Raw genomic sequence first — 72,089 nt, forward strand, 5'->3', positions numbered from 1 at the left:
GTCAACCTCTATTTCTGATAAAGGGAAAGGATTTGTTTCTTCTGTTACTTCGTTATGGTCCGCTATTGAACTCTGGGCGCTATTCTGAGAGGAGGACCACATTTTTAGAAAATGGGGAAAGTCGGTCCCTATTAACACATCATGTGCCAGTTTGGGTACAATACCAACTTTGAAATCTAAAGAACCAAACTCTGTTTAAAAAAAAACATCAACAGTGGAATATTCATGATTATCCCCATGTATACAACAAATTGCCACTCTTTGTGAACTGTTTACCTGTTTCTTCTTAATGGGCAACAGGTATTCGGACACTAGTGTGACCATGCTCCCAGAGTCAAGAAGTGCCTGAACCCTCTTACCATTAACCTTTACAAATGCCCACAGATGGTTATTCAAGGGGTCCTCTGGGCTAGGGCCCATACATTGGGACCACAGCGAATAAGGTTCAACGCTGTTGCATTGCATGGGTTCAGCATTTAGTGGGCAGACTTTCGCGGTGTGGCCCCTCTCATAACAATTTACACATTTAGGTACATAGTCTGTGTCCCACTTAGAGCCTTTTTTCGGCTCCCCATGTTTGCTGTTGCCCTTAGTGTGCGAGCCACTGTTACTCGTGCTGTGTGAAGGCGGTTGTCGCTCTTCAGCCCCCCTTAACCCTGGTACCCTTTTACCGTCTCTGGAAGAGTCCTGGAACCTTGGATAGTGGGGTTGCTCTACGACTATAGGTTGCGGGTGCTCTTCTGCTGCATTGTACCTTTCTACGAGGGCCACAAGCTCGTCTGCATTGTGGGGGTCACTCTGACTGACCCAATGGCGTAGGGCAGAGGGAAGTTTCCTCAAGAACTGGTCCATGACCAACCGTTCCACGATGTGGCTTGCTGAGTTGATCTCGGGTTGTAGCCACTTCCGAGCGAGGTGGATGAGGTCATAAATCTGGCTTCGGGTGGCTTTATCCATCGTGAAGGACCATGCGTGGAACCTTTGGGCAAGAACAGCCGTGGTTACGCCGAGGCGGGCGAGGATCTCGAACTTCAATTTTGCATAGACGTTAGCTTCGGCTGGCTCTAGATCAAAGTAAGCCTTCTGGGATTCGCCGCTTAGGAAGGGTGCGATTAGACTGGCCCACTCAGCTTCTGGCCATCCCTCTCTCTGTGCCGTGCGTTCAAACGTGAGAAGATAGGTTTCCACATCATCCGAGGGCCCCATCTTCTGAAGGTAGTGGCTTGCCCTGATCATTTTCGGGACTGGGGCTGCCTCTGCCAGTGAAAGGTTACTGATAGTCCCCCTCAGGATCTCGAGTTCCTGCTGTAAGCCCTGAGCGAACCGTTGTTGCTCCTCTCTCAGCAAGCGGTTTGTCTCTTGCTGGTTTGCATTTGTCTCTTGCTGGGCTATTAACAGCTGTTGCTGGTTTGCATTAGTCTCTTGCTGGTTTGCATTAGTCTTTTGCTGGGCTTCATTCGCGTCTTTCTGGACAGCGACATTGCGTACCAGCGCACTCACCACGTCTTCCATCTTGTTTGGAGAGAAAAAAAAACTTTTTTTTTTTTTTTTTTTTTTAAAGATCTTTAACCCGCAGACCTTTTAGTGTTCTGCCCGCATTCTCCACCATATGTGACAAACGGCTTACTCCGGGGCTCCGCCGTCTGTCCGGGACTGTTAGAACACAGTCTTTTAGGGTAGGTTAAATGATGAGGCGTCACATGCTGTTCCTTTAAACAGGCTATGCCTGGTTTATTCAGTCCCAGGCACTGAGACTGCCACAGTGCATACAACAGAAACACATCAAAACAAAAAACTGCTCACCTGAGCGATAACTTAACTTAGATTTTCCCTAACTCAGGGTGGAAGTGGCTTTTCCACTTCCAACAACAAAACAAGGTACTTTTCAGTTTTAGACAAAAAGGAACAGAATAATTTAACCTGTTTGGGGAGAGGCTTTTCCCCTCTCTGCTTCCAGCAGCCTTCCTGTCTCCAGGCTCTTGGGGAGAGGGGCGAGGAAACAGGAAATCAGTCTTACATACCTGATTTCTAATTAGCATGACAGGTGACAGAAATCAGGCAGCAGACAAACTCTCGTCTGGATCCCTCATCCCTCAGTTCCAGCGCTTGCCAAACTGTGGGATGGAGTGCATGTATTATGAGGCTGCACTCCCAGGCCAAACAGGATAGAAACTGTTCAGTATCCTGGGAGCCCTATATATGGAATTTATTACCATCCCCTGGTTTCTGTCACAATATATATACACACACACTGGTGTATTGTATGTAGTGTACACTACCTTACTATAAATACTTTACACCCTTCTGATCCACCAAAGGATTAGCTCTTCCTCTGTGGCTTTCTAAAAATTGTAATATAGAGAAAATCTAGTCAGCAGCCCCATTCAAGACTCAAATAAAACTTGTTAAAACTACTGCAACACAACTCTTTCACTGTGGTTGGAGTAATATAGACCCCTTTCTCCAAACAATAAAAAGGGTTCCATTCAGACACTGTTTAGATGGGATGGGGGGAAGGGGGATTTATAAACTGGTGGTGATGGACCAAAGGGCGCCTGTCCCATGGCACTTTTTCCTAAATGTGCAGTGCACTATTCTTATCTTGCTCTAGATAATAATTAAACATTGTTTAATGTAGGAATTAAATTAGAGATGCACACACGAGCAAGTATTGTATATTCGATAGTATGGTCACAGTATTGAAAAACGCTGGTAAAATACAATTACCAGGCCCTAAAAATAAAATCCATAAAATCCGAACACCAACTGAACACCCTCCTGGTGAAGAAGTTTCTGGGGTGGGGCTGTTGCACTGGTAGCACCTCCGGGATCATTCCATACAGTATACATAGAGCGCACATGCGCAGCAGTGTCCCGACACAGCATCACAGTTTTTAATGAATACATCTACCTGCTGCCTGCATCTGACCTGCTGCCTGCTTGTGACCCCAACCACGCTGCATGCTGTTATTGCCAATGGGATCCACTCAAGGCATAGATCAACCTTTGATACTCCCCAATACATATTAAAATCCCCCCACTCCCCCCAATACATATTAAAATCCCCCCGCTCCCCCCAATACATATTAAAATCCCCTGCTCCTCCAATACATAATAAAATCCTCCTGCTTTCCCCAATACATATTAAAATCCCCCACTCGCCCATACATATTAAAATCCCCCACTCCCCATACATATTAAAATTCTCCCACTCCCCCATACATATTAAACTCCCCCCACTCTTCCCAATATATATTAAAATACCACCCACCCACCAATAAATATTAAAATCCTCCCCCCTCCCCCAAGACATATTAAAATCCCCCACTCCCCCATACATAATACAATCCTCCCACGCCCCCCATACATATTAAAATCCCCCCACTTCCCCAATACATATTAAAATCCCCCCCCACTACATACTGATGGGACGGGCGGTATTCGAACATTTAACGCGGTATGTAGATCGGAATACCCATTCGATGGCGCGCAATTTATTTGAATCGTGCCGACTTAAACACGCGGCTTGTTTATCGTTTTGTCCGGGTCAGAAAAGGGCATTTTAGCCTTGTCTGCAATACTGTCGAGAAACTCAAGTGGGCGATCGCGAGTTGTTGTCATAAAAATCCAATAGCAATTCAATGTCTGTATTATACACAGAGCAGCGTGTGTATAATCTTCCCGAGCATGGCCTTATAGTACATTCCTGCGCATGTGTATATAATACTGTATGACTTCCCAGTAGAAGTTCAAGTCTGAAAAAAAAGGTTTTTTTTTTTTTTTTTTTTGTTACAATATTTAATTTTATTTTTTCGACATGGGCTTGCATAGCAAGTATGAGATTCAAGTTTTACAAATGCAGTATATATTTTTGGGGGTTATCACCATGGGCTTGCATAGCAATTATGGATATTACGAGAATCAAACAGAACTGTTGCTTTTTAATTCCACACTAGTCATGTATGTTCTTTCTGAGGTGGGTGGCATACTGTAGTACTGTGATTTTTATTTGGGGGTGTGGGGAGCAAAACATTATGATGACCTGTTGAGAATATGTCTTTGAACTACAGCTTGGAACTTCATACAGCTAGCACAGCTCGCACCCCCTCCCCCCCTGCACACACACGGCTCAAGGATTTCAACCTCTTATTAACACCTCTGACAAACCATCCATTTTCAAATCCTTGGCTTTGTGGTTGCCTTAATCTTCCCGAGCCTGCTCTCACAGTTCTGCGCCTGCGTGTAATTCTCTTTGGTTGGGACCTGAGATCTTGTTGATTATTAATGCGCATGCGTGAATAACTTCCCATTCATTTGGAAGTTAGTTCAAGTTTTAAAATATATACTGTATAACGTGTTTTTTTTTTGTTATCACCATGGCTTGCATAGTAAGTATGATACAGGTACTTTACTGCACTGTAAGTACTGTATGGCACTCAAACTAACCATGTCTGCATTTATTGTTTCTTTTCATTTTCAGAACTGCCGCAAGCAAGGAAGGGGGGGGGGATGTGTAAGATAATAGTACATTGTTCATGTACAAACAAGCCTGTATCTTACACAAACCCCCCTCTCCCACCCTCTCTCAGTAGTTACTGTATAGAAATTTGTGTTTGCCAAAAAAAAATTGTTTTAAAAAAAATATTTTGAAATACTGTATTTTCAGAGCTGCAGCCCCCTCTCTCCCCATCTCGCAATGCCATAACGAAGAGAAAGACAAGAGCTACTGTATTGTATTTTTGTACTGTATTATGCATTAAAAAATAAAATCTATTTTTTAAACCGACACCCTCTTGCAGACCTGAAATTCTTATGAATAGTTCAACAAACAAAGCATTGCACTTCACATTAGTTTGGGAAAAAATATATACAAAAACAAAAAAGGCTTTATAAAAATTATTATTTTTTTATTGTTTAATCAATCATTTCTGTTAATAATGCAATTTTCTACAGCAAATTATAATTCATTAACTTCTGCCACATGGCGGATATGCGAAGAATTGCATCCAAAGAAACAATAAACCATTAAATGAAACAGATCAACCGCGTGTGGCTGCCCGGTGCCGGATTGCGCAGACATGGCATGAATAGTGGTCAAAACGCGGAAATACAGAATGGAATACAGTGGTCAACACGAAAACTGATTTGAGATCCATTCGAATAACGGCCGTCCCATCAGTATTAAAATCCCCCACTCCCCCATACATATTAAAATCCCCCACTCCCCCCAAAGGCTACGGGGAGCCCGGCCAGGCACTGCAAGTTGGGCTCAACCTCTGGCCAGGCCCAGCTGCCAGTCGCTGCCAGCCCCGGCTCTCCATCAGCTGCCTGCTGGCCTCTCCCTCACTGTGTCCCACGTGCTTCCACCGTCAGCGTGCGCCGGGCCTCCCTCTCATGCCGGCGCGCACCAGAAGCGCGCTGACGTCAGAGAGGGCCATCGCACGCCAAAGGTGGAAGCTCGGGACACAGTGGGGGAAAGGCCAGCAGACAGCTGATGGAGAGCCAGGAGCCCGGCCGCGACTGGCCTGGCCAGAGGTCAGGCCCAACTTGCAGCGCCGGACGGCCGGCCGGGCTCCCCACAGCCTCGGGCCTGGGACACCTGTTCCTTCTGTCCCCCCCTGTAGGTGGCCCTGATCATGGGAACAGTAAGTCTTGCTAGTCTGTAGTTTTGAAGCATAAAATGATTAGTAATAGTTAGCATGGATTTATGAAGGATAGGTGCAGGTGATAGGAATGGCGCTACCCCTCATTTAAGCCAAGTGAAAGATTATGCCAATTTTATGTGACGAAAATCACCTTAGTGCATAATAAAACTAAGCCTCTACTCCCACCCACTGGTGGATAATGGGAATGACACCCCAATGGGATATATGTGGAAATCCAAGTAAAAATGAATAAATAAAAATAGAAGATATAATGCGTCCCCCACTCAACCTTCAAAAAGAAACAGTCCTCCGGTCTCTCGCATGTATGGGATCCAAAAAGATGAGGGAGCGGGGGGCATCACAATATATGTGTAAGAGAAGCACAAACAAATAGACCATAAAACAGTATTGGGGGGTTTGAATTGTTTTAGTCTTGTATACAATAATCCCTTTCTCTAATAAATCGATTTTCTTTTGTAGATCTTTATCTCGATTTTTTAAATCGATAGTTTGAGCCAGTGGACTAATCTTCTCTTTGATCTCATTGATTTTACTATCAAGCTCTACCAGGTGTTTTTTTTTTCCTTTCTGTTTAATAATTTATTTTATTAAAGCTTGTGAGCCTCTCTCAAGAATGGTGAAACACTCTTTTAGGAACTCCGCTTCCTCCAGATCGAAAGAAGGATCTTTTTGGAGTCTGTCCTCTGGGGACCCTCCCACATTCCAGGTATTTCTCCAAGAATGTGTAGTCCCTCCATTTTCTTGAGTCCTTAATGAGAAGTTTCTCTAATTTATAAAATTCCTCTTTCAATACGTCGGTATGCTACATCTGTGTCCATTAAACCTTTTAAATCTAAGTGTCTTGCCAGTCTTTTTTAGAAAGACATTGACATTCTCCATAGTGATTTCCATACAATAATTAATACAAGTGACTAAATATAATAAAATATACAATATCAACTGGTGAGGTGCTGACCACTGAGTGAAAACTAAAACAGAAATGGCTGCAGGTGACAGGAATGGCGCTCCCCCTCAATTAAGCCGAGTGAAAGATTATGGCAATCTTATGTATGACTACAATCACTTTAGTGCATAATAAAACTAAGCCTCTACTCCCACCCACTGGTGGATAATGGGAAGGACACCCCAATGGGATATATGTGGAAATCCAAGTAAAAAATGAATAAATAAAAATAGAAGATATAATGTGTCCCCCACTCAACCTTCAAAAAAGAAACAGTCTCTCGCATGTATGGGATCCAAAAAGATGGGGCAGCGGGGGGCATCACAATATATGTGTAAGAGAAGCACAAACAAATGCACCTTAAAACAGTATTGTTGAAGTAGATTTGAAAATGAAAAATAGAAATCCTTCAAAAGTTATACTCACATGAGGGTGAGTATAAATCAGCATATCACAATCAGTGGCAACCTTCAGTGGGTGATGTGGTGACATGGATGATCTCGGATTGAGAGGAGGAAACCATTGCGCAAACATATGTTATATGCTTACGAAAGGACTAGCTGATATACCCGGCGTTGCCCGGGATGTAATTTTGGGTGGGCGGGCGACAGGGTTGGGCTTCCCCCCCCCCTTGACAGATAGGTGGGTGACTGAGTTGACTGAGTTTGTGGGTGACTGAGTGTGTGGGTGACTGAGTGGGTGGGTGACACTTGACTGAGTGGGTGGGTGGGTCGGTGACTGGGTGGGTGACTTTGGTTCGGTGGGTGGGTCGGTGACTGGGTGACTTTTTTTGGGTCGGTGGGTCGGTGACTGGGTTCGGTGACTGGATGGGTCAGTGACTGGGTTGGGTCGGTGAGTGAGTGACTGGGTGGGTGACTGGGTGAGTGACTAGGTGGGTGACTGGGTGAGTGACTGGGTGGGTTTTGGTCGGTTGGTGAGTGGGTCGGTCGGTGAGTGGGTGAGTGGGGTCGGTGAGTGGGTGGGTTGGTGACCGACTTGGTTTGACCGACTTAACCGACTGAGTGGGTGGGTGACCGATGTTTGACCGACTGGGTGGGTGACCGACTGGGTGGGTGGTTGACCGACTGGGTGGGTGGGTGGCTGACTGACTGACTGGGTGACTGACTGACTGGGTGGGTGACTGACTGGGTGGGTGACTGACTGGGTGGGTGACTGACTGGGTGGGTGACTGACTGACTGGGTGACTGGGTGGGTGGGTGACTGGGTCGGTGACTGACTGTGGGTGAGTAGGTTGACTGAGTGGGTGACTGAGTGAGTGGGTGACTGAGTGAGTGGGTGACTGAGTGAGTGAGTGAGTGACTGGGTGGCTGAGTGACTGGGTGGGTGAGTGAGTGACTGGGTGGGTGAGTGACTGGGTGGGTGGGTGAGTGACTGGGTGGGTGAGTGACTGGGTGGGTGGGTGAGTGAGTGACTGGGTGGGTGAGTGAGTGATTGGGTGAGTGACTGGGTGGGTGTGTGAGTGACTGAGTGGGTGAGTGACAGGGTGGGTGAGTGACTGGGTGGGTGAGTGGGTGGGTGAGTGACTGGGTGGGTGAGTGACTGGGTGGGTGAGTGAGTGACTGGGTGGGTGAGTGAGTGACTGGGTGGGTGAGTGAGTGACTGGGTGGGTGAGTGACTGGGTGGGTGAGTGACTGGGTGGGTGAGTGGGTGGGTGGGTGACTGGGTGGGTGAGTGAGTGACTGGGTGGATGAGTGACTGGATGGGTGAGTGACCGGGTGGGTGGGTGAGTGACTGGGTGGGTGAGTGACTGGGTGGGTGTGTGGGTGACTGGGTGGGTGTGTGGGTGACTTGACTTGTGACTGTGTGTGTGTGTGGGTGACTGGGTGGGTGGTTGACTTTGACTGGGTGACAGTGGGTGGGTGGGAGACGGTGGGTAACTGGGTGACAGTGCGTGGGTGGGAGACGGTGGGTGACTTACCTTGACCGGGTGGTGGTTCCTGGCGGCAGACGGTTCCCCTCCTGGCACTGATATCCCCGTGGCATCTGGCTGGGGCAGGAGGTGGGTTCGGGAAGTTGGCGGGGGGGCAAGAGTGGCAGGCAGGGCAGGAGACCCGCGCTGCGCTTCCCCTCCGTTCCTCGTTGGGAGCGAGGAGGGAGGAGCCTGGAGTTTTGCGGCTGGGGCAGGAGGGCCGCACCACGCTTCCCCTCCGTTGGGAGCCGGTGCACGTGAGGGTGAGTGCAGGAGGGCTGCACCGCGCTTCCCCTCCATCCGGGAGCCGGTGCACGTGAGGGTGAGTGCAGGAGGCCCGCACCGCGCTTCCCCTCCGTTCCTCATTGGGAGCGAGGGGGGAGGAGCCTGGAGTTTGCGGCTAGGGCAGGAGGGCCGCGCCGCACTTCCCCTCTGTCCGGGAGCCGGTGCAGGGCGGCGCACGTGAGTGTGATGGTTCGGCTGGGGATGTTGCGGAGCGTCCGGGTTTGGGTGAGGCGGGGAGGAGGGGGAGAGTGACGGCCACCAGGAGGGGGAAGGTGAGCTGCGGTCCGGCTGAGGGGGAGAGTGACGGGCACCGGAAGGTGTGTGTGTGTGTGTTGGTCAGGGGCGCACGTGGTCACGGTGTGAGGAGAGTGTGCATGTGTCTCTTCTCCCTGCCTGGCTCCTCCCTGCCTGGCCCGCAGGCCAATGAGCTGTCCAGCAGACATACACACACAAACATTATTTGAGACTTATATATATAGATAGCTCATGCCAAACTAACCTTATTCGTTTCTTTGAGGAGGTAAGTAGGAATTTAGACGAGGTAATGCAGTTGATGTGGTCTACTTGGATTTTGCAAAGGCTTTTGATAAATAAATAAAGCAAATTGGACTCAGTAATAATGTATGTACTGTACCTGGATTGAAAACTGGTTGAAGGATAGACATCAGAGAGTTGTCATACAGATGTAGCTACTTGTTCTCTACCGCTTGCCGTGCACGTTTTGCATGGCAACCTCTAGCACGCCGCGAGATTCCAGTGGCCAGACTAATGGCCCATCGGATTAACACAGTGGGGATCCCTGCACACACACCAACAAAACAGACTGCTGCCTCCCTCTAAATCCACAAAACACATACCAGCAGCCCCGCCTCTACCCCCACTGCAGCCCCCTGTAAACCCACACACTGCAGACACACACACACAAAACACCCCTCCTCCACCCACAAAACACACACTGAAGACACACACAGCAAAACACCCCTCCTCCACCCACAAAACACACACTGAAGACACACACAGCAAAACACCCCTCCTCCACCCACAAAACACACACTGAAGACACGCACGGCAGGGTGCCAAAAATTGCAGGCCAATACTAATTGGATAATGCCCGGAATTTTAACCAATCAGAGAGCTGGGATTTTAATAATGCCCGGAATTTAACAGCTTTAGCCTAAAATACAAGACGACCAGGCAGTTCTTCCGCACCACGTGTGATGCGTCCCAATGTCCTGACGTCACTATCAATGGGCGGATCTAGGAAAACCTCTATTGCTCTATCTCTTCCAATGCCCTCACAAAGACCAATAGAGAACAACCCTACGCGTTTTGAGGAGTTTCCCCTTGCGCTACCCTCCCGCAGATGTAGACTGAAGGGGTTCGTAATAAATGCAGCTGTGGTTTCAGAGTCCATTGTCCTCCTGTTGAGGTTGACGAAACACATAGCAGTGAACAAACTTAGATGTTCACCCTTAGCACGATGGTTCTGTGCAGAGGGGTAGCAGCTCCCATATCCCATAGATCCCATATATAGTTCACTACACATAGTAAGGCAGCAATTTTCCTATGGGTTGAAAAAGAAAATCTCTTTTCTATCTAGCTTTTTTACTGGGTTGCAGCTTTCTGAGTTTTTCACTAGTATATTATGACAGCTACAAAATTAATGGCACATGGCAAACCTTTCTCTGTCTTCCTGGAAGATAGCTTTTATTTTTGCTATCCTTTAATTATCATTCCATAATTAATACAGCGGACCTCTTTATGCAATCATTGCACATCCTGTTTAAACTCATTTTAATGCTTAATTCTGGTGAAAAGAAAATAATTAAAACGCTAGCTAATGGAGCACTTATGTTAGAAATGTCATTTAACAGTATCACTGGCAGCCCATTGAAGTCTTTATTATTTAATAGTCACTCATTAATTAATAGTTCCATTATTTTTCATTCTTGTACTCTAAGCACTCTTCCTGATCTTCTCTTGTTTCTGCTGTCTCTATTATCTACTCATAACTCTCAAAATGATCATTCATGTTCTTGAATTGTTCTCTTTTACACATCAGACCTCTAAGCAAGCACATTTCTGCGAAATTTACAGACATACACAATTAGTGAAGAAATAATTGATCTGGCCCTGACACTAAAGGTTATATAATTTTTGTATTCACAGCTGCATTGAATCTGAACCACCCCAGTGTACATCTGTATTGCCCCAATGATGGACAGCCTTTGGCGCAGCCAAAGGGTGTGAGCCATTTGCTGATATTTGCTTAAAGCGGCTCTATTTCAATCCGAAACTCACAAGCCCTTGTACCCAATTTCCCAACTCTCTGTCCATGAAATGCCTGTTAATTGACTTTATAACCCTGTTCTTTTAATGTAACCATGTATTTTTATAACTCTGTGCCCAGGACATACTTGAAAACGAGAGGTAACTCTCAATGTATCATTTAAGTAATAATCCCAGAAGAATAGGGCATTACTGGTCAATAATGCCCTGGTTGGAAGAATTGTAGGCCCAAGGTGAAGCCACATCGGCATCATTGCTCAGTAATGCCCTGTTCTGAGAGGATTATTACTATTATAGGCTAAATGTAGGCTTTTTTTCTTCAAATAATAGACACTTTTGTATAGATATATAAATCGGAACTACGCTGATGCACCTGTGTAGGAAAAAGCCGTAAAGTAGGAAATGAGAGGGGAGAGAGGTGAGGGGGTGGAGGGAGAAGAGAGAGAAGTGAGGGGGGGAGAGAGGTGGTATGGGGAGAAGAGAGAGGTGAGGGGGTGGTAGGAGAGAGAGAGATGAGAGGAGAGAGGGAAATCAGGGGGGTTAGAGGAGAGAGATGAGGGGGTGAGGGGAGAGAGGTGAGGGTGAGGGGGGAGAGAGGAGAGGGGGAGGGAGGTGAGGGGGGAGAGAGGTGAGGGAGGAGATAGAGGTGAGGGGGGAGGAGAGATGGAGGTGAGGGATGGAGGTGAGGGGGGAGAAGAGAGATGTGAGGGGAAGAGAGAGGGAAGAGAGGGAGGTGGAGGACGGGAGAAGAGAGAGGTGAGGGGGAGAAGAGAGAGGTGGGGGAAGAGAGAGGTGGGGTGGGTAGAAGAGAGAGGTGAGGGGGGGGAGAGAGAGGTGAGGGGGGTGAGAGAGAGGAGGGGGAGAGAAAGAGGTGAGGGGGGAGAAAGGTGAAGGGGGAAAAGAGAGGGGTGAGGGTAGGGGGGAGGAGGTGAGGGGGAAAAGGTTGAGGGGGAGAAGTGGGGTGTATGGCGGGGAGTGGAGGGGAGAGATGGTGAAGGGGAGATGGGGAAGAGAAGTGGGGGGACTTTTAACTTCAAACTTAATAAGTTGTGGAAAAAATATGACTTTGTTGCAAGTAACAAAGTTACTGGTTGGGACCCGCCAGCTTCTGACAGCACTAGCAGCTGTGAGAGAGAGAGACTGCATATGCTGCAGTGCTGTGTCTGAGGAGAGGAGCGGAGATGCAGCTGGAGAGGTATTTACTGTTAGCAGTTTTAAATTTGGCAGTTTTTTTATTTCAAATTCTCAGCACGCGCCCCCGGCACCTCTGAAAGGTGAATTGGCAAGCTGCCAAAAATTCCGGGCATTATTCATTCTAACCAATCAGAGAACAGGGATTTAAACAATGCCCGTAATTTTACAGATTTAGCCTATAATTCCTGATATAACATTTTTTTTATAAATAAATCACTGCTTTGTAAACTGATGTTTGGGCCAATTTTATAGGACACCAAACTAACTATTTAAAAAATATCCAAAACATGCATATCGACTTTAAATTAGGATCCTCTGATGTTTGTTTTTTTCCCTACAAGGGAGAAAAAAATGGCATTTAAACCTTCCATGTGACGCGTGCAATTAAGAAGCCGCAATATCATCTGTTGTGGCTTACTATTGTGATCCAGGCATTTAAACAACCAGGAAGTAACCGGCGGCACTTTCCTTGGTAAATAATATACACGATATATGGGGCAGAATCCATGTATCAATTTTCTGTTTCACTTCCTGCTCAATTGTTTATACAAGATGGGATAATGGAATGTGAAGGCAAACACCTAGACAGAGATGTACTCCTGTTTACGTAAGTTTGCAAACCCGATTAAATTCACCCTTTTTGCCACGCATAAAAAGGCAGTGTGTGCAGGTCACATGACATACAGTATACTGCAATTTATGTCAAATTCTGGTGACACTTTGGTGAATTGTGAGCAATTTGACTATTCGTGAACATTTCACAAAGATTTGAAATGATGTCAAATTGCAGATGTGTGAAGTGTTCCTTAAAGTTTAGCAAACCCGGATATATCTTTGCAAACATTTTCTATGTTTGCAAACTTTTTTTGACCACTATTAAAAGTCAATTTGCTGATCCCATGACTCTAAATTCAGGTTACATGGCCTGATTTCCAGTATATACCGACATCTGTGAGCACTGTGTCCAGAGCCAATGACAGGGTGTGGGAGAACAGAGATAGGACTGACTGTCACCTTCATGAAAAGTTTGTAAAAAAATTCAATTGAAGAGAATTTTAGGGGAAATAATTTGCATATCTCTCATTGTTATCCAATACATGGGACAAGCAATTAAGGCAATATTTAGTGCCTTTACTGACCAAATTATCTTTAAAGTCCAACAATGAATTAAATATAAACTCTGCATATACAATATTCTGTTAGGGACGTGTGTTGGGTCCTCTGTTTGACGGGCTCTAGATAATCAAGTTTTTAAGAAATGTAATAAATGCATCTTGTATTTGAATTGAGTATTACCTGAGTATATCTCTAACACATGACTGAAGTGGATTGAAAACACTGCTACATTATAAGATTACATCAGAAAAGGAAGCCTTGTGTAAATAAGGGTTAAAGTGAATAATGAATGTTTTATTGGTTCACCAATGCATTCCTTAGCAAAACGTACAATCTAGGAAACAGATGCAATATTTATTTTTTCTATAAACATAATCACAGGTTTAAACAATAAATATCAACGTTTGAAAAGTCTCCCTGATTATTTAAATTAGGATATCTATATACAATTGCACAGATTAATAAATATATGTATATTTAACAACTATGCCTAACTTCAGAAAGAACTACAAATAGCTAAATGTAAATTTTCCTGATATTAAAAAAAAAAAAAAAAACTTTCTTAGATGATCCATAACTCAGTCAGTTGCCAGGCTTACAAAATTCAATTACAGTACCATTTAGAAATGGCATCCACAAAGGAAACATTAGTCACAAACACAATGTACAAATTCATTCTTCATGTCCCTCTTCTGTTTCAGTGAAATTACACATGTATTACAATTTGTCCCCATCATGATTTTCACACTTTACCTGAAAGTATTTCAGTCAATCACAGGCCCGTTCAATAATCACTCTTGTGATTCACAGAGACAAGATACAGTACCGTCACACCCAACACGCCTATCCCACATAGAAAATCTATGATGTCTCCAATCCATACATGGACCAATACTTTCTAGTGAAATAAGTTCTATTTCTGTTACCTTATTTGCAGAAATAAATACAAAATAACGACCGTTGTGTAGTCTTACCCATCACCATCCTGCATAACATAGTTTCATTCATTTTTCCCCCAAGACAGATCCCAGAGAAAGAAGAGGAAGCTACTTGTAAATGAATGACTTATTCACGTGCTGGTAATTGCTGGGAAATACTGTAGATAAGCACAATCTAGTGAGCTGGCCCCTTCCAAGAAGCATGCTGTACATTTCGGTATCAAGAACAAGAAAGAATTATTTATTATTATTATATATACTCTTCTGCACCTCCTTACATTCCAGCCCTAATTTCTCGCTATACATACACCCTCCCAACTCTTCGTTTTGCACAAAGACCTCTTCTCTCTACCCCTTTTGTATCTAAAGCCAACTACCGCATTAAAACTTTCTCACTCACTGCCCCACATCTATGGAATACTCTTCCCTTCAATATCTGGCTAGCACCCTCTCTATCCACCTTTAAGACCTATCATAAAACCCACATACTATACACTTCATACATCGACCTTGGCCCCTTGCAAACGCACCTCCCAGAACACCTTCCTAGTGTCTCTGTGCGTTCTTCCTACTTACTAATTCGATTGAAAACTCTTCGGGGCAGGGACTCCTTTTCCTAATGTCACTTTTCTGTCTGAAGCACTTCTTTCCATTATGTGTTATTTGTATGATTTGTTATTTAAATTAATTTGTCACGTGTATTGCTGCTGTGAAGCGCTATGTACATTAATGGTGCTATATAAATAAAAATACATACATACATGTTATCTAAATGAGATCCAAAGTGTGAGAAGATTAAATTAATCGTTGGAGGTTTGGGGCCATATTTACTAAGCAGTCTTCTGGGATAAGGCACTTTTGACCTTTGGAAGACAGCCCAGTGACTTAAAGGTGTTTTCTACCGCAGGCAGGTGCCTTATAGGAGAAGACTGCTTAGTAAATATGGCCCGATCTTAGTAGCAGTGTAATACTGTAGTAAGCACACCCAGTACACACAGCACTTGAAATGTAATCATTTTTAACTGGAGTGCTATTGAAGAGTTAACCAAGATACCTGCTATAAACTCAACGCACATTCACTAAAATCCAACATTCACTCATACCCTAACCCAGCGGTGCGCAAACTGGGGGGCGCGACCGCCAGGGGGGCGCGAGACTGCCGGCGGGTGGGCGCGGGGTTTACAGAGGCCCTGCGTGTTTCCCGAAGGCACTTAAATTAAGTGCCGGGGGAGCTGCAGGGTCTCTGTAAACCTTCACTTACCTAGGCTCCCGCGGCTTCCTTCCTGCGTCGCCATGGCAACGTGGCGTCATGACACCGGAACGCAGGTGAGTGGGGGTTAGGGGGGCGCGGGAGTGAGGGGACCGCCGGTAGGGGGGCGCAGGGAAAAAAGTTTGCGCCCCCCTGCCCTAACCCTTTCATATTACTTACCATGCTACAGAGAAGCCTCCATGTTTTTTTTAACACTTTCTAATATTACTTTTATTGTAAATTGGGGTTTCGGTTATATAACTTGGCCATAGTATGATAATAATGCCCATCATGTCAAGGTAATCCCAGATATGATAAATAATGTATAACTCCTAATTTCAGAAATGTATTACCATGTCCCTTGAAGAAGGAAGACTCACTGACTTGCAGAGACTGAATTTAGCTCAGAATTAAACTTACATGATTAATTAGAGCCTATCCAAGGAAATGTATCAAGGAAAAAGAAGGGACAGGCTCAGAGAAAGCGACATTTGTTGGTTACACGTCTTGTGGGCTTTTGTTCCAGTTAAACATTTTTTTCTACCCGAAAATGTGTTGGCTATGGGTTTCTATAAACACGAGAAAAAAAAGGTTCCCTATTGATGCCCTCAGCCTCTACTAATTGTATAAAATAAATACATTTTATTATCTTAATCAGGAAAACAGAGTTTAAAACCTAAGTAGCGCTGCTATGCGGCATATCCCTTTAAAGGCAAGACATCATGCTGAGTTATCACTATTATTTATATATAGTCTGGCCTTGTGTCCCTTATCCATGGGTACACACTTGGATGAAGCCAGCATGTCATCACAAATCAAAGCTAATCACAGCACTTCTTGTCTCTTAAACCATACACAGATATACAGATAATCCTGCCATTTGGTATTTACTATGAATCAATATACTTGCGGGAGATGGGCACCGAATTAAATGTGACAGAGGGGGGGAGGGGGAATGGTGCTGCAGTACCTCCCCATGCTACTGTAAAGAGTACTGACAGTAAACTTACCAAGAGGCTAACGGGTTTAATTATATATTTTTTAGTTTAACAGCAAATAACTGCAGAATCTCATTTCCCTTTCTTACCCATTAACCTTTTGAGTGCAGGAGCGTCCATGGCATCAGAATGCCACAGTCCCACCAGAACATCGCGTGACCACTCCCCTGAGCCATTGTCGCTTATAAGGCGAACGGATGTGGAGTCCTCCTGTTCCATTTCTCTTCTGGCAAGATCACCGCAGGAGTGCAGAATGCAATCTCCTCTAGAAAAGAAGCAAAAGGGTCAAGATGTTGCCACTACATCAGGGTTGGTCAATTCCAGTCCTCAAGGGCCACCAACAAGTCCGGTTTTCAGGATATCCCTGCTTAAGCACAGGAGGCTCAATCGCTATGACTGACCCACCTGTGCTGAAGCAGGGATATCCTGAAAACCTTCTGTTGGTTGCCCTTGAGGACTGCAAATTGGCCAACCCTGGATTAACGCATGGGGTGCCCTGGAGTGCCAGACTCCATGACATGGTGCCTACATCACAGGGCACCCAAAGGGGTTAAATATTTGCCTTGGAAAATGTCTCATTGGGGTTAGAAAATGAATGACACCGGATATATGTAAATGTCCTAAACTGCATTGCCATTGGGTTTTATATACACATTATTAATACAGTGCATGCAAGAATATCCGCTAAAGGCTCCAGGAGTCTGCAATTTCCAAAACCTGGCAAGCTAGTTATTAAAGGATTGAACATACAGTACCTGTGCCAGATTCTCATTATTCCCTGGGGTTGTTTTGTTCTTTTGTCTGGAACCCCGAGACTTGATACCTGATACTGTATCTATACAGGCAGTCCTCGTTTTACAACGCTTCGTTTTACAACGAATGGCTCATCCAACGCTATGCAATGCATACCTGTGTTCATTTTTACAGCGCCAAACGGCTTATCCAACGCTCTAACGACACTTTGCAACGTTGTTTATGTGTATGTGTGTATATATATATATACACACATACACAACGTTGCAAAGCATCGTAAGAGCATATATATAATATTATATTATACTATATAATATATTATTTATTATGTTATATATATAATACAGTATATACACTATATAATTTATGTGTGTGCTGCATATCTTATTGCCTGCGTAAAATATTTGGTGTATTTTAGTGTTAAAAATGCCTTCAGGAACGGAACCTTTAATTTAAACAGTGTTCCTATGGGAAAACGTGTTTCGCTTTACAACGTTTCGCTATCCAACGCCATTTTGGGTAACGCATTGTGTTGGATAACCGAGGACTGCCTGTATTTCTAAAGGACATTGTATGAATTAAAAATAACTTTAATCTCTCGGTGACAACTCGTATAATGATTCATTTGAAAAATGAGAGCGAGTTTAACTTATTCATCCAGTACTTTAATAAAATGGAGATTTTTTTTCCTCATTTCTATTAAAATCTCAGTCGAGTTTTAAATCTTAATATCTATAACTTGTACCCATGAAAAATGCAGACCATGGAACAACACATTTCTTATTTATTTTATGTAATAATATTTTTTTTATACTCTACTGCTCCTGCTGACCAATGCAAGATGTTACTGTATGAGTCCTGAAGCTTACCTTCCTACAGTGACATCTCAGCTACTGTATGAAATGAAGAGGCCTCACAGTAAAAAAAATACAATTTTGTAAGAAATGTTGTAAATTAAATATCTGTACTGACAGATTCTGGTTACCCAGAGTTGCATTCATCTGAAACAACATTTTCACCAGCTGTGCGCCCGATATACTGTAACTAAGGATCTCAATAATTTATATTGTTTTAATATCTATGCATTTTAAGGCGTCATGATTATTCAACAAACAAATGAAAACCTCTTATAATTCTCTACAAATGTTCAAATATATAAAGTAATAAAAAGAAATATATAATAATCATAACATTTAATTTAGACCAGGGTGATGCAGTTGATGTCTGCTTGGATTTTGCAAAGGCTTTTCATACGTTCCACACGAGGTTAGTGTATTATGGAAATGTCTATGAAAAAACTGCAGGATTTCATTATATTAATATAGCCCATGTCCCCCGCTGGGCTCCGATCGGCATCGGAAGGGTGCGGGTGTGTCTGGCCCATGCAGGAGGTTGAGGAGGCGATCGAGTCGCCGGCGGCTCCCTTTGCAGGGTGTCGCCATATTGACAGTGAGTTGCGCATGCGCAGATAGGTCCCCGGTGCAGCGTCCCTCAGATAGGAATCGCGCATGCACAGAGATAGCGCGCGAAGCAGCAGCCGATGGCAAGAGGCTGTTAGCAAGGAACTACAGCCCCCACAATGCCTAGGGGTGATCACATGGAGCCAGACAGCCAATAGGGCTCTAGAATTCCCTGCAGCACGGAATAGATACTTTTCGTGTGCTGCAGCCAAGTCAGTCGGTGCTGGGACAAGGACAGGGTAGGAGGTATGTGCAGGGGTCTGTGACCCTCTACACTAGGCCAGATTCCCCCTAGGCCCCAGTTCGGCCCCGACTCATGCATTAAAATTGTAGCTGCTACAGGGACAGACCCTTAGATAGGGACCCTGCCCATTAGCTATTTGATGTCAGGGACACTGTTGCAAGCTGCGCGGCCCTGACTATTGTGGTCTGGAACCAGATCACCCTGCAAGGAGTAGAGACTGTCTTCGTGTGGGATACTCCAGCGGGATACCACCCCACGTGGAGGTGGACTCGTCGCAGAGGACATCACTGGATCGGCGGACCCTTCCTGGTGTCTACTCAGCGCGCCCAGGTGCTGGAGCACCCGGCAGGTACCTATATCTAAAGTGCACCAACAGAATACACACAGTGTGGCATCGCTGACCACATACAAGGGTGGTGCTGTTATCCTTGTAGAGACCAGGGTGGTTGAGTGCTCGATGGCCCCTCAGGTACGGTGGACATGGTGTGGGTTACACGGTGGTGGGAATAAGGCCCTGCGAGGCGAAGGGGTAGCTGTAACCAGTAGTGTTGTTATGTGCGCATGTGACAGGGTAAATAAAAGCCACCAGCTATATGCCTGGCAGACCTATGTCTAGTCTGCAGTGCAGCACTGACTAGGTTAACTTCAGCTGGGAACCTCAGGACAATTAGTTGGATCCCAGCTGCCTAATAGGGGTGTGTTAAAACCCCAGGCTGTAGACACATGGGGCTGGCTATTGAGGAGAGAGGAGTAAGCTACTGAAGAGATTACTGATACAAGGTCTGTTAGCAAAGTACATGAATTATGAACTGTCTGTCTCCTGCATTGAAAAGGGTAGCTGCCTTATTTTTACACTGTCTGCTAAAGAGAAACTGTTTTGTTTTGTCTGCTGAAGAAAAAGCCATTTTTTCCTTTGTTTGCTGATGAAAAGCTATTTTTGTTTTTAGTGCTGTATATCTTTTAAGGCTAAATAAATAAGCCTTGTCAAGAAACCCGCGTGTGTAGTTGCATGTACCCTGCAACATATGGTGTTCAGAAGTCCTGGGATTTTCAAAAGGCTCCTGCAGTTAAAGGGCCACACACACACACAAGAATGGAAGAAATTTTGAAAGAGTTTCTGTGCGAGCAGACCAGACAGCAGGGACAGTTAATGCAGGAGCAGGCCCGGCTGCAAGCGGAGAGAGATGAAAGACTACAGGCAGCACAAGATGAGCGGATTGCCAAGCTGCTGACCCATTCCCAAGGGTCTGCCAGTCCAGAACTTGCAAACAGACCCCCTATACTCCTGAGGAAAATGGCGCCGAACGAGGATCCAGAGGCTTTTTTACTGACATTTGAAAGAGTTGCCGAAGCTCAGGGCTGGGCTGCAGATCGCTGGGCAACTGCTTTGGCCCCGCTCCTCATAGGAGAAGCCCAGGCCTCATATCAGGGTCTCCCAGCAGATCAGGCAATGGACTACCGACAAGTGAAAGCCGCCATACTGGATCGCTTAGGTCTGACCCCAGAGACCTACCGGTAGCAGTTCCGGAACATGAAGTACACCGCTAGGATGAGACCCCGGGTCCTCGCTCAGCGATTATTGGACTTGTGTACGCGCTGGATACAACCCGAGGAGTGCACTAAGGAGGCAATTCTTGAGCAGGTAGTTTTGGAACAATTTCTACAAATAATACCCCCTTCCGCACGCTCGTGGGTAAAACGCCACGCTGCTGAAACCCTAGCTTTGGAGGTCCGACTCGTGGAGAACTTCCTTGGGGCTGAGCAGCAGGCGAGTGTCCTGGACCCGACTCCACCGGCACTTGCGGATGCCCAAAGATGGAGGTCGGATCAACGGGGAACCTACGGCCCGTCCATACGCAACCGCCAAGTCCAACGGAAGGAGCAGTCTTTCCAGCAAGGACGGAGTACAAATGCTGGTCCCCGCCGAGACCCTCATCTCCTTCCGGATGTCGGCTCGTCACAAAATGAGAGGAACTTCCGAGGACGTCGCCCACAGGACCCACCAGATGCCTGGTCTAAAATATCCGGTCCAGCGGAGCGCTATCCACAGCCCCCTCCTGCGAGGGAACCCTCTCCATGTTCCGACTGCGGAGAACAAGGCCACAGTATGTGGACTGTCCACAGATAGATTGTTCATTCAGCAGGACAGTCGCCTTGGCCTTTACTGGAGAAAATTACAAGCCCTGGCTATTTCCAGCCTGATTGGGGGAAAAACCGTCCAGGCCCTTGTAGATTTGGGCTCTGGGAAAACTCTGGTCCTCCAGTAACTGTTACCACCTAACGTGTGTTCTTTTGACTCCCCATTGAGTATACAATGTATACACGGCGATGTAAAACGCTATCCGACGGCCAAAATCCAGCTACAGGTAAAAGCTCAGGAGGCTTACCTCGAAGTAGGAGTCGCTCCTTGGCTCCCTGCCCCCATTGTGCTCGGTCGGGACTGGCCTTTCTTTTCGGACCTAATGGCCCCAGTCTTTCAGGAGGAGCCTCCTTCTAGGGCTCAGGAGAACCCTGGCAAACTGTTCCCCTTCTCGGCAGACCTTTTTCCCAGTAGACAGTGGGTTCAAAAGACTCGGAAGCAAAGACGCTCTGACAAACAGGACTGGTTGCAAAAATCTGGGTCTCAAGGTGACCATTCTAGTAGTCAGAGGTCACAAGTGATGGCTTGGGATGGCCAGAGGGTGGGGAATATGGGCCTGGAGTTTTACCAGACCTGTACCTCCCTGACTTTCGCCAGAAGCAAAGAGAAGACCTAGTCCTTGCTAGACAGTATGACAAGGTGGTGAAAATTGATGAGCAGATTTTAAATGCACAGGGGGTGATAGTATTCCCCCATTTTAAGCTATCAAATGATATCCTGTATAGGGTGAATAGGCAGACACAAACAGGGGAGGTCACCAGACAGATATTGGTTCCCAAGGCATTTGTTAAATCTGTGTTCACTCTAGCCCATACTGTCCCTTGGGGTGGTCACCTGGGCAGAGATAAAACATTGGACCGTATTTCATCCCGATTCTATTGGCCAGGGATTCATAGTGATATTGCTAAGCAATGTGCGGCATGTCCGGAGTGCCAGCTAACTAGTCCAAAAGGACAAAAACCAGCCCCTTTGGTTCCTCTACCCTTGGTGTCCGTTCCCTTTGAGAGGATTGGGGTAGACTTGGTAGGACCTCTAGAACCTTCTGCGAAAGGACATAGGTTTATCCTTGTAATAGTTGTTTATGCAACAAGATATCCTGAGGTGTTCCCCCTGAGAACAGCAACAGCGAAGCAAGTAGCCAACAAGTTGTTGGAACTGTTCTCACGGGTTGGTCTTCCCCAGGTTATGTTGACAGACCAAGGTACAAATTGCATGGCTAAACTGATGCAGGATGTCTTAAAGTTACTAGAGGTCAAGTCTGTTCGGACATCAGTCTACCATCCACAGACTGACGGATTGGTGGAAAGATTTAACCGAACTCTAAAAGGGATGCTGAGGAAATTTGTAGATTCAGAGAAGAGAGCCTGGGATGAACTTCTCCCTTTTCTGCTGTTTGCAGTGCGGGAAGTTCCCCAGGCCTCCACGGGATTCTCTCCATTTGAATTGCTCTATGGCCGCCAACCCCGGGGTATCCTAGACCTCCTAAAGGAGTCCTGGGAGGAACAGCGGTCCCCTTCTAAGAATACCCTGCAATATGTACTAGACCTTAGGAAGCGCCTAGATGTGGTCGGCCATTTTGCTAGGGAGAATCTTAGATCAGCCCAGGACAGTCAGGAGAGACATTACAATCAGAATGCTCACATGAGAGTGTTTCACCCGGGAGACCAAGTGATGTTATTGTTACCCAGTTGCGAGAGTAAACTCCTGGCCAAATGGCAGGGCCCATTCGAAGTACTCCGCTGTACGGGTGATGTGGATTACGAGATCACTCAACCAAGGTCCAGGAAGGGTAAACAAATTTACCATGTGAACTTGCTGAAACCCTGGAAGGTGCAGCGGTCTCTATTCATCCACCCGGTGGAGGAGGAAACGGACTTGGGTCCTCAGCCTTCACGGGAGAACATCGTGAGTGACGATAAAATCCAAATGGGCAAACAGTTGTCCTCTGAACAAAAAGGGGACTTGTTAGCAATAATTACACAATTCCATGATGTTTTTTCTGATTTACCAGGACGAACTAACTTAATTTTCCATGCGATCGAGACAGCACCTGGGGTAAAAGTACGTTCCCGTCCTTATAGCTTGCCTGAAAGTCGTAGGGCTCTGGTAGAGAAGGAGGTACAAGAAATGTTACACTTACTGTAGGAGTGATTGAGGAATCATGCAGTGAGTGGTGTAGTCCACTAGTTATGGTCCCTAAACCCGATGGGAAGGTAAGATTTTGTGTGGACCTCCGAAAGGTCAATGCGGTATCCAAGTTTGACGCATATCCGATGCCAAGGGTGGATGAATTAATTGACGCCCTTGGTAACGTGGAATATATATCCACGCTGGACTTGACAAAAGGATACTTGCAAATACCCTTAGAGGAAAAGTCCAAATGCAAAACAGCCTTTGCCACTCCCATGGGTTTATACCAGTTTGTGACAATGCCATGTGGACGGCATGGAGCCCCAGCCACATTTCAGAGACTCATGGATAAGGTACTGAGGCCCCATAGGTCTTATGCCGCAGCCTACCTAGATGACATTGTCATTTATAGTAAACACTGGCGGGCCCATCTAAATAGGCTGAAAGCGGTCCTCAAATCTCTAAGAGAGCCAGGGCTCACAGCCAACCCTAAGAAATTTGCCTTGGGTAAGGCGGAAACCAAATACTTGCCGACAAGGTAGTTGCCCTGAAAGAAGTTCTGACCCCCCAAACAAAAACGCAGGTACGCTCTCTGCTGGGTTTAGCAGGGTACTACCGGCGGTTCATCCCCAACTATTCGGAAGTGGCAACCCCTTTAACGGACCTCACAAAAAAGTGTGCCCCTACCCAAGTGGTATGGTCAAGGGATTGTCAGAGAGCCTTTGAGGACATAAAAAGGTGTCTATCAGAGGGTCCAATCCTTAGAAACCCGGACTTCAACAGCCCTTTATAGTGCAAACAGATGCATCAGAGATAGGGCTAGGGGCAGTGTTGTCACAACAGTTTGAGGGAGTTGAACACCCTATCCTTTTCCTGATTAGGAAATTATTCCCGAGGGAAAAAAACTACTCAGTGATTGAGAAGGAGTGCCTCGCAGTAAAGTGGGCAATTGAGGCTTTGAGGCATTACCTGGCAGGAGTCCATTTTACTTTGGTGACGGACCATGCTCCACTGAAGTGGTTAAATAGTATGAAGGATTCCAATGCTAGATTGACTAGGTGGTATATGGCCCTCTAAACCCTTCTCATTTGAGATTCAGCACAGGCCGGGAAAAGAGAACGCAAATGCTGACTTCTTTTCTAGAGAAGGGGTGGATGGTCGGGCTTCAGCCGTGCGTAGCCACAGCCACACACTAACAGGGGAGGAATGTGACAGGGTCAATAAAAGCCACCAGCTATATGCCTGGCAGACCTATGTCTAGTCTGCAGTGCAGCAGTGACTAGGTTAACTTCAGCTGGGAACCTCAGGACAATTAGTTGGATCCCAGCTGCCTAATCAAGGTATGTTAAAACCCCAGGCTGTAGACACATGGGGCTGGCTATTGAGGAGAGAGGAGTAAGCTACTGAAGAGATTACTGATACAAGGTCTGTTAGCAAAGTACATGAATTATGAACTGTCTGTCTCCCGCACAGAAAAGGGTAGCTGCCTGATTTTTACACTGTCTGCTAAAGAGAAACTGTTTTGTTTTGTCTGCTGAAGAAAAAGCCATTTTTTCTTTTGTTTGCGGATGAAAAGCTATTTTTGTTTTTGTGTGCTGTATATCTTTTAAGGCTAAATAAATAAGCCTTGTCAAGAAACCCGCGTGTGTAGTTGCATGTACCCTGCAACAGCGCATTATCGTTAACATGCATGTTCTTAAGTAAAGCTTTTTTATATATATATATAGAGAGAGAGAGAGAGAGAATAGTATCAGCAGGAACTTCACTGGCTTGAATAGGGTACGTGCATGTTCTATAGTGTTCAATAGATAATGCTGGAGAACACTGCCCATGGAAAACATTTATACCCTTCATGTATGACGGAAGACGGAGCTCCCGGCGGCCACAGGATCTTTTTTTTTTAATTCTAAACAGCTGCTTCTAATTGTCTGCACAGGTTGGTGGAGGGTATAAATGTTTTCCATGGACAGTATTCTCCAGCACACCCCTGAGGAAGGTCCTATACAGGACCGAAACGTTGGAATTTTTGTGCCTGCTTTTCTTTAATATATTTGTTTTTTGCATTATTACCTTGAGTGCTGTTTTTGTTTCCCATTGGGTTACATTGTCTATATATATATATATATATATATATATATATATATATATATATATATATATATATATATATATATATATATATATATATATATATATATATACACCGTGTGGGTGTATAAGTATTGAGGTTCCTGTGAGGGGCTCCTCCCACTATGCTGGGATTCCACTCAGGTGGAGGCGCTGCACCGTTATTGTGTTTGTTATATCACTCCGGGCTCCCCGTGGCAGAGGCTTGGGATCTCCGTGAGCCAACATGTAATTCCAGCACCAGTAGACTCTTTACACTAAGGGGGAAAGAGGGCTACATTAGGATCATATATTATAGGTAAACAGTGACAAGGAGAGTGTGACGGGAGCTTTGTTGCAGGCTATTAATAATACACAAAAAATATATATATATAACTGGGTTGAACTGGGACGAGACTTAGATATGATAAAATATAATTTATTCCTTGATAAAGGTGAACACACAAGATATACAAATAACAGGCAAAATATGGACACTTACTTAAGATGGAAATGATGAAACAGTCATATCTGGACTGGCAGTTCATACAGCAGTCTTCATGATCATCAAGACACGAAAGACATGAAAGACAATAGCCATAGGCTGAGACTGGTTCTTATATACAATTATTTCCCATTGAACACAACCTAAACCCAGCTCCTCTCATAAATCAGTGGTGAAGTTTACAGTTTTCCTCAGAGTAAAACTCCTCCCACCCAAGGACGTTTACAAACTGCTTTTCCTATCTAAATAACTTCATAACTTCAGTTCAGTAGTACCTACTGGCACGCGAGAAATATTAATACATTCCGGCACGCATGACGCTCCCAACGAGACTAAATATTACAGTGTAATATTAAAATTAAGAGGGATATTAATATCTGTCTCTTCGAACCGGCTAAACCTCAGGTGTCTGTATTTGTTAGTTGGGGCTTGGTCCCACGAATACACATATGTAACTCTTAGCATGTTCAGCCGAGGACATCTCATAATATTCTTATATTTAATAAGGTCACTCATTCTGATCTCTCCTTGGGTAACCGCACCCCTGGCCCCAATCAATAAATCTCTTTGAAGCAGGGACCCCTGTGTAGTGAACATTTGTCACCTGGTGCTATATTTCACACCCAATGCCCCAGCCTGGGTCTAGCTGTCTCTAGCAATATATGCTAACATACACCAAACCCCCTCTATACCTTTTCACACCTTTTCACACCCAACTTCAATCAAGCCTGTTGAAGCCCAGATTTTTCTGAAAAGACACACCACATTTGTATTTTCTGAAACTGTAGCTCATTAACCCCTTATCCCCAGTGTGTCTGTGGTGCAGACACTGGCCCAGAAACAATACATTTATACACATTTGGATATTGAAGCAAGGCAAAACACATTACTGGACATCAGTCCAGTTAACCCCTTGCTTCCCTGATGAGAGTAGAGGGTGGCCAAATGGGGTTGTAACCCCTTAAATCCCAGGCCAAATCCCCCCCATCGTCACAGAGAGATCCATGGAGATAGGCAACCAATCTAGAGAGAGACAAAATCATATAGAATATTCATCTAGAATTAATAAAGCTAAACATAGCTAACATAACTTTAGGTCCTGCTCTAAATTCAATATATTCCATGTAGTGTCTAATACAGAGCTGCTAAAATAGGGACATAGCCATATTTGTAAATGGGTTATGAGAGTGACATATAATGTTTGTAATCTATATATATATATCTATATATCTAAATATATACACAGTGTTCGACAAATCACCCAAAAATCTACTCGCCCAACCAAAAAATCTACTCGCCACCTAGTCCCGCCCCCAACCCGCCCCTAGTCCCGCCCCCAATCCCGCCCCCAACCCCGCTTTAAAATAAAATATATAAATAAAATACATTTAATAAATTCCTAGTCAGAACAACATTCGTTTTTGACAAATGTATTTATTACATTATACTACAATTAGTCCTTGTTACGTGTGTGTGTGTGTGTGTGTGTGTGTGTGTGTGTGTGTGTGTGTGTGTGTGTGTGTGTGTGTGTGTGTGTGTGTGTGTGTGTGTGTGTGTGTGTGTGTGTGTGTGTCTGAGAGAGAGAGGGAGGTCAGAGAGAGAGTGAGGTCAGAGAGAGAGAGTGTGTCAGAGAGTGAGAGAGAGTGTGTCAGAGAGCGAGAGAGAGTGTGTCAGAGAGAGAGTGAGTGAGTGAGTGTGTCAGAGAGAGAGTGTGTCTGAGAGAGTGTGTCTGAGAGAGTGAGAGAGAGTGTGTCTGAGAGAGTGAGAGAGTGTGTCTGAGAGAGTGAGAGAGTGTGTGTCTGAGAGAGTGAGAGAGTGTGTGTCTGAGAGAGTGAGAGAGAGTGTGTCTGAGAGAGAGAGTGTGTCTGAGAGAGAGAGTGTGTCTGAGAGAGAGAGTGTGTCTGAGAGAGAGAGTGTGTCTGAGAGAGAGAGTGTGTCTGAGAGAGTGTGTCTGTCTGTGAGAGAGAGTGTCTGTCTGTGAGAGAGAGTGTCTGTCTGTGAGAGAGAGTGTCTGTCTGTGAGAGAGAGTGTCTGTCTGTGAGAGAGAGTGTCTGTCTGTGAGAGAGAGTGTCTGTCTGTGAGAGAGAGTGTCTGTCTGTGAGAGAGAGTATCTGTCTGTGAGAGAGAGTGTCTGTCTGTGAGAGAGAGTGTCTGTCTGTGAGAGAGAGTGTCTGTCTGTGAGAGAGAGTGTCTGTCTGTGAGAGAGAGTGCCAGTCTGTGAGAGAGAGTGTCTGTCACTGTGAGAGTGTCTGTCTCTGTGAGAGTGTGTGTGTGTGTGTGTGTGTGTGTGTGTGTGTGTGTGTGTGTGTGTGTGTGTGTGTGTGTGTGTGTGTGTGTGTGTGTGTCTGACAGAGTGAGTGTGTGTGTGTCTGAGAGAGAGAGGGAGGTCAGAGAGAGAGAGGGAGGTCAGAGAGAGAGAGTGAGGTCAGAGAGAGAGAGTGAGGTCAGAGAGAGAGTGAGGTCAGAGAGAGAGAGAGTGCGGTCAGAGAGAGAGAGAGTGAGGTCAGAGAGAGAGAGAGTGAGGTCAGAGAGAGAGAGAGAGTGTCGGATCTAGAAATAAAAGCCACAGGTGAATGGCTAGTTTCCTGAACCCCTTAACCAGTGTCTGGACGTCCCTGCTTCACAATATCTAAAGCAGCAATCCCGCCTGGGATCTTACCTGATCCGCAGTCCCTCAATGTCCAGGTACCTCATTCCCGCAATGTTATAAGTTGGAGGGGATGTGTTCCCTACCTGTCTTCTGGGTTAGGGGGGATTCCGATGTCTTCCGTGTGAAGCTTGAGTCAGATCTGGAAGAAAGCAGTATAAGTTATTTTGGTGTAGTATAGGACAGTTAAGATATATAGGGTAAATAAGATATCCAGATACAGAGAGGGGGAGAGAGAGGAAGAGAGGGAGAGGAAGAGAGGGAGGGAGAGGTAGAGAGGGAGAGGAAGAGAGGGGGGAGAGGAAGAGAGAGGGAGAGAGAGGAAGAGAGGGGAAGAGAGAGAGAGAGGGAGAGGGAGAGCGAGGGAGAGAGAGGGAGAGAGAGAGGAAGAGAGAGGGAGAGGGAGAGAGAGAGAGAGAGAGAGAGAGAGAGAGAGAGAGAGAGAGAGAGAGAGAGAGAGAGAGGGAGAGAGAGAGGGAGAGAGGGGGAGAGAGAGAGAGGGAGAGAGGAAGAGAGGGAGAGAGAGGAAGAGAGGGAGAGACAGACAGAGAGAGGGAGAGAGAGAGAGAAAGAGAGAAAAAAGAGATAGAGGAGGGAGAGAGAAAAAGAGACAGCGGAGGGAGAGAGAAAAAGAGACAGAGGAGGGAGAGAGAGAAAGAGACAGGAGAGAGAATGAGACAGAGGGGGGAGAGAAAGAGAGGGGAGAGAAAGAGAGAGGGGAGAAAGAGACCAGAGAGAGGGGAGACGGGGGAGACCAGAGAGAGGGGAGACCAGAGAGGGGGAGACCAGAGAGAGGGGAGACCAGAGAGAGGGGAGACAGGGGAGACCAGAGAGAGGGGAGATGGTGGAGACCAGAGAGAGGGGGGAGACCAGAGAGAGGGGGGAGACCAGAGAGAGGGGAGACGGGGGAGACCAGAGAGAGGGGAGACCAGAGAGAGGGGAGACGGGGGAGACCAGAGAGAGGGGAGACGGGGGAGACCAGAGAGAGGGGAGACCAGAGAGAGGGGGGAGACCAGAGAGAGGGGAGACGGGGGAGACCAGAGAGAGGGAGGAGACCAGAGAGAGGGGGGAGACCAGAGAGAGGGAAGACGGGGGAGACCAGAGAGAGGGGGGAGACCAGAGAGAGGGGGGAGACCAGAGAGAGGGGAGACAGGGGGGAGACCAGAGAGGGGAAACGGGGGGAGACCAGAAAGAGGGGAGACGGGGGGAGACGGGGGAGACCAGAAAGAGGGGAGACGGGGGGAGACCAGAAAGAGGGGAGACGGGGGAGACCAGAAAGAGGGGAGACGGGAGGAGACCAGAGAGAGGGGAGACGGGGGGAGACCAGAGAGAGCGGGGCAGGGGTGACTGACTGACCGGGACAGGGGTGACTGACTGACCGGGGCAGGGGTGACTAACTGACCGGGGCAGGGGTGACTGACTGACCGGGGCAGGGGTGACTGACTGACTGGGGCAGGGGTGACTGACTGACCGGGGCAGGGGTGACTGACTGACTGACTGGGGCAGGGGTGACTGACTGACCAGGGCAATACAATTGGTATTTTAGGTGAGCTGTGCGCAAACTGAGGGGCACAACCCCCCAGGGGGGGCGCGAGACTGATTACGGGGCAGCGCTGGGTTTTCAGAGGCCCGCGCACTTCCCGATGGCACCTAAATTAAGTGCCGGGGGAGCTGCAGGGCCTCTGTAAACCTAACTTACCGTGGCTCCGGTGGCTTCTCACACGCGTCGCCATGGCCGCTAAGGTAATGAAGGGGCTGTGAATGCATTTTTCCTGCATCGGCCTCATGCCGGGGGTCTCCGGTGCTGGTATTAATGGGTATCAGCTCCTGAGATCCCCGGCATCAATCCATTGCAGGAAAAAGGCCAACATTGCCACTCATCGATGCTTCTCCCCATCAATCTTATTTTACTGTTTGGATTTGGGGAGAAAATCGCCATTTTTGGGCCGCGATAGGCGGCGATCGCCGACTGGCGGCTACTGGAATCGCGCGTGTTTATGAACATTCAGAAAAGTGTCTACGTGGCTTATCGCCGCTCAGTCGGTGATTTGATTTTCTTCAAAAGATTTTTCGGCGATACAGGCCGTTATCGCCCACTTATCGAGGCTACTGAATAATAGTTGGCATTTTGGCCGATACGTGCCTACGGCTGCGTCGATAGTATTTCAGATGGAACGGAGGGGAGGCGCGCGCACGCTGCACGTTCATGTCTATGGTCCTCTTTGAGGATGTCTATAGATGGCGCCAGCGCGCACATCAGACAGAGCTGGCAAAGGCGCGAAATTGAAGGAGACAGAGCCAAGTGATTTTTTGCGCGATGGCATGATCACATGACTTGTCTTCTCCAATCAAAGTGGAGTTACATTTTCAAAGTGACGCCATTTTTCTTTTTTGTATGCCGGTGGTAAACACACACAACCCAAACACACACAACACACACAAAATTAAAGTTAATTTCCAGACCGGGGGAAAGTGAACTTGCCTGCACAATGCTTCAGATGCTGCATCTGAAAAAATGCCAGTGGATCGGGATGTGAGGTAGGGAAGTGACGTCCGCGCCGGAACGTCATTGCCACGCCTCCAAATATTCATTGCCACGCCCACATATTGTGCCTGCTGCATACCCTGCAAAGCCATAAAAAAGCTCAGGCTTCAGCAAGTGTATTGCAGCGTGTGTGCCTTCCCTCCGTCTGAAATACTATAGACGCAGCCTTATCGTCGCTTACTGAATAGGCCCCTGTGTCTCTCTCTGTCTCTCTCTGTCTCTCTCTGTCTCTCTCTCTCTGTGTGTGTGTCTCTGTCTCTCTCTCTCTGTTTGTCTCTGTCTCTCTCTGTGTCTCTGTCTCTCTCTGTGTGTCTCTGTCTCTCTCAAATCAAATCGGCTTTATTGGCATGACAAAAGAACATTTCAGTATTGCCAAAGCGTGAGTAATAGGGGGTGTGGGACAATGATTACACGAATACTAGGGGTAGGGTATAATGGTTATACAGTACATTACTTTTGTTTCTCTCTCTCTCTCTCTCTGTCTCTCTCTTCTCTCCTCTCTCTCATCCCTGTATGATGGGTATGTTCTAACTCTATTTTTTGCTCTTCTTTTCCGTTTGAGAGGAGGGAGTCCCTCACCTCTTCAGCCACACACCAGGAACGCTGGATTGCTTACAGACGATCGGAGAGGCGGATACAGTCGTGGATTGCAGGCACTGATTTATCTGGTAAGTACCGCAAACATGCTTGAACAAGGGCCGTAGACATTTTATTTGATGGTTTAGATTATCATTGTCTGTGGTTGTTAGTTATTGGTATTACAGTTTTTTGATGTTGTTACGAATCAAATACATTTTGAAGTAGTAATCCCCTGCGAGCTGGGCATTCCTGGCCAATAATGCCCTGGCTGTAAGAGTTGAAGGGCCCAAGCAAAGCCCCCACCTCTATATACATAGGGTGACCACCCGTCCCCCTTTTGCCGGTACAGTCCCGGTTTTTCGGGAGCTGTACCGCTTTTCTGTGTGTACCGGAAATGTCCCGGATTTTCCTCAATGTGTCCCCATTTATTTATTTTTGTCGCCGGCGGTGCGCGAGTAAGCTGCTGTGCGCTGTGCGCTGTGCGCGAGTCTGCGGCGGCGCGGAGGAGGAGACTGCAGCAGCCCCGCTGGTAAGTATTTTTTTTTTTTTTAATGCCAACCCCCCCCCCCCCCCCCGGCAGTTTCCTACCTTGTTGGCCAATCCCCAGCGTCCCGGCATTAAGCCCCGCCCCCCGGCATCATCCTTCACCAAGGACCGGCATGTGGGAATGGATGGAAGGAAGGGTGCCTGGGGGCGGGGCTTCCGCTTCCTGCGGCAGAGCACACGTGGTGTGTGTCTCTGCCCGCGGCTCCTGGCTCATCTGCGCGGTGTTTCCCCCCCTCTGCCCGCCCGGGGGGATAGGAGGTGGGTTTTTTATCCTTTGCCTCCTGTCCTGGCGCTCCCTTCCCCCCCTGTCCCTTTGGTTCGGGAGATGGGCGCGGGGGCTGGCAGTGGTGGCTGCGCGGTGTCCCCCATTCTGCCCCGGGAACCCGTGGCTGCCCTCCGGGGGAGGGGGGGGCGGCAGTTTACCTTTGTGTCCCGGCGCTCCTATCCACCCCCCCCCCCCCCCCCTAGGTGCGGGAGATGGGCGCGGGGGTGGGTGCAGGGGGAGGCGGAGAGCCACCTGCTCGTGGCTGCCTCTGTCTGTACTCCAGTGTGTGTGTGTGTGTGTGTGTGTGTGTGTGTGTGTGTGTGTGTGTGTGTGTGTGTGTGTGTGTACCAGTGTCTGTGTATGTGTACCAGTGTGTGTGTGTGTGTGTACCAGTGTGTGTGTACCAGTGTGTGTGTGTGTGTGTGTGTGTGTGTACCAGTGTCTGTGTGTGTGTGTGTGTGTGTGTGTACCAGTGTGTGTGTACCAGTGTGTGTGTGTGTGTACCAGTGTGTGTGTGTGTACCAGTGTGTGTGTGTGTGTGTGTGTGTGTGTGTGTGTGTGTGTGTACCAGTGTGTGTGTGTGTGTACCAGTGTGTGTGTACCAGTGTGTGTGTGTGTGTGTGTGTACCAGTGTGTGTGTGTACTAGTGTGTGTGTGTTAGGGGTGTGTGTGTGTACCAGTGTGTGTGTGTACCAGTGTGTGTGTGTGTGTGTGTGTGTACCAGTGTGTGTGTGTGTGTGTGTGTGTGTGTGTACCAGTGTGTGTGTGTACCAGTGTGTGTGTGTACCAGTGTGTGTGTGTGTACCAGTGTGTGTGTGTGTACCAGTGTGTGTGTGTGTGTGTGTGTGTGTACCAGTGTGTGTGTGTACCAGTGTGTGTGTGTGCCAGTGTGTGTGTGTGTGCCAGTGTGTGTGTGTGTGTGTACCCGTGTCTGTCTCCCCCTGTCCCTCTCCCTCCCCCTCTCTCTCCCCCTCTCTCCCTCCCCCTCCCTCTCCCTCTCTGTCCCTCTCCCTCTCTGTCCCTCTATGTCTCTCTCTGTCTGTCTCTGTCTCTCTCACCCTCTGTCTCTCTCACCCTCTCTCTCTCACCCTCTGTCTCTCTCACCCTCTGTCTCTCTCACCCTCTGTCTCTGTCACCTTCTCTCTCTCTCTGTCACCCTCTCTCTGTCACCTTCTCTCTCTCTCTGTCACCCTCTCTCTGTCACCTTCTCTCTCTCTCTGTCACCCTCTCTCTGTCACCTTCTCTCTCTCTCTGTCACCTTCTCTCTCTCTCTGTCACCTTCTCTCTCTCTCTGTCACCGTCTCTCTCTCTCTGTGTCACCCTCTCTCTCTCCCTCTCTCTCTCTGTGTCACCCTCTCTCTCTCTCTGTGTCACTCTCTCTCTCTCTCTGTGTCACCCTCTCTCTCTCTCTGTGTCACCCTCTCTCTCTCTCTGTGTCACCCTCTCTCTCTCTCTGTGTCACCCTCTCTCTGTCACCCTCTCTCTCTCTGTGTCACCCTCTCTCTCTCTCTCTCTCTCTCTCTCTCTCTCTCTCTGTCACCTCCCTCTCTCTGTGTGTCACCCTCTCTCTCTCTGTGTGTCACCCTCTCTCTCTCTCTGTGTCACCCTCTCTCTCTCTCTGTGTCACCCTCTCTCTCTCTCTGTGTCACCCTCTCTCTCTCTCTGTGTCACCCTCTCTCTCTCTCTGTGTCACCCTCTCTCTCTCTCTCTCTGTCACCCTCTCTCTGTGTCACCCTCTCTCTCTCTCTGTGTCACCCTCTCTCTCTCTCTCTGTGTCACCCTCTCTCTCTCTCTCTGTGTCACCCTCTCTCTCTCTCTGTGTCACCCTCTCTCTCTCTCTCTGTGTCACCCTCTCTCTCTCTCTCTCTCTCTCTGTGTCACCCTCTCTCTCTCTCTCTCTGTGTCACCCTCTCTCTCTCTCTCTGTGTCACCCTCTCTCTCTCTCTCTCTCTCTCTCTCTCTCTCTCTCTCTCTGTGTGTCACCCTCTCTCTCTCTCTCTCTCTCTCTCTCTGTGTGTGTCACCCTCTCTCTCTCTCTGTGTCACCCTCTCTCTCTCTCTCTCTCTCTCTCTCTGTGTCACCCCCTCTCTCTCTCTCTCTCTCTCTCTCTCTCTCTCTCTCTGTGTCACCCTCTCTCTCTCTCTCTCTCTCTGTGTCACCCTCTCTCTCTCTCTGTGTCACCCTCTCTCTCTCTCTGTGTCACCCTCTCTCTCTGTGTCACCCTCTCTCTCTGTGTCACCCTCTCTCTCTCTGTGTCACCCTCTCTCTCTCTCTCTCTGTCACCCTCTCTCTCTCTCTCTGTCACCCTCTCTCTCTCTCTCTGTCACCCTCTCTCTCTCTCTCTGTCACCCTCTCTCTCTCTCTCTGTCACCCTCTCTCTCTCTCTCTGTCACCCTCTCTCTCTCTCTGTCACCCCCTCTCTCTCTCTGTCACCCTCTCTCTCTCTGTCTCTCTCTGTCTCTCTCACCCTCTGTCTCTCTCACCCTCTGTCTCTCTCACCCTCTCTCTGTCTCTCTCACCCTCTCTCTGTCTCTCTCACCCTCTCTCTGTCTCTCTCACCCTCTCTCTGTCTCTCTCACCCTCTCTCTGTCTCTCTCACCCTCTCTCTGTCTCTCTCACCCTCTCTCTGTCTCTCTCACCCTCTCTCTGTCTCTCTCACCCTCTCTCTGTCTCTCTCACCCTCTCTCTGTCTGCCTCTCTCTCACCCTCTCTCTGTCTGCCTCTCTCTCACCCTCTCTCTGTCTGCCTCTCTCTCACCCTCTCTCTGTCTGCCTCTCTCTCACCCTCTCTCTGTCTGCCTCTCTCTGTCACCCTCTCTCTCTCTGTCACCCTCTCTCTCTCTGTCACCCTCTCTCTCTCTGTCACCCTCTCTCTCTCTCTCTGTCACCCTCTCTCTCTCTCTCTGTCACCCTCTCTCTCTCTCTCTGTCACCCTCTCTCTCTCTCTCTGTCACCCTCTCTCTCTCTCTCTGTCACCCTCTCTCTCTCTCTCTGTCACCCTCTCTCTCTCTCTCTGTCACCCTCTCTCTCTCTCTCTGTCACCCTCTCTCTCTGTCACCCTCTCTCTCTCTCTGTCACCCTCTCTCTCTCTCTGTCACCCTCTCTCTCTCTGTCACCCTCTCTCTCTCTGTCACCCTCTCTCTCTCTGTCACCCTCTCTCTGTCACCCCTCTCTCTCTCTGTCACCCTCTCTCTCTCTGTCACCTCTCTCTCTCTCTCTCTCTCGCTCTCTCTCACCTCTCGCTCTCTCTCACCTCTCGCTCTCTCTCACCTCTCGCTCTCTCTCACCTCTCGCTCTCTCACCCTCTGTCTCTCTCACCCTCTCTCTCTGTCTCTCTCACCCTCTCTCTCACCCTCTCTCTCCCTCTCTGTCTCTCTCCCTCTCTGTCTCTCTCACCCTCTCTCTCTCTCTGTCTCTCTCACCCTCCCTGTCTTATTTTAACTGCCGTATACCTACACCGAAGTAACCTACCCTTCTTTCTTCCAGATCTGACTCAAGTTTCACACGGGAGACCTCTGAAGACAGGTAGGGAACACCTCCCCTCCAGTATAGTACCTTGAGGGACTGCGGATCAGGTAAGATCCCAGGCGGGATTGCTGCTTTAGAAATTGTGAAGAGGGGGCGTCCTGATACTGGTTAAGGGGTTCAGAATCATTCACATCTGGGTTTTTTTTGTTCGATTAGTGAGGTCAACACACACACACACAACTATGTAACAAAGACTAATGGTCGTAAGTATAAGTGTACTACAATAAATAAACTGTTATGTAAAAAAAAAAATGTCCCGGTTTTTCATTTTCAAAATCTGGTCACCCTATATATACACTAACACTGCAGGGGCATCAGAGTGTCTTGTTGTCATGGCAACGGGGGGCGCCACGTGATGTAATTTGTTTAATAAATAATTTTTTAAGGTGTCCTGGTTTTTCATTTACGAAATCTGGTCACCCTATCCTCATGGAGTATTTAAGTGAAGTGGATTTATCGCAGCACCTGAAAGAGAAGAGACTACTTAAGATCAGCAGCGCAACGCAAGTGAAAAGGAGGGAGAAGGGAATATACTGTAGAGAAAGGAGGGTGAGAGGGGGGCGAGAGAAATTAGAGAGAGGGGTTGGGGAGGGGATATGATAAACACTTTCAAATACATGAAAAGGATTTATTGAATATTAGGAAGGACACATTTCCTATATGAAGCTTTTGAAGCCGGAGGGTGAGAGGGAATGGGGAAGTGTGAGGAAGTCCCTCAATTAAAAAAGTAGTGGTTCAGTGGAACAGCCTACCAGCAGAGGTGGTGGGTGATTATATAGCACCATCGCTCAGGGTAGGCACAAGGAGATCCTAAATATGGGTAAAAGTCAGGGATCTAATGCGGACTGAGGCTTCATAGCTGGTAGGAGAATGAGCAGACTGGGGCAAAGGAGACGTGCTACATACCTGCTGGGAATAATGTTTGGGTGTGAATATACTGTACCCCGTGCTGGGAATAATGTTTGGGTGTGAATATACTGTACCCCGTGCTGGGAATAATGTTTGGGTGTGAATATACTGTACCCCGTGCTGGGAATAATATTTGGGTGTGAATATACTGTACCCCGTGCTGGGAATAATATTTGGGTGTGAATATACTGTACCCCGTGCTGGGAATAATGTTTGGGTGTGAATATACTGTACCCTGTGCGGGGAATAATGTTTGGGTGTGAATATACTGTACCCCGTGCTGGGAATAATATTTGGGTGTGAATATACTGTACCCCGTGCTGGGAATAATATTTGGGTGTGAATATACTGTACCCCGTGCTGGGAATAATGTTTGGGTGTGAATATACTGTACCCTGTGCGGGGAATAATGTTTGGGTGTGAATATACTGTACCCCGTGCTGGGAATAATATTTGGGTGTGAATATACTGTACCCCGTGCTGGGAATAATGTTTGGGTGTGAATATACTGTACCCTGTGCGGGGAATAATGTTTGGGTGTGAATATACTGTACCCCGTGCTGGGAATAATGTTTGGGTGTGAATATACTGTACCCCGTGCTGGGCTGGTAAGTCTTTTCTTCTTTCTCCATCAGATTCTACGCTGCTGCGATGGTCTGTTGTATCCAGTCTCTCCATTCTACGGGCATTATTCATCGGTAATTTAAAGCATCCTTTTCTGTGCTATCTCATCCTCCCCCTGCTCAGGGCTGTCTGTTTTCTGTCTTCTATATTGTGTATGGTCTCTCGCTGTGCTCAGGCTGTCTATTTTCCTTTCTCATATCGCAGCTCCGCTCTCTGCTCAGGTCCATCTTTATTCTGTCTTTATATCTCAGTTCTGCTGTCACTCTGCTCAGGACGTCTTTCTATCACATCTCCTTATCCCTGCTCTCTTTCTGCACTCTGCTCAGGCCTGTCTCCTTTCCAGCCTTCTTGACTCTACTTACCTGCTGGGAATACCAACTCTTTCCAAACTCCCTTCCCCACAGTACTCACTAAAACCCTTATTGAAGCATTAAGTGTATTGACCTTATATAAATAAAAATACACCCTCAGACCAAGCTCAGAGATTCTCTCTTCACAGGGACCTGAAGCCGGAGAACATATTAAAGGACAGTGTGGGCCACTTAAAGATGACAGACTTTGGGCTCGCGATATAAAACATCTATGGGAAACAGACCGCCAGCGAGGGTGTGGGGACCCTGGGATATATTGCCCCCGAGGGGAGAATTAGACCATTTCTCTATTGATATCTGATATATTTACATCAGTGTTTCTCAGCCAGGGAGTCCTGTCACCCAGGGGTGCCTAAGACTAATCTGAAGGCTGCCCCTAGGAAAACAAATGATGATGTAAACATGCAATATATTGCAGGCACCACAGGCAGTGAAAGAATTTATTGCTGATGGAACATTTTGCATTATATAAAAATGTAATAAGAACTGGAATTTACGGGGGCGCATGCGCAAAGTCATCCCAGACGGCCGCATGAGATCAGAGCTCTGCCCAGCACGCCAGACTACAGCGGATAACAGACATTTCCACCATCACAAATAAGAAATAAAAGCAGTGACTTGGTCCCGGAAGGCAGCGGGATGCCACCTAAGAAAACCCAAAACCCGGAGGTCTCTTCGTTCTTTCGTGAAGCCTGGGGAGGTGGTTTGGCTATATGCCGCAACTGCAGACAGCTATCGGGACCTTCAGTGCCGGTGCGCATGCGAGTGACGTCATCTGGATGCGACGTGACCAGCGGGTCTGCGATCGAGACAACAGCTAGCGTGACGGCGGCGTCTGAGCCCTGAGAGTACACTGTGGAGTCCCCAGATTGGGATCAGGCACGGAGGGAGAGACGAAGTTTCTGTCAGCGCTGTTTGTTGGCCGCCCTGTCGTGAGTAGGATTCCAATTTTTACATCACCGGGTGGGATCTCCACAGTTCATGTTCCTCATGTCCATTTAGACAATTGTTTTGTCTTTTATAGGTTTTTATTCTTAGTATTAAATAGCACCAGTTTTTTCAGTCTGTGTTATGTGAGTGTGTGTTTGTAAATTGTTGTGGTCCTTTTTAGTTTGATTGTTTATACCAGTGTTGCACTATGATTTTTTTTCTTTGTTTATTTCCACGTTATGAGACATCAATCAAGAATCATCTGATATTGATTGGGCAGTAAGGACTGGTCTGATATTTGATCTATGATCACCTTCGGTGGTGTATGGTAAATCTAGGCGCCAGTTATTTTGTGTTTTCTTTTTGTTTATGTTGACCTGTATCGGTCATAGTTTCTAGGCAGCCTAGACCTTTAATATAGAGGCTTGTTTTTGTAATCACTTTAGTACTAATTTTTACTATATTGTTTTAAGCATTAGCGCTGTAAGCACTTATTTTCTTTATATTAACTAAGAGTTTGGGTTTTTATAGAATGCAAGTTAAAACCAAAGTATTACTTACCTTTAAAAATAAAAAAAATAAAAGTATAATATGTTTAAGATGCTCAAGTTAACTCAATGTTTTTATATAGTAGTCGCAGGATAAGGACATTTTCTTCAGGATGTAAGACGTACGACGTAAATGGCACATGCTGGAAATGTAGTGACAAGATCGTGCGATGTACAGACAAATTATTTCAGGTACCACAGTGCACCCCGAGCATATACACTATTAGACTCTGCATACCACAATTACCCCACAAGCAGAGTCAACGGCCAAAGATGTACATGGGCTTCAACCCCACCCAAGATAAAACCCTTCTTTCTTCTCTTTATTATTTTCATTTTTACCCGTCCACCCATTCCCACTGTTCTATACCCAGTGAGCGAGGCGACACTAACTTTTTTCACTCGCCAAGCTGCAGGAGACCAACAAGACTAACGAGATAAAAACACGAGCCTTACTTAAAAAAGACCCCAAACAAATTAATGGTTAGCAACCTAAAAATTGTGGCACAAAATGTGAAAGGGATGAATTCGCCTATGAAAAGGAGAATGATGTTCAGAAACTTTAAGTCCTGGCAAGGGGACATCGTTATAATACAAGAAACGCACTTAAATAGAGAGGATATTGTGACGGTAGGGGTAGACAGGCTCACATAATTACGGTGAAGCCCGGCTGGCTGCCACAAAACCATATGTAATGGCTGCCTCTGTGAGGCTCATTTTGGACTGAGTGTATATGTTTCGTGTAACCTCTTCCAGAAAAGAGCTAATAACTGTGTGATATCTGGAAGGCGCCTACCCATAGCCAAGGGAACCGTTGCCGGGTCTCAATCCCGTAGGCATGATTCCCATTGGCCAGTTAAAATTTCCCACTCGCCAGCAGCTACCTCCCCGAGGAGCGGTCCAGAGTGCCTAAGCTGGCTTCCTCCTCTGATTGGTCCAGCCGGACGAGCCCTCGTCCCCCGATTGGCTGCACCGTCACAATCCGTGTTCTGATCGGCCAGCGGCCCCTGCTCCATGAAAAGTATAGGAGACCAAGGGCTATGTAAGGAGCACGGACAATCAGAGTACCAGAACAGTTTTTGAGTTGATCGGGCACACAACTGGCGGGTTTTTCAAAAGTGCTATTGGCCGAATAGCACTGAGAAGCCGGAGAAGAAGTTGTTCAGGGTAAGCCTACTGAAGCAGGCCCCTGCACCTAGTTGAGGTCTCCTGTGACAGATATAACATGTTTGAAGGACAAAACCTTCCCCCAATTTTTTCATTCACCGGTGCAAAACAAAAAAGCAGGAGTGGCTGTTTTGTTCAGAGCAACCGTGCCCTTCTCGTTGATACAGCTAAAAAGAGCCACATTGGGAAGAATAGTCACTCTTTGATAAAGTGCGGTTACCCGCACAAAACGCGTAAGAGGTTTCTCTTGTTACTTTTTATGTGCCTACAATAAATTTTTGTGTACCGTGAAGCCAGCAGTCCGGTCTCCATTTTTCCTCTCATGGCAGCTGCACCGCCATTCAAACCTCCTCCTTCATGCTGAATTCATCTGGTAGGAGCACGCCGACAGCACCCGGAGTGCCACGGCGTAATTGAATGAGTAACCATTATATTGGTATACCATTAGACACTTGTTTGCTACAATCAAGTCACAGTTTAAAGAACACCGTTGCAAAGTTCATACAAGATCTACCTAATGTACTAAGCTATTGAACACGTATATGAAGTAGTGTAGTCTAAGTGGCTGACAACGTGGGACGCTATATGAATGGGTTAATCAAGCTGTCTTTTGAGTAGGATCAAGGTTTAAGGTGCTACATTTTGCACGCTTATTTACATGGACATGTCTGGTTAGCATCACAGGGGTTTCTTTCTCCCATTTCTCTTATCTAAAGAAAATCCACTTCTATTTGGCCTGGCCAAAAAAGTATTTGAGCATTACAACAGGTGTCAAACCGGCCATGGGTGCCAATATTTACCAATTTGAGTAAGTAGCTGCAGTAGTTTAAGAGTTAAATGACTTTGGGTCACCTATTTCACAGGGGTTATCAGCAGAAGGAGCTACCTTATGTAAAATCTAGTTGCACTTTGCCTGGACCAAAAATAATTTGGCCATCAAAACAGGTCCCAAACTGGGCACGGATGCCACATCATAATAAATTGAATACATAGCTGCAGAATTTCAAGGGTTAAATGATTTTTGGACACCTATTCCACAAACATAAAACCTTACATGAAACCCATTTGTATTTAGCTGGGCCCAAAAGAGATTTGGGCATCAAACTGGCTGCCAAACTGAGAATAGGTGCCAATATTTACTCATTTGAATAAGTAGCTGCAGTGTTTCCAGGGGTTAATCGCTTTGAGTCACCTATTTCACAGTGGTTATGCACAAAGGGAGATCCCCTATGTAACCCCCTATCTTGCCTAGCCCAAAAAAAAGAGTATGGGCATCAATAACAGTTGTTAAATTGGACATAGGCACCTATTTTTTTATTTATTTTTTAAACAATTTTACCATTTAAATGTGGGAGGGAGTGAGCTTCAATTTGGTAGGAGGTTGCCACCCTCCAATCAGCTAAGACTAGCTGAACAAGAATTATTATTGAAGCTCACTCCCTCCCACATTTAAATGCTTAAAAGCTCACTCCATGGCATCTCCCACTCTCAGGGGAACGTGCCTGCTTACAGTGTGATTGTGACAAATCTATTACAGAGTGCTTTTCCTGGTAATGTACAGGTAAATAAAAGCTTCAATCAGACTTAGAACTTTTGCAACTAATATTGACAGATTTATTGTAAATCATTCTTCCTGGCAATGCACAGGTTATTAAGAATCTATATTAGTGTTAGGAACCCTTGAAACGTGGTCTGCCGTGCAGTTGGCTCAAGGGCTTACAACAATTTGGCCAAAATGTTAAACTAAAAGACCATTTTATTTATTAGTTATTTATACATGTTTATTTAGGCACTGTACCGTATATAAGTTTTTCTGGATGTGCACTGAGCTTTGTCTGTGTTTTATGTTATGTCTCTGGTTTTACATCTTATAAATTAAAACAGCAAAATGCATAAGTTCCTTTTAAAGTTTTCATAAATTCAAATAATTACACATAGGTACCCTGTGTTGATATAAATTGGGGGAAAAAACATAACTGTCTGACCCAGTACATTTGTGGATATACAGTAGAATGTAAAATACTGTACATGGGCAAAAGTGACTTGCTCTTAGAAACCTGCAGATAATTACAGCCATCTGTTCCGATCATGGCCAAATCATTTTGGAGCCAGGCAAAATTGATGGTGGCTTTAAATAGAGGACCAATTTCTACACTATAAAGATCCCTTGTGAAATATGTAGGCAAGTCATTTCATCCTTGAAATACTACAGCTGCTTCTTGAAATTATTTAAAATTGGCATCTGAGCCTAGTTTGCCACCTGTTTTGGTTCCCAAACCTTTTTTGGCTAAATACTGTACAAGCTTTATACAAAGGCTCCAACTCTGCCGATATCTACTGTGATATAGGTGGCCCAAAAGCTTTTATCCCTTCAAATACTGAAACTACTTTATTCAAATTGTACCTGTTTTGATGCACAAATATTGTTTGGGCTGGGTTAGTGCAACTAGGTGTGACACAGGAATTCATCTTCTGTTGATAAACACTGTGGGATGTGACCCACATTCATTTAACCTTTAAAATACTGCAACTACTTATTCAAATTGATAAATATTGGTACCCGTACCCAGGGTGGCACCTGTTTTGATGCCCAAATTCCTTTTGGGGCATACGATATACAAATGGGTTTTATGTAAGGGACTGGGAAATAGGTGGCTCAAAGGCATTTTAGTGTGGCACTGCAACTAGGCATAAAAGTCATAACCTTTTCATTCTCCCATATCTTATGATGTCATATAACACCAAATATGTATTTATATATGGAAACAACATAATTATTGTTGAGCGCCATTTAAAAATAAGCCTGTGTTTGCGTACCTGCTTTTAGTGCATTAACCTTTTTTGTATGGGCGCGCGTCACAGTGATGACTGGGACCGCAGCCTGAGACATGTGAATGTGCTCACAAATTATATTTTTATTAACTGCATTACCAAACTTTTGTCATGTATGATGAAAGGGATCTGTAAATAACATTATTTTTATATATTTATTTGCATACATCTACAATCACCTCCACAGGCAGAGACCATCTAAATTACTATATGCACCAGAAAATAATATTCTTATATAGGAATGTAAACGCCTGTTTGAGGTCCTGAATGTATGAATGGAGCTTTGGACTTAACCAATGGAAAGATGAGTGCTTCGGGGATTCTGGGAGTTGTGGTCCTACGATGTTTATTACGTAGCACTATTAACAGTATCAGAACTACAACTCCCATAACTGCTTGCTGATGTGTCACATGATGTGCACCAGCAAATCAGAGGAGAGATTGAGGGCTAGCCTGGAAAACATATGTAAAATCCTTTGTCTCCTGCGCTTTTATATCCTGCTTCTTCCAGGGGATTTAAATCTCTTCCATTTACAGTATCTCCTGACACCCAGACCTGCAACTTCACCAGGTATCTCATATCCACCTTTTATTACAGTATTTAGAACTGGGTAGCAATTGGCCCCAAAGCGTGTGTTATGGTGTATTCGTTTTTAAAGAGATTCTTAATTATTGTACAAATTAAACCCCATTAATAATGTGTGTGTGTGTGTGTATATATATATTATTATTTTTTTTTTTGAGTACAAGGCTGGCATCCTTACTTGGCTTTAGGACTAGGGATATAATGCCTTGTTTATGGTGACTGACATCTCTCCTTGATCAAACATCAAAGAATACATTTTATTTTGCATTTAAAAAAAAATGCATTTGATATTTTCCAAACAATCTCAAATAAATTTCATTGTGACACCATGTGACCATTGGAATATCACATCCACACGGTCATTCATTAATGTAATTATTCTTTCAATAACCGTTTTTTCTCATAATACATTAAATTGAATATTGATTGATGGAATATTGGATTCAGTGTATTTCAGGGACATTTACATTCGCTTCTGTTATGTACTGTATAGGATGTGATCTGACCAATGTATTTGAAATCAAAAAGTAGTCACATCAGTATTATTTATACCAATTGTCTGTATACCTACAGTAGTAGCCGGCTCCATAACCTGCTCCCTTATTTAGCTGGCACTGATTTTCTGACAGATTATTAGAACTCAGACAGTCTAATAATTATTTCAATAATGGTTTATTCTCATATAATTGTTGAATATTGATTGGTAGGAGATCAGATTCAGTTTATTTTAAGAACAATGGATTTAACCCCAGAATATTAAAATGCACACAGTGCTATTTAAAATTAGGCCGGCATATTTTTCTGAACAAGTGCCTTATTTACCCGGCTCATCAGATAAATAAACCCTACCATTATTTAAAACTGAAATTGATCTTTTTTTTGCCCGATTTCTCTAAAGATGATAAAATAGGCTGTATTATTCACCCCTTGCTCAATCCGTCCTGATTTCTATTTTGCCCATGTCTGAATCTACTTTATTTTAAAACTCTACTATCTCCACTTCGTCCCATTCCGACAGTTGTTTTAGTAATTAGTTACTGGAGTGCTAGAATTGTGCGAAACAAATATATTTTTTAAAAACTCTGAATGACATTTTTGATGTATTCTAATGTAACAAGCATTTCTGGGGTTTCTATAGCAACCATTTACAAAGGCACATCCCCTTCCTCTTCTGAAACATGCTCTGGCACACCCCTTTTTGAGCCCTGCCCTCTCTCTAGCAGGGCACTAATTGTATCTAGTGCCTGCCTGGTCACATGATCTTCCCCACAGAACTTTGCATCTTTGGTCCTCTGCTGCTGCACTGATAGCCATTTAGTGAATCCCCGAGCCGAATCTTCACCGATTGATCACAATTTAGCTAATTACTTATCATTGTGTGGATTGTATTGATGCACATATTAAAGGAAACCATTTTTTTTATATTGTTTTGGAAACGGCAGCTTGGGCTGCTGCTTTAAATACAATGTTTGGGGAAGGGGAAAGGGATAGGGGACCCTCGCATCAGCCTATAATGAAATGAAATGAAATAAACAACGGTGCAATAAGGGGAGAGAACAGGATAATTAATGGGAAACAAAGACACCCTCAGGGCAGCACTCGTTATAGGTGATAATGAAATGGTGATAAATTTAAAATTAAAATGCTTTAATTGTATTGGTTAAAATAAGTGTCAAAATCGTTGAAATCAATAAACAACTGACAGTGGTAAAACAACACACATAACAGACAAAAATACAAAATACTTTAACTTGTAATTTGTACTGTGAATGATGCCGTTGCCTGCTGGATCACAGAGGAGGTAGATAAACTACACTAGCGGCAACTTACTGCGCAAAGCTCTGACGAGGGCTGTATATATCTGATAGGGGCACAGGTCGTTTACAATTACCCTACCCTGAATACTTAAGTATAATTGTTATACATCATTGCTGCATCGTTTGTGTCCCTTCCCTCCCCCTCAGCTCATTATATGTGGTTGCTCACTCTGCTATCTGCTATTGTACAAGCCATAGTGGCACATTTTGAATTAGGGGGCCATAAATTGATACGGACTAGATCCGTGCCCCAGAGCTGAATATTACATTTTGTAAGCTCTTGTGCATCTAGCTATCGGCAGCCCAGACCAATATTGAGATTTGTATATAGTGTCACAATATTTACTGCTGTGTGTATATTGTAAGGTCTCATTAAGTGTTAGCCAGTGGCACATTTGAACTAGGGGGCTATAACTGGATACGGACTAGATCCGTGCCCCAGAGCTAAGTACCACATTTTGTGAGCTCTTTTGTGCACTGTTTATTAACACTTGCATCACCACTTTACCCACCTTAAGTTAGGTTATTTCAATCCTTTAGTGGGGACCTTTCAATACTTAAGCTAGCTTTACAATTTAGTGCACTATAGCTGTATTATCACCAGTGAGCTTTCACTCTATTGCATTATATTTTGCATAGCCTTTTTTGGCATATATTTGTGCATGACCAGTCCACCGTTACCTGTATTTATGTTACAGGCTTTTTAACCTTGTTATTGCTGAACCAGGGGGCTGACTATTCAGTCATTGATTGCTCATTACTGCTAATTAGCAGATAGGTAGGATCTCTACCTTTCCCCCCCCCCCCCTGATTTCAGTTAAAGTATTTTGTATTTTTGTCTGTTATGTGTGTTGTTTTACCACTGTCAGTTGTTTATTGATTTCAACGATTTTGACACTTATTTTAACCAATACAATTAAAGCATTTTAATTTTAAATTTATCACCATTTCATTATCACCTATAACGAGTGCTGCCCTGAGGGTGTCTTTGCTGCTTTAAATGTAAGCCTTTCCATACTTGGACAGTGAAACTGTTTGTATTTGCGTCCAGTATTCTGTTTCTTATGTGAATCCTATTGTTTGATCTTTGAATGACGGAGTTTCCAATCACTTTTGATGTATATCTTTTATATAGCGCCCTCCATGTTCTGTATATAGCGCTTCACAGCAGTAATAATACCTGTTGCATAATAATATAATGTTACTAGATATTTAAAAATAGTCCAGTCTTGAACAGACTGTGTTACTTTGGTAATTCCATGTGAATTATTTGTAATTTGGGGCTTAGTTACTCTAAGTGCAGACTCAAACTCCACGATTAATAAGGATATTTAAACCGTTTTACACCTCCAGGCTGTATTTATAAAGAATAATATCTCTGCAGTGTTTTGAGTAGGCTATTTAAAATGAGTTTATTTGGGAATCTGCCCACTTTGTTATTTAAAACTAGAATAAAATCCCCTCAACCGTGTAGTGTGTTTCCTTACGAGTCTGTATTGTGCACTACAGCCCTGATTAACAATCTGTTTTTCTTGGTAAAAGTGTAAACAGAAATTAGAGATACTGCCGCTCTCCTCCTATATGAATGGATTGTATATGTCAATTGGGTGCATACGGGAAGAAGATAGTGGAAGGAATGAAGGGGTTGATGGATTAACCAAGATTCCCATGTGCACTCTCTAAGAGTGCACATAGGAATCTTGGTTAATCCATTAACTCCTTCATTCCTCCTAAAACTGTAAACATAAAGGTAACATTACAAAAACATCTGTCACTCATAACTCCGTACCCATAGTTATCATTAATGGAGGTTCAACACATAACCATTGGACTTAGTGTGTGAATCTGACACCTCTGCTAAATGGTTATTTATTTGTTTATAAAAATGTGTTACCAGGATGTAATACATTGAGCGTTACCTCTCGTTTTCAAGTATGTCCTGGGCACAGAGTTATGATGACAGATACATGGTTACATTAGTTGAACAGGGTTATACTTTATGTATAAAGACATTGCATGAACAGTTAAAGATAATATATATTATAGGCGAATGTAACAGTTAAAGACCACGTTAAAATGTGAGACGGCTTTCGTTTTCAAAGAACATAGACCGGTGGTGGCTGTGAGAGTCTCGGGTAGGTTGTTCCAGTTGTGGGGTGCACGGTAAGAGGAGCGGCCGGATACTTTGTTGAACCTTGGGACCGTTAACAGTCCCTTGGAGTCAGATCTCAGGTGAGTTCTGCGTGTGATAGGGGCGAGGATGAGTTTGTTCAGATACAGATTCAGATAATAATAATTGCATGTTCTTGTATAGCGCTGCTAATTGTACGCAGCGCTTTACAGAGACATTTTGCAGGCACAGGTCCCTGCCCCGTAGGGCTTACAATCTATGTTTTTGGTGCCTGAGGCACAGGGAGATAAAGTGACTTGCACAAGGTCACAAGGAGCCGACACCGGGAATTGAACCAGGCTCCCCTGCAGCAATCTCAGTGTCAGTCAGTCAGTGTCTTTACTCACTGAGCCACTCCTTCTCCTTAGGTATTATAGGTATTATCCTAGCCCTCAGTATAATGTGAGCCTTTGAGGGGCACAGTACCACTGTTTTTGAATTATTGTATTACTCATTCGTGGATGAGGCCCTGGAGCCACATGCTTGCCGTTGCCTGATCTGCTGCTGGAGTAGCTTTAAATTGCCTGTGGTTTGCCTTACAAAGTATCAATTGAGCTGTAACATAGTAATCCGTTTGTAGCTTGTGGTTAGGGTAAATTGAAATGTAATAGATATGACAGCTGGTAGGGGTTGGAATTCCCTTTCTGTGAGGGCTGCGGTTTGGTGGGTGCTTAAGCCCTGATCAGTGCAGGTGTTTTATATTACCACAGTCCCGATGTAGATGTACACTCTTGTGCAGATACAGTATCGCGCTGCTATTGATTGTCAAATACATTTCCGGCGAAAACTTTGGCTGCGCTTATAGTTATGGCGACAGAGCGCAGCGCCAAAGAAGTCTGTCGCAGGTGCCCATAGTGGGCGTGACCGCGACGGCGCTGCATAGTGCAACTTTCGCTATAACGACGGCGGTGTGCGACGTCAAGTGGTCGCTAGCAAGCAATGCAGTGCTCACTATAAGCGCAGCCTTATACTGTAGCCACAGGCTTCAGATCAATGAGCCAACCAGATCACCAGCCAGAATATTAGTGGCTTTAAACTGCAGAGAAAAATGTGCTGCATGCCTGTCTGCTAACGTGCTACCTGTGGCAGGACGGCCTGTAACCGAGGTCAGGGAACAGTCCACACGTGTAGTTTCAGGATAAATGAAAACGTTCAGTGGCTTTATTTCTCCACAGCAACATAACATGCGGGTACACTGTCCCTTTAAACAAATAAATCCTGCTCCACGTTGGGAGAAAAACTGACTAACACAGCAGACCTATCTAGCAGGCTGGCTGGCTAAACCATAACCAAACCTTAAGAGTCTTTTAAGCAGTCATGAAAACAAATGAAACAAATCTTACTTTGGCTGCAGTAAGTATTGTGCTGTATCCGTCTGGCTAGCAGCACAGATATCCATGTGCTCTGGTCTGAGAGAGCCAGCTACTGCTAGTCACAAGATCGTTATCTACCTTGCTGGCTCTCAGGTGTCAGCTTACTTCCTAACTCCTAACTTCCACCTGAGTTAACCCTTATGACTGCTGGATGAAGCACTCAGACATATGTCTCCCAGGCGTAACTGATAGGAGCTGACTTCACTCTGTCACACTACCATTCCCAACTAGTTACTGTATCAGAGTGTCTCTGATCTGAACGTTTTGGGGGTACTGGGATATAAGTAAATCCATCCACTACTTTTACCGATTATATACCCTAGCGACTGGCTCCAGATCAACGATCCACCGGATCTTACACAATCACCGGCCAGAACAGCAGCGGCTCTAAACAGCCGAAAAATACAGGCTGCACACCTGCCTTACTAGAACGCTACCGCTCCCAGAAACGGTTACTTATCAGGGGACTCCGGTCACAGCGTTAAGGGAACAAATACTAAAGCCCACAGTAGTCAATTAATTACTAGACTGCTCCGTCTAAGTGGCTGCCAGACCACTGGCCGCTGCAATATCTAAACAAGAAGAGTACACAGCCTCACAGCAACAGCGCGATCAAGCATAAACACTAGTATTGGCAATCAGATTTCTCCCTGGATCAGCATCCTTCCCATGTTTACTTATTAGGTATATCCCTGCATACCTTTCCTTTCTACAAAGATATCTAACCTTTTTTGAAGAGTATACTTTACCATTCAGCAGAACAGCAAATAAAGAGGCAGCACTCACAGGTAAGTATCCACAGGTGTAGGCACACACCCCTGAAGAAGATCCCTCCCGGGATCGAAACGTTGGTTCTGTATGTGTCTGTTCAAATACACTTTTTTTGGATACTTACCTGTGAGTGCTGCCTCTTTATTTGCTGTTCTGCTGAATGGTAAAGTATACGCTACATTTTTTTTATGGGACTAGCACCTTGCCTTACGGATTTTTTTACTTGGAGTGCTTGCTTTTTCTTCTTCCTAACCTTTTTTGAAGATATCTATTGTATCTGCCATCACAGTCTCCATGGGTAATGAATTCCACATTTTAACTGCCCTTACTGTAAAGAACCCTTTCCTTTGTTGTTGGCGAAATCTCTTTTCCTCCAATCTTAAGGGATGACCCTGTGTCCTTTGTACTGGCCTTGGAATGAATAGTTCTTTTGAAAGCTCCTTGTACTGTCCCTGAATATATTTGTATATAGTTATCAAATCCCCTCTTTTCTAATTTAGCTAGCCTTTCCTCATAAATCTGATTATCTATGCCCTTTATTAATTTGGTGGCTCTCCTCTGCACTTCCTCTAGTTCCATAATATCTTTTCTAATGAGTGGTGGCCAAAATTGTACTCCATAGTCAAGGTGTGACCTTACTAATGCTTTATAAAGGGGCATAATTATGTCTACTTCCCTTCCATCCATTGCTGTTTAATGTAAGATCTTGTTTGCATTTGCAGCCATTGCATGACTTTGGGCACTATTGCTACGGCCCCAGTCCTCCCTGTTGCACGCGTGCATGGCGGCGGTCTGTAGGGGAGCTCTGGGGGGCGCGGCCATGACGGGGGGCACAGCCATGATGGGGCATATCTGCCCTGCCATTGGCTGCGCGCCGACCACGTGAACGTATTACGGCACGGGAAGACAACATTCTTGTCTTCCCTGCCAGCGTACGCATCACAGCACTTCGCGCGCACACACACAGCCACTGGGGCTTGCCCCATAGAGGGCTAGTCTGTGGTGTGTAGGGCTCACCGCCGTGACCACCGGGGACTCGGCCTAAGCCTGCTGTTTACAAGCACTCCTAAATCCTTCTCCATCAAGGATTCCCCTAATTTATCCCCATTTAATTTGTAAGTCGCCTGTTTATTCTTGTTTCCCAAATGCATAACCTTGCATTTATCTGTATTAATCCTCATCTGCCATTTACCTGCCCAAGTTTCCAGTCTCTCCAAATCCTTCGGGAGAGAAATTATATCCTGCTCTGATTCTACTACCTTAACCAATTTTGTGTCATCAGCAAAGATGGAGTCTTTGCTCTCTATGCCAACCTCAAGGTCATTAATAACCAAGGTTAAAAACATTAACGGACTATGTAGAAGCCCAGAGACTGGCCTCCATTATGAATGGACCTCAATGGGCCTTTCAGTCCCCTTCAGTGTAATATACCAAATGTGTATGTATTTAAATGTGGACCGTTTCTATAGAGTGTTTATTGAGTTCTCTCATCACTCGGATGAATGTCTGAGTTCTGATTTATTTATTATCGAAAAGCCTGTTGTAGACACAGAGGCTGAATTTGGTCATCTGCTTCTCACAGAAAGAATTGCACCGCGTGGGAATGGGATTAATCCTGAATGAATTTGTCTCCCTGTAAATGGATTAGTCACAGGTTATGTATGACCTTCTCATGGACTAAAAAGATGGTGCTTCATAGGTAATAATGTGTAAAGACCTTACAGTACACATCTCTTCTTAAAATCATGTCTACTCTCAGTTGCAGATGGTACTGTGCCCTTTCATTACAGTATAGTATTTATCATCATGTGTGATGAATAACTAGTATACCTGAATAACTAAGCAAGAAAGAAAAAATGGAGCATTAGATCCAAAACTGGCAAAGCCAGAATAAAGTACAAGGATGCGTTCCCATAATAAAAAATATAGCTTATTTTAATGGATCATGAACAAAAACCACACCAACGCGTTTCGGACTATTGATAGTCCTTTCTCAAGGTGAAACTCTTTCTTTTCTTTACATTTCAGATTGATGCCTGGTTCAGGAGGATACTGAGAATGCATTTTCTTGATTGCAGCTATCTGCTCATTGCTCAGAGTGGAAGGATTTAGAAGAGCTGGAAAAGTTTTACAAAAAATGGAAAATTACCAGACCCTCAACTCTCTGGGTAAGAGGAGATTGTGATCATTCCAATAAAGATGGCAGTTTAGTGCAGACTTTGAGATAATTAATGGTACCTCCCCACTGCTACAATAGTCAAACAATCAGGAATGTTGATTCTTTTTTTAAAGGGTCACTCCCTCCTATGATCAAAGTGAACTACAGTATTTATTTATAAAAATGTTTTACCAGGAAGTAATACATTGAGAGTTACCTCTCGTTTTCAAGTATGTCCTGGGTATACTTAAAACGACAGGTAACTAATGGCTGTGGCACGTTCTATATGTTGCATGTACATTATTGACACCATTTTTCGACAAATATATATATATATATTTTTTTTTTTACTTTAAAGGTCTGTTATAATCACACTGCAATGCATTTAGTTACAACATCTTAATCTAATATTTGTATTTTATTTAATTTTTTTGTCAATAGACTATTTACAAACTTTTGCATGTGCAGGGAGATTACCATCAAGAGTCCAAATTTTGTTTGGCAAAAGATGGCAGTATATTTATTAAGAGATTAAGGGTAAAGAAACAATGTCACGCTAATATTCAAATTGGGTGTGCCCAGAGACAATAGAAAGTGACTACTTTTTTTTTTTAGAAGATGCAAATGTAAAACTTACTATAAATTTTACTTGATCGTTGAGCAACAATAATCTATTTTCCATGGAGGTCACAGACACCTGGTCAATAGAATTCCTTTATTTCTTATCACGCACTTTTTGGCTCAGATGTGCAGTTTATCATAGTCTGACATTTTTTAACCCAATTTCACAAGGTAAAAAGCCTGTCACTGAGCCTTAGCTGACTTCTATAACAGAACATTTTCAACTCCAGAGACCCCCCAGTTCCCAAGATTTTTACCAGGGACGTTATCGGGTTTAAGTCCCCCTCGGGGAAACAAAATGGCTTCCAAATATTGGGCCAATAGGAAGCTGCAACATCATCGGTTGTGGCTTCCTATTGGATGGCCATTTAAATTCCCTGTAAAGAAAAACAGAAAGTAAAGCTGGTAACTTCCCCAGTAAGTACAGTATCTCGGTAGCTGGGGAAGTAGTTACACGACCCACATATTGTAACCTGATGTAATAAATTATGTCAGTCTGTTCTATATATGAGCGCTTCTTTGTTTGTTTGTTTGTTTGTTTGTTATGTGATTGTTGTGTTCTATATATACACGTTTTTACTAAAAATCTTTTTTTTTTTTCCCAGTAAGTTTGCAAGAACAAACCCAAGGTGCTGTAGTTTTTTCCCCCGATATTACTTACTCTTGTCGGAAACTAATCCTTGTCTCCAAAATAATAATTAGATTGCTTACTTGGATGCCGTCACACCCAATCCACTAGGTCTTTTGTAGGAGTACTTCAATGCAGTGTAATGACTATAGAAGACTGAAGTAGGATTTGCCTCATTCTACAACTTTCTATATTAAAAGTACAGAGAACTGCAGGATGGAAAGACTTTTGGTTTTAGAAATCGCTCACAATCACATTTTATACACGGCATACAGACACCACTCCCCCTAATTAATCCTGGTATGCTCTCTCAAAACTGAATCTTTCCTGTTTACCCTGATATTCTTTGAGGCAGTGTTTTTGCATCTCTAGGCCACCCCTATGTTATCTGTTCCCATTGTTTTCCTATCCTAAAATCATGGTAGGAATCATTCTCATCTTTGTTTTACCATCAATGGATGAAAGAAATCAGTAGAGGGATCTTTACAATTGGAATGTTTATTTCCCGTCAGATCTTTAACTGACTAGTGAGTTTCAGCAACCGATAATTAGGTAGAAAGATGTGTATGTGTGCATTTTAACTCTCTGCTTAACACCACGTCTTGTAACTTAACTGTGTATGTTTTATAATGAAGAATGATGTGTATCTGGTCTTACCACAGATAGAGTACATGTATTTATTAAAAAAACTAAATTGAGTTTGACATTCGCTTTTGCTCCTCTTGTGTTTTGCACAGATTGTGGACCCGAATTTGGGAATACAAAAGAAGAATCTAACTCGGCTGATAACATTTTCCACAGAGAGGAGAATTACAGGGACCACGGCAGAACAAACAAACATAAAAACACTTCTACAAAAACTCAGAAGCAATCCACTGAATGCGAGACAAGCTTTACTTGTAATGACACTCTTGTTTTGCCACATGAAAATGAGTCTGTAGAGAAGACTTGTGCCTCTAGTGTCAGTGTACACCAGAAACTCCACATTGGAGAGAAGCCTGAATCTGCTGAGGGTTTTACTTGCAGTTCATATTGCAATGAGCACCAGGGAATCTATCCTAAAAAAAAGTTACATCCATGCACAGAATGTGGAAAAAGTTTTACTCGCAGCTCAAATCTTTACATACACCAGAGAATCCACACAGCAGAGAAGCAATACTCATGCAAAGAACCAGAAGGAAGCATTACTGAGTGTCCTACTTCAACTGATCACTCAAAGAAACCACACACATGCACTGAATGTGGGAAAAGCTTTGGAAGAAGCTCATCACTTAACACTCACAAGAGAGTCCACAGTGGGGAGAAACCATATACATGCACCGAATGTGGGAAAAGCTTTGGAAGAAGCTCATGTCTTATAATTCACAAAAGAATCCACAGTGGTGTGAAACCCTATACATGCGCTGAATGTGAGAAAGGCTTCAGTACAAGCTCCGATCTTAAGATTCATCAGCGAATCCACAAGAGAGATAAGCCATATATCTGTACTGAATGTGGGAAACGCTTTTATACCAGCTCAACTCTTAAGCTTCACCAGCGTATCCACAATGGAGAGAAACCATATGCATGCAATGATTGTGGAAAAAGCTTTGCTTGCAGTTCGGGTCTTATTAGACACCAAATGATCCACACAAGAGAGAAGATGGAGTGTGAAGAGAACCAGAGTTGCAGTTCAGATCCAATAAATCCCCAGAGTATCCCCGCTGAAAAGAAGCTGTATCCATGTACTGTTTGTGGAAAAAACTTTACCAGAAGGTCCAATCTTTCTACACACCAGAAAATACATACTAATGAAAAGTTTTTTACATGCAAAGAATGTGGAAAAGGATTTATTTTTAGCCATCATCTTATTCAACACCAGAGAGTTCACACAGGAGAGAAGCCGTATACATGCACTCAATGTGGAAAAAGATTTTCTACCAGTTCCTATCTTTCTACACACAAGAAATTCCACACAGGAGTGAAACCGTATACATGTGGAATATGTGAGAAAAGATTCTTTTGCCACTCCGACCTTTTTGTCCACTGCAGGATCCATACTGGCGAGAGGCCATATGTATGTACTGAATGTGGGAAAAAATTTGTTCGCAGTTCAGCTCTTAATAATCACCAGAAAATTCACACAGGCGAGCGGCCATATTCATGCACTGAATGTGGGAAAACATTTACTTTCCATTCAAATCTTATTAGGCATCAAACAACACACATATGAAAAGTCTGAATATGGAAGAAGGTCTACTAGCAGCTCTCCCTAGGTTCTTACAGTAAGCAGACATACCTCGAATCAGCAATCCCACCTACAGTTCATAGGTTTGAGAACCTATAGGATGAGAACCTGGGGTGGGATTCTTGGAGTTGAATATAACATGGCTCGGCTCTGGGGTGCCGCCAATTCTCTAGATACCTGACATTGTTGGGTCCAGGACAACATATGAAGCAGGGCCTCCCCCCCCCCCCCCCATGCATTGGTGGGGTGGGTATGTGCAGCAAGGGGGAGGGGGGATTATAAAGAGGTAATGGACCCTGGGGTAGGGGGGGTGGGGTTATAAAGAGGTAATGGACCTGGGGGTAGGGGGGGTGGGGTTATAAAGAGGTAATGGACCTGGGGGTAGGGGGGGTGGGGTTATAAAGAGTAATGGACCTGGAGGGATTATACGGAGGTAATGGATGTGGGGGGCATTATAAAAAGGTAATGCACAGAGGGGGGATTATAAAAAGGTAATTAACCTGGGGGGGATTATAAGGGGGTTATGGACCTGGGGGGGTATTATAAAGAGGTAGTGGACCTGGGGGGGGGGGGATATATGGATGCAATGGACTTGGTGGGGGGGAATGTAATAAGAGGTAATGGACCTTGTGGGGTGGGGGTGGGGATTGAGGAGGTTATGGACCCGGGGGAGGGTATAAAATGTAATGGTTCAGGGGGGGATATAAAATGGTAATGGACTGTGGGGAGCAATAAGGAGGTAATGGGTCAGGTGGGGGGGGGAGAAATCAAGAGGTCCAGGTGGGGTGGGTATAAAGGGGATTCATTGGGGCATAAGGAGGTCATTGGGGGGGGAAGGAAAGTGGCCTGGGAGGGGAATATAAGGGGGTACTGGGCATATTTGGGCTCCTGGTCTGGGGCGGAGGTATAAAGGGGTTCTTGGCCTGGGAGGACAGATGTAGGGGGTGCTAGGGATGGGGGTACTGGGCCTGGGGAGGGGGAAAGGGGATACCGGGTAAGGGAACATAGTGGACTTACGTGGGGCCCTTGGATGGGACTGCAAGCCCGGTGGAGGCCCGCAGAATGAGAGCCTGGGGAATCCCTCCTTCCAGATTTGTCGGATAGCAAAGCAGGGGGCCCTGGAAGGGGAGGCCCTTTCTTGCCTGCAGGCAATAAAGTCTAGTGTCTCCAGCAAGGGGTGCAGCCCCCCTTGACTGACCAGGCCTGGAACAGCAGTCCCGGCTGTCCCCCCGTCGGTGGCACTGCTGTGAAGTTCGCAGTTTTACTTCCTAGTATTTTAATGGCCGTTCAATAGGAAGCTGCCTATTGGCCCCATGAGACCAGCAATATTTGGTGGCCATTTTGTTTTTCGTGAAGGGAGATTTAAACCGATGGGTATCTTGGGAGAGAGGCATGATCTCTCATATTATTCTATCAAGTAAACAGTTTAAATTATTATTGCCTTTATTATAAAGAGGGAAACTAATTGATAGAAGAAAATGGCCCTAAATAACATATCTGCTTTTTGAAACCCCACCGAATACACCTCGAAATAAATGGGTGTAACGCCTGTATGCCCATACACCTGGCCAGTCCCCAGTACTGAGGTGGGTAACGTTATAACACGCACCCACAGCAGTGAGGGCGTGCCCGGAGTGTGGTAATGCGTTGCCGGGCCTGTTGAGAAAGGGTTAGCGTATACTTGCAACGTGTAGGATGCCAGAGTTTGGGTAGTTATGTCCGTGTGCCAGAGTTCAAGGATATTAGAGAGCAGCGTGGTGATGTCCGTAAGCCAGTGTTCAAGGATTGGAGATGGCAGCGTAGTAGTATCTGTAAGCAAGGTTCAAGGGCAGGAGAAAGCAGAGTAGTCCAATTCAAATCAGAGTTCAAGCCACGGAGATCCAAAGGTAAGCAGGGACAGGAACCAGAGCTGAAACAAACAGGAGAGCCGAGCATAGAGACTGCACACACAGGGGTCACAAGAAGCTATGCAGAGCAATGAGCTAGAGGACAGACAGGGATTATAAAGGAAGGAGCACCAATGGGAACGAGAGGAGGAGCAGAGGGTTGAGTGAGAGGTTGCAGGGATAGGTCAGACAAAGCAGGGGAGGAGACAGGAGAATCACACAGGGATATGGCTTGTAGCCATGGGAGGTGGAGCTAGAGTTCTGGGAAGGGGTATATCTGGAGTGTGTGCGCGCGCCCTCTGTAAGGGTCTGATGCGCGTGCACTGTGCGCCTGGGAACGCTAAGAGTGTCGCGCCGCGGGGGCGCTTGCCAAGGAAGGTGAGAGAGCAGGAGAGGCGGAGGAAGAAGGTAATATGGAGGCTGGGGGAATAGAGAGACACCGCGAGCCGTGAGTGCCGCGGGGGGGGATCAGGTGCTTGCGGATGCGTACGCACCTTGCGGGGAACGCGCGTGACACCAGAACGTGCGTCCAGGTGCGCCGCAGAGGAACGGGTGCAGGAAGAAGGGGCAGATGTGATAGGGAAGAAGGTTAGAGGCAGTGGGAGCAGAGGTGACGGGGACACATTGGGAAGCGCCAGTCCCCTGATCCGTCACAATGGGTAAGAATAACAAGGCCAGATAGGTATATGAAAAGAAGTGAGTAAACGTACCAAGCGCATACGTTGTTTTGTGCTTTGCTTCAAGACTCATTCCCAAACATAGAAAATATCAATCTCCATACATCAGCAAATATTGCACTTTATATTGTTGGCTATTAATGTAACAAAACTTTCTCCATTTACACTACAGGTGTACATAAACCCTATGGAACTGTATTGTATAAAGCATATATTTGATGTAATATTTAAACATATATATTTTTATGTTTAATTTTTAGGCGTTGCTTACATTTTATGCTATTTTCTTCTGTAGGGATCATAGTTTGGATGTCTAATGATTAAAGTTTCAGTCGACTCAGCTTGTAATAAATATTATGCTCAAGTTATCTGTCCGTTTTTCATGATATTCGCACACTTCATTCAGAATCCTTTTAATTTGCTGTTTGAAGAAATATTGATGCAAGACTTATGCAATATATATATATATATATATATATATATATATATATATATATATAAACACGTTTTCTCAGCCCTGGTCACTGCAATTTTGGAATACCTACAGTAAGGCCATATGAGCCAACTTCCATTTTTTGCAAGGATTGGGCTATCAAATAATGGTGACGGGATGGATTACCCATTTGGCACGTGTCTCCCCCCGCCCCCACCCCCCTCCAATGTTAGGGAGCCCAAACTAGGCCCCCTAACCTTGGGGGGCCCAAAAGAGTGGGGGAGAGATCAGGAGATCAGAACTTGCCACGCTGTAAGAGAACGGAGCTGCGGGACTTAACCGTTGCCTGCCACTGTCAACCCCCTCCCCTCAAGTTCGTTTCTCCTTAACTCCTCTGCCTCTTACCCTTTTTCTCCTTCAACCTTTTATTAACCCTATCACTACCAAAGACGCAGCAGAACATTCCGGGGAGATTTGATGCAAATCCCTTCTGAACCAATGATTAATCCCTTCATTCCCAAACCTTTTCTCACCTTCGCTGCTTCCATCGTCGTCATCCATTCACCCCTCATCCCAGCACAGCATGTTTTTAAATGGAGGGAATATCTATATATTCCCTCCATTTAAAAACACATCATTTATAATGTTAAAAATAGATGAAACATGTTTTTTTGTATTTTTAAAATTTTATAAATGAAATGTGTTTTTAAATGGAGGGAGTATCTAAGGCGGAGAGTGATGGGAGCAGTGTAGGTGAGAAAGGTGAAGCGCAGCCATGGAAAGGGTTTGGGAATTAAGGGCCCTTAGCTCTAGTAAACCTAAATAAAATGTATTTCTTTTGAACACTTTATTTAGAATTACTAGAACATTTTCAGGCATTAAAAAAAAAACTACGAGAAAGGGCCCCAAAATCTTTGTGCCTAGGGGCCTCCAAGGGTCTTCATCCACCAGTGTACCCATCTGTCACTCTCCTTCAACATCATCTTTATCTTTCTGTGGTTCTTTCTCCCTCCAATTCTGAGCCAGCAAATCAGGAGAAATGGGGTACATAGCAGTCCTTGTATGGGTTTTGTGGCCCTGTACTTCCTTAAACCAGGCATGTCTGTACAAACAAAATAATAAAACAGGCAGAGATTTGGGGGAAATGATGTACAGTACACACAGGGCTCATTGTAGACCCCAAAAGCTGGAATTTCTGCAGCACATATACACTGGTTCAGGTTTTAGAAACGAACAGGCTTGATGAAGCTTTACGAGATCTGTAGTTGCACCTAATACAAGGAACTAAGGACTACAGGCTTTTTTGGCTGGATTCTTTAAGAGGGGATGTGAGGATTTCCTGACACAGAGACTTCATATTTTCTGTCCCCATTAGACATACTGCCAAATCAAATTTTTTTTGGGGGGGTGGGCGGGGAGCGTTTATAATACCCCTGATTAATCAAGCCAAAACATATAATATAATCTGGTCTTATCACACCATTATTGAGATACAATTGTAGTTTTTTTCTTGACTAAATACCCCATGCTTGAAGACTAAATAATTAATTACTGATTTGTCCCACAAAGCAATCATAAGGGGGGGATCTAAATTGAATTCATAAGGCAGCTGCCATTAACACCACCACATTGATGTTTGCAGCCAAGCCTTGTTCAAGGTGCTGGTCCTCTGGAATAACAGGCGATTTCCTGAACGTTGTTCTGAACCTCTACAGCTCCCCAATGGCCGTTATTCTAAATGCCGGCTTTTGATGCATCCCTTCCTCGTGCCATTCCAAATCCTGATAAGAATGGCTTGGGGCATGGGTTCACTCCCTTTCTCTTTGCCTTATACATAGAGCCACTGCCAACCTTGACAATGAAAGACACAAGTACATTGAGTATTACATTAGGTACCATCTCATAAAATTGCACTCTTTGCATACTGTATGATCTATTATTGATGGTATCGCAAACGCAAACACAATTTGTATAACATATTCTGCAATTGTGGAGATTTTTCTACATTCAAAATGACCAATACAAAATCGGAAGTCTTAAGTATATTACATAATTACATAGTAGATGAGGTTGAAAAAAGACATCCGTCCATCAAGTTCAACCTATGCAAAATTTAGATGACCGGTACTTTATCCTATATTTGCACTTACAGTATATTGATCCAGGGGAAAGCAAACAAAAAAAACAGTGAAATAGCATCTAATGATATCTCATAAGGGAGGAAATAAATTCCTTCTGGACTCCGAATATTGGCAATCAGATTTCTCCCTGGATCAACATCCTTCCAATGTTTATTTATTTGGTATATCCCTGTATACCTTTCCTTTCTAAAAAGATGTCCAACCTTTTTTTTTTTTTTTTTTAAACATATCTATGGTATCTGCCATCACAGTCTCCATGGGTAATGAATCACACATTTTAACTGCCCATACTGTAAAGAACCCTTTCCTTTGTTGCTGTTAATCTCATTTCCTCCAACCTTAATGGATGACCTCGTATCGTTTTGTACTGCCCGTTGGATGAATAGTTCTTTTGAAATCTCCTTGTATTCTTCCCTCAATATATTTGTATATACAGTAGTTATCATGTCCCCTATTAGATGCCTTGGTTCTAAGGTAAACAAATCTAGCTTAGCTATCCTCTCCTCATAAATTTGATTATCCATCCCCTTTATTAATTTGGTGGCTCACCTCTGCACTTTTTCTAGTTCCAAAATGTATTTTCTATGGAGTGGTGCCAAAAATTGTACCCCATATTCAAGGTGTGGTTTTACTAATGCTTTATAAAGGGGCATAATTATGTTCACTTCCCTTCCATCCTTTGCCCATTTAATGCAAGATAAGATCTTGTTTGCCTTTTCAGCTACTGCATGACTTTTGGCACTATTGCTAAGCCTGCTGTCTACAAGCACTCCTAAATCCTTCCCCATCATGGATTATCCTAATTTATCCCCATTTAATTTGTAAATTGCCTTATTCTTGTTTCCCAAATACATTTCTGTATTAAACTTCATCTGCCATTTACCTGCCAAATTTTCCAGTTTATCCAAGTCCTTCTGGAGAGAAATTACATCCTGCTCTCATCCTACTACCTTACACAATTTAGTGTCATCAACAAAGATGGAGACTTGGCTCTCTATGCCAACCTCAAGGTCATTAATAAACAAGTTAAAAAGCAGGGTTCACAGGTCCGATATTTGAGGTACTCCACAACTTTAGCCCACCCTGAAAAGGTTCAACCAGTTTTAAATCCAGATGCAAATATTTTTACAAACTCTAATTTTCTTTATTTTATGCACTAACCTCTCATGAGGAACTGTATCAAAAGCCTTTGCAAAATCTAAGCAGGCCACATCAACTGCATTATCCTGGTCTAAATTCCTACTTACCTCCTCAAAGAAATGAACAAGGTTAGTTTGGCACGACCTATCCTTCATAAATCCATGCTGACTATTACTAATAATTTTGTTTTCCATTAGGTATTCCTGAATATTATCCTGTATTAAACCTTCAAGTAGTTTCCCCGCTATTCAGACTTACAGGTCTGTAATTAACCAGTTGTGATCTAGCTCCCTTTTTAAACATAGGCACCACATCTACTTTACGCCACTCTTGTGGTACTGAGCCTGTGGAAATGGAGTCCTTGAATATTAAATGTAATGGTTTGTCTATTACTGAACTTAACTCCTTGAGAACTCTTGGATGTATGCCATCAGAGCCAGATTGTCTTACAAATAACGCTAGAGTCGCAGCAAAGGGCTGATGGTCCTGATGTTACTGCTCTGATATTGGTCTTGGCTAAAATATTAGAGATGTATAATGAAGCTTTTCCACCTTCCCACATTAGTGTTCTCACAGCTGTATCGCCACACAACAAGCTGCTCTCAGAAACACCACCCTTCTCTTCTCCACGAGTATCTTATGTTTCCACTCTTCCTACTTCTAGATTGTAAGCTGCTTGGAGAAGGGCCCACCTTACCTACTGTACTAGTATATATTAATGTTTGATATTTTGATTTTTGTCTTCTGACCCCATTGTACTGCGCTGCTGAATTTGTTGGCGCATTATAAATGATAATCGCTTCAGACATGACAGTAATAATTGGAACGGGGGTCACTGCCCTGAAGAGCTTACAATCAAAGTGGTAATTAGGGAGAACTTACAGAGATAGTAGGAGGGTGTTATCGGAAGTGTATCGGCAAGGGGCCAAGGTCAGTGCATATGAGATGTATAATATCAGCCAGCGGAACTACCCATATGCTTCGTTAAAGGGGTGTGTTTTTAGATAGGTCTTAAAGGTGGAGAGAGAGGGTGCCAGTCAGATATTGAGGGGAAGGACATTCGAGAAGTGCGAGTGAAAGGTTTTAGGTGGAAGAGGGCTTTAGATACAAAAGGGGTAGACAGAAGACATCCTTGAGCAAAACGTAAGAGTCAGGCAGGTGTATAGCGAGAAATTAGGGCTGAGATGTAAGATGGGGCAGAAGAGTGTAAACCTTTAAAAGAGAGGAGGACAATTTTGTAAGTAATACGGGATTTGATAGGAAGCCAGGAGAGGGATTTCAGTAGCAGAGATGCTGAGATAGATTTAGGAGACAGTAAAGTGATTCTAGCAGCAGTGCGGGGAAATGGTTTCAGGCGAGGAGAATCCTGCTTGTGCAGCCAACAGAGCATAGTCAACCACATTTCTCAAAGTGCAGGTCTCCTAAGGCAGAGGCACAAAGTAGAGCTCTACTCACAAGTTCACAATGCAATTCTTCATTTATTGTGACAGCCAAGAACAGGGGAGAAACAAGGTTTCAGGTCCCATATGGACCTTTCATTAGGTGAAATGGGTCCATATGGAATCTGAAACGTTGTTTCTGTTCTGGGCTGTCACAATAAATGAAGGATTGCATTGTGAACTTGTGAGAAGAGCTCTACTTTGTGCCTCTATCTTAGTGGAGACCTGCATGTCTGCCGCAGGGGCGCGCCGCACGATCCCAGCTGAGACGGCAGAGAGGCTGCGCGTCACTAAGACCTCCCCCACACAGCAACCAATCACTACTGAGCAAGCCCGTCGGCCGTTTCACTCCGTCTTGGAGTTTTGTCAAGGGCAATCAGTGAGTGCATGTATTCCCTGATGGCTCTTTTTAACCAATAATTGCCATTACAACAGATCAAACAATCTGATCAAGGGTACTAAAATTGTAGATATAGGGTTTTAATGGTAAAGTCACATGAGTGACAGGTTCAAGAGATACATAACTTATAACTAGAAACCCACCGGTCAGTATTTAAGACTGAGACGCATTTGCTCCACCCAAAATGATTTTAAAGAACAGGCAGAGGATCTCAAACAACGGTTTCTTAAACTGGGTTACAACCTGAAAAATCTAAAAAAGGCATACAAAACTATACAGCCTGAGACATCCTACTCTGTACTAGGCCAAAATAAGAGATTACAAAGCAGATCAGATACATTGGCACATATTGTATTGTATGTCTTTATTTATATAGCGCCAAAAGTGTACTCAGCACTTCACAAAGAATACAGTAACGGGAATTATAATACTACTGTATAAGGCAGTAAAATCAGACAATAGGAAAGGAAATCCCTGCCCCGAAGAGCTTACAATCTAAGTGGTATGTTTGGAGATTTACAGAGACAGCAGGTGAGGGAATAAGTGCTGTAGATGTCAGTGCTTGGCCACAATGGGTGGTAGGAGTGACTGTGGGTGTGGGACAATAGCCATGAGTGCAGGCTATTAGGATGCTTGATTTGTAGGGTGAGTTTTAAGGTTAGTCAGTATTAAATCAGAAGGTTAACACCATTTGCAGGGGAAGAGGAGGCATGGATGAGAGCAGGTGTGCATATGTCTGGGTTCAGGATTAAGAGAGATACTGTATTCCCAGCAGCAGGAAGGTAGATAGGTGTGAATAGAGGATTTGTGGGGGTGCTTTTTATTGAGGGGTAAAGAAGTTGTTGGGAGAGAGATGTATAAATAATGGTGCAGTGTATGGGCACATGCATAGGTGGAGGAGAGGAGATGAGAGATGAGGGGAGGTGGGAAGTTGGAGAGAACAGAAACTTTCACAAAGGAGTGAGGAAACAGTAAACAGAAAAGGCAATAGGGAGGGCATAGTGAGATGCAGGAGGAGAGACTTCCCAGTTATTGGAGAATAGGAAGAGTACAAATAATCACAGCTTTTAGAAAGTCAAATTCTCACAGTTGCAAAGTTGTTGTTGTTGTTGTGGTTGTGGTGCAGAGTCCAGAGTCCAGATTTTCTTGTAATGTTCACCTCCAATTTTAACTCAAAAATGAACTCCACAAACACTTTATATGTGACACTTTAAAATGTTACACATAGCCATATAAAAGAGCAGCTGAAAGACGTGACATTTTTGAGAAACATTGGACTATATTAACATCTGACAATGATCTCAAAAAAGTGTTGGGCACAAGACCCATGATCACAAATAGGTCAAGAAACATCAAAGACGCACTGCTCCATAGCCATTTTCAAATTAAGCAACAGACAAACTGGTTAGGGGACAAAACCAAGGGCTGTTACCGCTGCAATTCATGCAAAGCATGTCCTCACATTCAATCAGGCAAATTCTTCTGGGATAACAACCATAGGCAGGAGTACCACATCAAGAGCGTCATAAACAGTAAAATGACTGGGGTACCTGTACCTGATTGTAATTGTACTTATTAACCCTCTGGCTAAGAGTACTCATATAGTTATATTAGCGAGTACATAGCCACATCAGGTTACTTAACAAACCTTCTGTTCTACCCTGGTTTTTTTTTTATAACATATTTAGCCACCTTTATCACAGGTTTTTGCACTATCTACACATTGTGTCTACTTCACATTGCCATCTTATTTTAATCATATTCATTAAAAGTTATGTTTATAATTTTTTGGTGTGCACCTATAATGTAATTCTTTTGGTTGGCCTGTGAACTCTATCACAAACCTCATTTTTAGTACTATTAGTTCTTGATAAGTCATTGAAAACCTGAAGGGAAGAGTTTTCAAATGTAGTGTCCCCTTTCTCTCTGCAGCAAGATATTATGTGTTCCTTAGTTGAGTAGTGGTATAGCCTATCACGTCCCTTATCTTATTAGCATTCCCCGATCTTGACCCTAGGACCCTATGCACCCTCTCCATTTTTAAGTTCCGTCCTTCAAAGCATGATCTATTAAGCTACGTTCAATCTGAAACCCTTCAGTCTACATCTGTGTCACGAGAAACAAACTGGGAACAAGCCAAAAGACACTGCACCACTTCGTATGAGACAGTGAAGAGGGTGAAAAAACTATTTATTTGCAGCAAAAAAACCTAGAGAAAATTACATTGACATGTTTTGCTCCATAGAGCTTTATCAAAACATGTCAATGTAATTTTCTCCCTTTTTTTTGCTGCAAATAAATCGTTTTTTCACCCTCTTCACTGTCTCATACGAAGTGATGCAGTGTCTTTTGGCTTGTTGCCAGTTTTTTCTCTTGATATTGCTTATCTCCAACATTTTGCACACTAGAGATTGCACTGAGCAAATGAAGACTCCTGTTTCAAGTGGATTACACCAGGAGAGGACATTCATTCACCTGTGAGTACTTTTCCAAGCTTTGATTGTCTTGATACTAGGAGGTTGCCCTTGGATATTGGGGCATGCAAAGTCTTTTGCCTATTACACTCTGCAATGAGTGGGATCCTCCACAAGATCAATGCTCTAGAATATACTTATCATTGATTTGCCTAGTGTGTATCTTATATTGCATATATCTCTAATTCTGAGTGAACATATTGGAAGAATTCTCTATCCTTATGTGTTTTTCTCATTTAATTAGTGCATCCCATACCTTTTGAGCCCCTTTTTCTCTCTGCTGGGAGTTTCTATTACATCTGTGTCACCCCAAAGGCGGACACTTGATGGGGTTCCCCAAGAGCTGCTCCCCATTACACATAACCAGCGTGCTAAGGGTTTATATCTGTGTTTGCTTAATGCTGTATTTCGTCAGCCCCACCCTCTGGAATGTTAATGACCCAAGGAGGACAAAGGACTTTTTGAAACCACAGCTGCATTCAAGCTGAACCCCTTCAGTCTACATCTGTGTCGCCCCAAAGGCGAACAGCCAAGGGGCAGAAAAAAGTGTGTGAGCCGTTTGCTGCCATTCGCTGATGTTTGGTGATGTTAAAGCTGCTTTAGTTTCAATCTGAAACTCACCAGCCCTTTTATCCCATGTACCCAATTTTCCAACTAACTGTCCATGAAATGCCTGTGAATTGACTGTATAACCTCTGTTCATTTAATGTAATCATGTATCTGTCACCATAACTCTGTGCTCAGGACATACTTGAAATTCAGAGGTAAATACAGTATCAACGTATTACTTCTTGGTAAAACATTTTATAAATAATTTATGTAAATAACCCATTCAAGTAGGAGTGGAGATTTTCTGGGGAGATCGATTCAGGGATATTTCGGATCCTGGTGTTCTGTCTCGGCTCCGTTCTCCTGATCCTTCTGGTTATCTTTTAATATTCTTAATTTCTCTGTTAGCCTGAGGACTTCATCATCCGTAATGGTTTGGAGTTGTAGAGCTTCTTCCATTTTGTTATTCCAATTCCGTTGTTCTTTGGTTTAGTGTTCCGATTGGAAAGAGGTCTGCATGGTCTTCAAGAGGTTTCCTAGGTATTTTCTAGTAAAACCCATGCTCTACTCTTTACAGTTCCGAGTCGGAAGATGCATGTTGCGCGACCTCTGCAGAGTCGCCATTGTCCAGATCAGCATCGGGTTGGTTTCCCCTGAAAAACCTTTAGATCTCCTGTGCCGTCTGTTTTTTATACTTCAGAGGCATCCTGGTATGCTTGAGACTGGAAGTAATTTGGGGTACCTTTGATGAGTCTATTGCTTTATGGATTGCTTTCTGGGTTTTAGCTAAGAAGGTTCCCGGAGCTTCCTCACTAGACCTCACGTCTATGCCTGATGACGTCATGTGGATACCCCCTCATGTTTTACTTTTTAAAAGATCTTTTTGCCCTTTCCAACGCTGTCATTTAAAAAAAATCTGCTTTAAAAGCAAACTTCAGTTGCCGCCTAATTTAAATATTTTCACTACAGCCATAGTAATACCAATGAGTCTGGAATATATAAAAGTTCATTACTGATGATCCACTCCTCAATTGAAGTACTCTTTTGAAAGATGAATTACTGTACAGTGGCATAACTACCGCTCGGGATGCCCGGGCACTTCGAGGGGCCCCAGCTCAGAGGGAGGCCCAAAGGGAGTTGGGCCCACCCTCCGGACTCGTGATGAACCCCCCAAAGCGGTTAAAAAGGCCCTGTGCTCTTCCCCACAGCAATGAAACTGATCGCCAGGGGGAGAGAGCGGGGCCTCTGTAACAGAGCAGCCCTCCTCCATCAACGCTGCGTCGTCATGGCGACACGAAGTGACACAGTGACAAGTGACGCAGCGACAATGCCCGGGGGTCTTTTACAGCGCAGTTGCACCACTGTTACCATAGATGCATCTCCTAAAACTTTCGTGGGTCCATCTTTGTCGACAACTTTTGGGGGAGTCCTTTTCACCATGTCACTGGATGTCTCTGATTCATCCCTGTCTGTTTGATGGTAGTGATCACTGAAAATTGAAGTAGGTGAATAGTTCAACGCAGAGCCACTGCCTGGAAACAGTGGTTCCTTTCTCGTACAGATGTAACACTATGTACAGATATAACTCACTGACTTCGGAAGTCGCGTTGAAAAAACAAATAGCCGGAGACAGTGCCTGCCATGATAGCACTACAGGGGTCTTCCGGATCGGACCCCCCAAAGCGATAACGCACAGGGGCAAACTGACTGCGTCTGCAGTTTCCCCAATGCTGGACACAATAAGGGCTGCTACATCTGTAGGCAGTTTCATGAACTTTCTTCTCAGTCCCTCGGGATGGGTCCGATCATGTCCCCTCCTGCCATCCTAAACAGCATGTTAATAATCTTCTGAAAAAGGCGGTATGGCTATGCAGAAATCTGCAGTAAGGTGTGTGCTTTTTTAATTTATTTTTTAATAAACGCTAGTAAGAGACACCATGTTTTTTTTTGCGAAAACATGTTGACAAGATCTTATGATTTGTATAGAGCTTTATTATTTTAAACCTGGGCAACCAACCATGAAGCATTAAGCGATTTATAACTTATGGAAATACAGAAATGAGAAATAGCACATACAAACTTTAAGGTTTGGTAAGCCTCCGTTCCTCATTTAAACTGGGACATATTCAATAACAAGTATCGAAGATATGTATGTATATTGGATAAAATATATATTCACACACATGTGTGCATTTATTTACACGTGTGTATATGTATTTGTGTAAATATACATGTATTTATATGCAAATATGTATCAGTGTACTGTACTGTATGTAGGGGCAGAGAGGGAGAGCTGGGGGCAGAGAGCAGGGGATGAGGAAGGAAGATGAGAGGGAGAGCTCCTATTGGACACAGGGTTAATAACATTAAAAGAAGCAAGCAAGACCTTCAGCCTCCCCCGGAACAGGAAGAAGTGAACACAGGGTTTGTGTTCCAAGCCTCATTCTTACCCTCAGCCCTGATTGGCCTGTTTCTCCCCTGTCATATACAGCTCTGCATGGGATTCTGGACGTTGTAGTTCTCGGTCCTTCAAAAAAACTACTGCACTGAGCGCTGCAGGACCACAAATCCCAGAACCCACCTGCGGGTGAAGGTCTATCCAATCAGTGGCAGTGAGGGCAATTCATGTGTCCGGGATACAGAGATCCTCTGAGTCACAAGGTTAGTAGTTACATAGATGTATACACAGTCCCCGGCAGATTACAGGTGAAAATATGTACACATGGGTCTATTACATCTCCAGGCCTCTCATGTAACTCCCACCCACCATGATACCTTGGATACACTCCCCCACCACCACTACTGTATACACCCACACCCCACAGTCATCATATCCCTCATACTGTAAGTACCCCCCCATCCCTTGTAACCCCCCTTCCTTGTAACCCCCGTTCTGTGTAACAATCCACCCTATATATACATATCACCCACACCCCACATTCATCATATCCCTCATACTGTAATTACTCCCCATCCCCCGTAACCCCCCTTATGTTTAACAATCCACCCTATACTGTATATACTCCCCGCACCATCTACATATCACCCACTCCTGACACGTTTACAGCCTCCTCACCTCCACTGCAGGGGTAGATCGTCACCACTAGGGTCCCAGGCTGGGGCACTTCTGGCAGAGGGTGACCCTGGCGCAGAACGCAGCAATGCGATCAGCGGTTGCCTGACTCAATAAACACAATTGAAATCACCACTGCATTTTTCCGCTGTTGCACCCTTCTTGCTGCCCCGTTATGTGTAATAAGGATACAAAATATCATTTTTTTTTAAAAAGGTTATGTGATTTTGAAAATTAGACTACAATACTTTTGAAATACTGCTGTGTTCTAGTTCCTGGGTTAAGCTCCATATAACTGCTACTATAGCTGCTTCCTTAAATGCTCCTATAATTGCTCACTGTATCTTGTTCCTTAACTGTTCCTGTAACCTCTCTGTATAACCCTTCTTTCTCTCTGTATATTTCTCTCAGGATGTCTGAGATTGATCCTGATGAAGCACAAAGTTCAGACACCGAAGTTCTGAGCAAAAACATTAGAGACCATGATACATGCATGCAGGTAACTATACATGTGCTATGAACTATACATGTGCTATGACCTTGAAGAGACCTCGGTGAGATGCCCTTTAAAGCAAATTTTCAGAGTGTAATTTTTCCTACCTGGTTTGATTTTATATTAATTTTAAACACCCCCTAAAGCCTGCAGTACAGTGACCACATGTCCAATTATTCTCACGTGCTCCACTTCCACCAGGAAGCACAGAACACATTAAGCGTAACCGCGTATCTTCAAATGCCAATAATGTTACGTCAAGTGTCATGTTTTCTCTTATAAAGAGCATTACGTTAACTACAGCGGCCCTTTGTTATCGTTACAAGAAAATGATATGCGAATAAGACATATCTACAGCAGTGATTCACCTCTAATATCGCACCACAACGTATTTTGTGACTTTTAGTGGCAATATATTGTGATAATGTGAAAATTGATATATAGTAAATAAAATAAAAGCTTTTCATTAAGAAAATGATCCAATCCAATTGCAGCCACAAGGTCCTAGGAATTTCACAAGAATCCTCAGGGAAGAATCCCGAAATGCAGGAATGACCTTCTTGTGGTGCAGTAGATTGATTTGTGATATAAAAATACAAAAGAGAACATATAGTGTAGTCTCATCGATGTCAGCATAGGGTAAGTAAGGGTTTCTCTGTCCTGCCCACGTCTGGTTTCGCAGATGCATCCACAGAGAGCTGCAGGCTCAGTGAATCAGTCGTGGAGTTGGACCGGAGTGAGACTGCAGCTCTCCGTGGACGCAGCTGTGATACCAGATGTGGGCAGCACAGACGCAGCGCTGAGAACACCGTATTGAAGCAGGGTGTCTCCGGAGCTGAACCGCATTAATTTCAGCCTTGGGGCCCTCTGTTTCCTGAGTTACAGTCCCCGGTATGGGTTGCCGGTATCTCCGCCATGTTTAATTTCTCTTGTGTCACATGTTTGTGACATTTAAACAATGCAGAGAGATACCAGGGCCTGTAACAGGCAGCAGGGGGTCCCCAGGGCTGAAATTAATGCTGTTCAGCTCCAGAGACCCCCTACTTCAATACTGCGCTGTTAAAATAAAATAAAAGCAACATGATCTCGTGTTAGAGGTGCGCAGGTAGAGTGACTGATTCTGCCTCCCTCTTACTGCGCGTCTCTTACAGACTGATGCAGCCCGGTAGGATTCACACAGCTGGAGTCTCATTCAGATGCAGAAACCCCCGCTGTGCTAATCCTGACGGGCCATTACACACTACTATGCACTGTGCCGAGGACGGTCAACTCTTTGCACCAGTAGATTCTCTGCGGCAACGCGACCGACAATAAGGTTGCACCTGTAAAAAACATTTAGTATAAAAAAGGTTATATATATATATGTAAATATGCAAATACAACTGTATGCTCATCTGCATGTCTTAGGCAGGTCTGCAACCCCACCTTTCACCATTATCACCCAGCATACAGCACTTCCACTGCAGCAAGGGATTCTGGGAAATGACATGCAAATGAGCACACAGTGCCACATTTTGCTTCAAAAACCATTTTTAAAATGGTTCCCTATAGGCTTAAGCTTGCTGCATGGTCACAGCTTTGAGCACAGCCAGGGTTA

General features: G+C 44.6%; 1 protein-coding gene across 4 annotated transcripts; it reads left to right on the forward strand.

Annotated features, from left to right (window-relative positions):
- Positions 1-31,654: 31,654 nt before the first annotated feature.
- On the forward strand, positions 31,655-56,087 carry LOC142467360 (uncharacterized). Of its 4 annotated transcripts, none has more exons than XM_075572958.1 (7): positions 32,435-32,521; positions 36,014-36,102; positions 37,600-37,662; positions 38,088-39,217; positions 39,521-39,629; positions 52,182-52,321; positions 54,298-56,087. In XM_075572958.1, exons 6-7 carry the CDS (start codon positions 52,291-52,293, stop codon positions 55,770-55,772), a joined length of 1,506 nt encoding a protein of 501 aa, XP_075429073.1. In that variant the 5' UTR covers positions 32,435-32,521; positions 36,014-36,102; positions 37,600-37,662; positions 38,088-39,217; positions 39,521-39,629; positions 52,182-52,290; the 3' UTR covers positions 55,773-56,087. The 4 variants fall into 4 exon arrangements, with proteins under 4 accessions (XP_075429075.1, XP_075429073.1, XP_075429074.1 ...); XM_075572959.1 differs by having other exon boundaries at positions 36,014-36,052; XM_075572960.1 differs by lacking the exons at positions 32,435-32,521; positions 36,014-36,102 and adding an exon at positions 31,655-31,806.
- Positions 56,088-72,089: the final 16,002 nt, after the last annotated feature.

This window comes from Ascaphus truei, chromosome 16 (genome assembly GCF_040206685.1).
Source record: "Ascaphus truei isolate aAscTru1 chromosome 16, aAscTru1.hap1, whole genome shotgun sequence".
Lineage (NCBI taxonomy): Eukaryota > Metazoa > Chordata > Amphibia > Anura > Ascaphidae > Ascaphus > Ascaphus truei.

What these genes read in the sequence shown, in the direction of transcription:
- LOC142467360 (XM_075572960.1), top strand. Translation starts at nt 52,291, where the DNA reads ATGGAAAATTACCAGACCCTCAACTCTCTGG. An exon ending in CCAGACCCTCAACTCTCTGG is followed by an intron (nt 52,322 to 54,297) that starts GTAAGAGGAGAT and finishes TGTTTTGCACAG; the next exon opens with ATTGTGGACCCGAATTTGGG.